Source organism: Fundulus heteroclitus, chromosome 9 (genome assembly GCF_011125445.2).
Source record: "Fundulus heteroclitus isolate FHET01 chromosome 9, MU-UCD_Fhet_4.1, whole genome shotgun sequence".
In the NCBI taxonomy this organism is placed as follows: Eukaryota; Metazoa; Chordata; class Actinopteri; order Cyprinodontiformes; family Fundulidae; genus Fundulus; species Fundulus heteroclitus.
This window is the reverse complement of record NC_046369.1, coordinates 851,315-923,403: the sequence shown is the minus strand read 5'-3', so window position 1 is coordinate 923,403 and position 72,089 is coordinate 851,315. Positions and strand designations below refer to the sequence as shown.

Here is a 72,089-nt window from a genome sequence, read left to right as displayed (position 1 = left end):
GTTATTTTTTTTACAGGTAATGTTGGAGGCTGATCAGAACCTGGTTACATGTATATTATCTGGCTAATGGGGCACGGGAGAAGCAGCCTGTCAGCGACCGTTCCTGCTATCTGAAGACGCTTACTGAACTGCTATGATGCTGCGCATCTGGCATGCCCTGCGGGCGACCGCGCTAGTTCACGTGACAAAGGAAGAGAGATAGGCTGGTCGGGTGTGCGCAAGGAGGTGGCTCATTTCGGGGAATTGTTTCAGTCGTTTTTAAAGCCTCAGGTATTCAAAAGATCATTTCAAAACCGACCTAAGTAAAATCTTAATAATATTAATAATTTAAAAAAAAAAAACGAGGTTCAAAAGGGCATTTTCGTTGATAAAGGGCAAACTTCCTAGTGCTTTAACACCACCTAGTGTCTATGTATGCACGCCCCTGTCCCCCCCGGGAGGAGGCCCAGGACGCCTTGGAGACTCTCTGGCTGGCCTGGGGACGCCTCGGGCTTAGCGGCAAACCAGCGCTGATGTTCCCGGTAAAAACATCCAGTCCTGCAGAAAGAGGCTGGCTGCTGTTTAAAACGCTGAAGGGCTGAAGGAGCGAGAGCGTAGCCTGCGTCATCAGCCCCATACAACCTCCACTGCGCAGGTTTTTTATTTTAAAAAATGTGCGCAGTGGAGGTTGCATGGCGCAGTGGAAAAAAATAAAACACTGCGGTGTTTTATTTTTTTCATAGTAGCAGAAAACAGAAAAATTCTGTTCCTCAAATGAAACGCTGCGTTTTTCAGAGACAATTAGTTCTTGAGGGCTCCATGAAACTCCTTGTACGCATATGGTTAATACAGTTATTACTTATTTGCGCACATTAATCATGTTTCTGATTAAAATGCTGCTGATAAAATGTCATCAGAATGCATGGTGTAACATATGTGTCTTGGGGGCCCCTCCAGTCTCCACTATATTAGATCAGTCATGTGCAGAAAGGAACCAGGAAGACAGCAGCAGAACATGAAAACAAACGGCGGCAAGAGGCGAGACGAGAGAGAAAAGGAGGGCAGAGCAGGACTTGCTGTTTGTCTGAGCCTGAAAAGCCAGAATGACTGTTCAGTCCAGAGCAGTCAGCCTGCCTCGTTAATTGGTCCAACGGGGCTGCAGTTGGGTCCCTGTGTCATCAAGGAGAGGGTGCAGCAACGTGTGGAGCAGCATTCCCCAGGCTGAAGTGAGATGGAAAAGCTGAATGCTGACTCAGCATGGGCTGCTTGTTAGCTGGAATCACTGATATTCACCCAGCAAGACGTGAAGTGAAGGTTTACTCTGATGAGCATCACCAGGATCATCATCAGGAACAGAGAGCAGAAGGAGTTTCACCTGAGCTACAGGTAAATCTAAAAGCTCTGGCTATGATAGAAACCAGTAGGAACCCTCTCTGGGAGCTTCCACATGGATTTTCATCATGATGTGAAAATGAACTGCTCCATCTTTTAGAAATAAACTGGGGCCATAAAGTTTGTTCACTTTAGCTCCATGGTGCTTAGTTCAGTAAAAAAGCAAAGCATTTATTCCTAATGTAGCTAAAAACATTAAAATGTCCTTGAGATCAGCACATTGCTTCTCATTCCAGCAGCAAGTCCAATTCTGCTTGTAGACAGAAAAAATAGTTTCATAAACCAGGAAATTCTACCAGATCTACTGGTGCCAGTAGGACATAGAAGTGATTGTGAAACTCAGCCTCCCTTTTTCCTCTTTTCTGTGCTGATTGTAAACATGCAGCTCTGGGTTGTTTAAAGATGCAGAATTAATAAGAAAGAAATCATTGCAATCAATCCCAAATGTTCCATTAATCAGTTCACAAGTTTTTCTTTCTGAATAATACATGTGAAATATATTTTGTGAGATAAACATGGACACAGTTTTACTCAAAGTGATACATAAACACCATTTTATTTATAAAGTTCTTAAGTGAAGGATGAGAGTCCAGCAAAGCTCCAGGTTGAGGCTCTACGTTTTATTTTAAACCCCACAAGTAAAAGCATTTTCTCCACTGAATATAAAGATGCACTAATGGCTCGCACGCTCAGTGGAGAACAACAGACTGTGTTGTAAAATGATTTATTTTTGGCAGGACAAATGAAATGTTTTTGCTGCAAACCTTAAACATGCAGCAGTTAAAGCACAAGATTCAGTAAATTTAAATATTCCTAGTGGGGATAACAGTAATAGAATAATCTATGTTTAAGTATAGGTATGCAGAAGATAATAGCGCTCATAGATTTTAATAAATGTTTTCATTTATTACTATATACACACACACATTCTGCATCTCAGTTCCTGGCTGAATTAAATTCCCCAGAATGCAACTGGGCTCCATGTGTGTGGTGTTGACGGTTCCTAACAGAAGCAGCTAAAGGAGGCTGTGATGCTGCAGAAACATCAGTGGGCAGCACCATGAGCCGCCAGCTCCACTTGTTCTTCCTTTGCTCTTCACGAAGTTAATGTGACCCACTGGTTCCTCATTGGTGCAGATGACTATCAGCTTCTCTGAGGGCAACATTAACATTATTTGCATAAAATGAAAAACAGCTCACTCTAAAAGGAGTTTAAAATAACATTAAACTAGGGAAGTGAAATCTCACGATCTAAAACTGATTTTGTGCAATCCTATCCTAAATGTTTAAAGGAAGAAAATTAGTTAATCTTTAAAGTAACTCATCACACTGTTCTTGACTTTGTGTTATAATCTGCTGAAGTTTAAGGGAAGCAGCAAATTAAATTATTCCTAAATCTGAACCTTCAGGAGCCGTTTTATCGCAGCACTTCCTAAATCCATGAACCCAGTTCTGTCCTTTCCTGTTTTGAACTAATAAACACTTTGCTGCAGAAAATTTCACTTCATTGTTTGTTTCTGGACAGTCAGAACACAGATGATCATCACAGAAAAACATGCAAAATGTTGATTTAATAGAGTAAAAAATTAAATGTATCCATCTGCAACAGAAGGATAAATAGAACAGATGAAGAACAATTACATTTTCACATAATCTAATTAGATTAGAGAACCTGTGTTCAGACATAAGAAATAAATGTTGCCCTATAACGGCCGTCCTCATTTTCTAACTATACTAATTTATACTGAAGCAAGCAGATTGTTTTCTATTTAAAACTGTTTGCCACAAAACACGCTGAGTCCATCGGTCGTACAGCTGAATCTGGGCCCAAACCGGGTCATTTCCACCACAAATTCAGAGACACATCTAATGATTTTTCACGTCTCGCTTGTCAATCTGCTTATTGTGTTGATACTGAATTAGAATATGTTGATATGTGTAATGTAATGCGTGCATTTCTGAGGAGTTTCTTTGGGAATCTCTCTTCAGGGTCAGAGGTCAGCGTTTTTCCTGCTGTGTCAGCGATCTCCAGTGCAAAGGCTGAAGAGGATCCCCAATCACATGTGATAGGCTGGCTTGGAACAACTGGGCCAGACACTACAGACAGACGCTAGTGTTCAGCTCCGTCCAGGACCCACAGATCAACAACATCCTCACTAAACACTGTGCCAACTACAGAGGACAGGCAGCAGGGACTGTGGAGTGCTGCTGGGAGAGGTTGAAGATGTCCAGAACAAAAAAAAAAAAAAAAAAAAGACTGGTTGGTCACATGATTTTAGCGTCCGACCTAACACCATATCTGGACCTGCAGCCTTGTTGCAGTTGACCTGCCTCCCGCACTGTGATTGGTTCGGTAAGTTTCAGACCGGAGCGTCTGAGCCTGTCCAAGCCGACAAGCTGTGCATTGAATAAAGATGGTGGAAGTCAGGCTGGGGTCTTTCTGTGTGTTTTTGCATGTTCTCCCTGTGCCTATGTGAGCATGTGTGCATGGTTGTTTGCCCTGTGATGGACTGGCGGCCTGTCCGAGGTGTACCCTGCACGGAAAAGCAGGTATAGAGAATATTGTAAGGAGCAACACAATTACCACTTCCAGCAGGGTGTGATGTGTCTGAGGACACAGCCCTGCAGCATTCCTGTGTTGAGGATCAGTGGAGCAGATGCGAGTTTCCCTATCCTCAGCTCCTGGGGCCTGTTGGTGAGGAAGTCACTGGTCCAGCAGCAGAGAGGCACAATGATGGAGGACTTCAGGCAGCAGGGACAGTGGAGAGCTACAGGGAGAGATTACCGCAAAAAATATGCAAATAACGGGCTCCCTCTGCCAGGTGCTGGCTCAGCTGCCTTATGTATTCCAAATGTTTTCATCCGAAAGCTTTATGGATCAGGATGCTCGGTTTCAGTTTTTCATTGATCAAGTGCTTCCTCAGTACAGGGACTCGGTCATGTCCCATACTCTGATTTACATCCCGTCCTACTTTGACTACGTACGGCTTCGAAACCACATGAAGAAAGAGGAGATGAACTTCACCTCCATCTGCGAGTATATACATCATAATAGTCATAGCTGTTTAGATGTGTTGATTATCAGGGAAACATTTCCTTATCTGTTTGTTGGTTAATATGCTGTGATTTGGAGCTGATTGAATAGTTTCATGGTGTAAAGTATGGAAGCCTGTTTGTACCAACAGTGAAAAAGGGATTCAGTAATTCCCAATAAATGTTATAGATGCTGTCTGAAAAAAAAAGTCTGCAAACAGCCATTAGAAGATAAAAGTCCCAGAAGCCACCGTTTCAGGTGCGCCTTTTCTGCCCATCTCACAGGTGACATGTCCCGGACATCTGCTTTATATACAGATGCTTTATATTTATATTTATATATATATATATATATATATATATATATATATATATATATATATATATATATATATATATATATATATATATATATACACACACATATATATACACACATATATATACACACACACACACATATATATATATATATATATATATATATATATATATATATATATATATATATATATATATACCCGCCTCTGAATTATCAAATATATTATTAAGCTAGGTCCGAACAGAGCCCGACTTAATTAACTCAAACAGCCACAATAAAAACACAAACACAAAAGAGTTGCAAATATGAACTGTAATTTAGTAGAAAACTTGTCGACATAAAAGCTAATAACAGATATTGGCATACAAAAAAAATTAAACCAAAAGGCACCTTTAAATCCCCAATGTCTTTGTTCACCCCTAGGGCTTTGTTTCCTTTTATGAGTGATCGGGTCAGTTTAATGGAGTCCACTCCTTAATCCTGTTTCTGAGTTCAAGTTCTACAAGTGTCCATACAGATTACTTGGTACAGTCCTACCACAGCAGATAGTCCATCTGCTCTTTGCATTGGTGTGTGTAGACTCTGGTTCCACAGCTCAATTGGGTTGGCTCGCCATCTAACAGATTCTTCTCCACGGATCTTGACCATACATCAAAAGACCTGACCGATTTGCATACACACTGCAAGAGTGTGATGTCACAGCTCAATCCCAGCGCGGTCAAAAGGCTTCTCCGTTGCCGTTTCAGCACTTGTTTTTTCTAGTCCAAAGTGGCACTGGACTCCTCCTACGTTGCACCACTATAGACAACAGCTGAATGGTTTATTTAACTCCCGTACTTATTACATTTTTTTTTTTTTTCAAAGAACTCTTGTGTGGTGTCTCTGTGCTCGGTTTCAGACGGAAAAGGAAATAGACAAGTAGTGCGCAGACACAGTGGCTGAACGTGACATCTCATTGGCTGCTGCATGTGTACATGAATTCTGCTTGGTTAAGCTGAGTGACGTTGCACGACATTTTCAATCGATTTTCTTAATATAAACATGAAAAACTATTAATGAAACAGAAGATTAGCTACAAAAATAAATAAATGACAATGTGAATAAAATAAAAATAACATTAATAGTTTTTATGTAGAAATCATTTACTGTAAATAAATTAGTTAAACCAGGTTTTTACGCCTGGGTTACAAAACGTTTTCACACAGCAAGAAAACTGCTTGTTGTTGCAACCAAATCCTATGGGGTTCTGTGAGAGTAGGGAGTAGCAAGATGGCGGCCAGTGACTTCAGTTTCTCGGCAAAATCAGCACTCCAGTGTATTATATAGCATCGTTGGGTGAGAGGCGTGCTGACAGAGCGGCCATCATAGGTCAGACCAAGCTGCAGTCAGACAGAATACAGGTCAATTCAGGAACATGTACTTTTTTTCCCCCCAGTGTCCTGTCTAGCAATGTGGCAATAAGAATTGATATCTTAATGCCAAATAGAGCTCGACAGATTTTGCTTTCACAAGTGGAGCTATCAGCTTACGCCATTGTGCTCCGCTTGATTTATGCATGTAAATAGCTTTATTGTGATTCCTGTAGGGAGAATTTCAAATTATATGGACACTACAATGGGAGAGTAAAGGAAGAACAAGAAGAGAAAAAAAGAAAGAGAAGAGGTGAAAGAAAGAAGAGTTAAAAGGAAGAGAATGATAAAACGTCCTCTGTCTGCTCCGTCACCTGGAAAGAGACACAAAAAGAACAGCACAACCAACAGACATAAAGCAACAGATACAATCGTGTAACACCTTGATACCATTGCTAAATCATATGTATTATTATTTAAGCTGACATGTGTAAAGTGAAACCTGAAAAAAGAAAGTGAAAGAACATAAATAAATAAATAAATTACAGGCTTTCTGTATATAAGTGAACACTTAATACCTGGAACCCTGCACCTGTAGGAGTTTGTGAGAGTGCACAAACTATCCAGAAGGAAATAGCTTGATAGTGGTTGTGGAGAACCGAAGACCCGTCTTCCCCGAGCACAGAGGCAGGAGTCAGGGGACCCATAACCCCGGACTCCCAAAGGGGCCCCCAAAGCAGTGCGCCCGAGAGGGGCCTTCACAGGAAATCTGACACCCCCCCCCCCCCCCCGAGGAAAGAGGAGAGACGACCCCGAGGAAATCCCCCAGCCACCGCAATGCCGTCGCCCCCAAGAGCCGTGGGGACGAGCCCGTGGGCTCCGCCAGCAGCCAGCCCCGCTGAAGTGGTCCCGGCCATGGGCCCTGGGGGCCAGAGGCGGAAAATGTACTTTACGTACACTCTGAATCCGGTGAATTCTCACCCGATTTCCAGATAAATCAACTGACTGAAAACGTCACCCCTTTAGGGGCTACATGGGACCAATTGATTGAATTAAATGATTGTCTAACTTAATAAATAATTTAAATTTTGTATTGAAAGTAAGCGAACTTCCAGAGCTACGTCCCAGGAAGCCCGACTTTTACTCCGCTTATGGGTGCGCAAATAAAAGGACAATAGGAACCAGATCCTGGGGAATTACCTTCCATAAGGAAGATTTTATGACAGATAATCCTCATACTTTACAGTTACAGTTTTTCCGGCATAAACACAATATGTGCTAATGGGTAGCAGGGATGGAAGTAGAGAAAAGTACATTAAACACCAAAAACAAACAAAATGGTCCTAAACTACTGGATAGACATTTTGTAATTTATTTGATTCTAAAATGCGTTATTAGTTCTTTTGTTGATTTTTTTCCCCCCAGATCGCGGTTTGTATTATATCATTTTAAAATGCTGTTATGAGCACCTTTGCTCTCACTTGTCTGTATATAGTTTTGCTCCTATGTAGATAAGTGCTGTTGTCTGTAGATTGGTGTCTATGTATATATATTGGAAGAAAGAGAGAGAGATTTATGTGTGTCACTGCATGAAAAGTGTGATTTACATCACTATGCGGCACTGTAGATTGTCGTGGAAGTTCAGGTTAACGGCGGTTCACGGTAATTTGCAGGCAAAACCGAAAACTGCCATGACTTGTCAGAAATTGACGTGGGCCTTGCTTCGCAGTTGTCCCCACATGACCCCCCTCCTCCTAATTCTAGGGGAGGCTTTAACATGTAAATGAAAATGCTGTGAGCTATACAAATGCAAATCGGGGTTGCAGGGGGAGTTTACCCATGTCTCGCATTCAACTCCCCTTCAACTCCTCTTGGACGCGATCTACAACTTTCAGCCAGTCCGCAGACTGACGAGAAGAAACTGCTGATTGCTATCAGTGGACTGTCTCATATGAGTCAGTCGGTATTGAAGCAATGCCAAGAGCGTGGAAATGTTCAGGTCCGAAGTTTTGGTTGGGTCATTCATGATAAAGTAAATGAAATGGGGTTTAATGAACTAAAAATAAGTCCCACAGTACCTTTCCCAGATACTCCACCATGGGTTTTTAGGGAGGTGGCCACTGATTTGGGATTATTAGAAGAAAAACAAAATAATGACATGGACAAATACAGGGTGCAGAGTTATTTAATGGAGAGGTATATCGAGGATTTAGCTATATATACAGATGCATCTAAACTAACTGATGAAAGAATGGGTGTTGCTTATTTCATTCCAAAATTAAACATTAAAGTTGGAAAAAGAATGAGTGATGATTTAGCAGTTTACACAGTGGAATTGATTGCTGTGTGGCTGGCTTTGCTTTGGGTGGAGGTCAATAGGCCAAGGAAGGCAGTAATTGCTTCAGATTCCAGCTCAGCTTTAATCAGTATTAAAACATTTCAGTCAAAATCAAGGCAAGACATTGTGTATGATATACTGCAAGCTGCAAATAATCTAATAAAGTCAGGAATTAATATAACTCTGGTATGGGTACCAGCTCATATAGGAGTAATAGGAAATGAGTTAGCAGATAAAAGTGCTAAGCAAGCAGCTAGACCTTCTAATATAGATGTTGAAGTGAACTACAGCAAAGCAGAAATTAAAAGTATGGTCAAAAACATAGTCAAGGGAAAATCGTACGAAACATTGCCTTCGGCCGTACAGCCGCAATGCTTTTGAATATAAGGGTAAATGGCAAACATTATGGGACGGTGGGCAGACTGGAAGACAGTTCTATAATATTCCGAATAAAGTGGGAAAGAGCAGAAATACAAACATTAGCAAGGAGGAGGAGGATGTATTTTCTAGAATGAGGTATGGACACACACGTCTAAATAAAATTTTGTTAATAATGAAGAAGCATGCTGATGGCAACTGAATTCTGTGGTAGTCCAGAGACTATAGAGCATGTTATTGTACACTGTAATAAATATCAGGAAGAAAGACAAAGACTAGTCTTACGATTACAAGGAGAATAAATGAGGCTAAACTTAGAAGAAATTGTGTTTTGCACTTCGCACAGCCCTGCATGATAGCACGGGTCTTAGCCCATCCATGATGTTGTATGGTCGTGAGCTGGACACGCCTCTCGACCTACTCATTCAACCAAGCGCTGATGGACTGGATGACCCAGGTGTGCAATATCCAGAGACTCTGAGAGCCACCCTCAGGGATGCTCATCACCACGCCAGGGCTGCGCTAGATCTCAGCCACAAAAGACAGAAACACTACTACGACTTGAGATGCCGCCATTCTGCTTTTGGGATTGGTGATCTTGTTTGAGTGAAGTCTCACCCAGATTCTTTGGCTAATTTTACAGCTAAACTGGCACCGCTGTTCAAAGGCCCCTTCCGTGTCAGTCAGAAACTCAGCGATGTGAACTACAGACTGATTGATGTTGAAACTGGAGCCGATGCTGGAGTTTTCCATGTTGTGAACATGCAACCTTTCCATACTTGGGACTCTGCCAGCTGCAAAAAGACTGCCAGTGCAGCTGCACGGGTGGATCACATGGACGATGACCTTGAGGACGGTTCCCCTCAGACTGACGCCATCCTTAACCTCCCTCCAGGTGATGTGCCGAATTATATTCGCCACTCACAGGAGCCTCAAGGGGTCGGTGAGAGCCACGCTGATGAGACTGAGTCTGGCCAAGCTTCAGGATATGATGGACATTACAGTCTGAGAGCCCGACGTCATCCAAGGATCACAACTGGTTGGTTAGATCATAAATGGACAAATATCTACCATACTGACAGGCTTGACAGGATGTAAGGTTATATTTGTTAAGGTTAATGAATGCATATGATTTTCGGTTAGATGTGTTATGTTGGAATTTTTGCTGCAAACCATAAGAAAAGAAATTCTGATACTTTGGGATGATGTTGGTTTTGTTGTCAACCGTAGGTACATAGGAAGAATTTTGTTTGTCCCTTAATTGTTCTTTAGAAGGGTTATGTTCATAAAACAAAGAAGAATTCCACACTGATTTTATGTTTGGTTTTTGGAACCTGAGCTGGCTTTGTGTTATGGTTATCCACAGATATGTATACTGGTGTAATTTTACACCTGCCCCATGTGTAACTGCAGTTTTACGGCTATGTGTTGCTTTGTTAAATTCTGTACTGGTGTCTATAGTCGTGTGCGGCTGAGGACAGCCTTTGTTTACCTGGGGGGCATATGTAACAGTTATTATACTGCTTAGTTCCTCATTATGAATAGGTACCACCAAAGGGGGCGCCTATTCCCTTTTTCTTTGGTTGTAAGAGTGACAGAGGAAGAACTAGTCTTCCCCGTGTACGGAGAGAAGATTATGAGTGACAATAAAGAAGAGGTGTGGAAAACTTTAACAGTGCGTCCTGCTGTTTTGAGTTAGAGTGGCTAACCCCATTACTAACTCCTCCAGCCTCCCACCGCACCGTCACAGGGTACACAATCCCAAGCTTGCGGTAAGAATATGTTCGGTGACTGCTAGCTAAGCTAAAAGTAGCCTAGCCTAAAGCCAAAGCTAAGAGAAGCCTAGTAGCCCTGCAAACGAACAAGCTTTATTAAAGTGTATTTTTTTTTGTTTTCCAGCCGCCTGTAAGACCTATTATGAGACGGTACGCAGGAGCATATACCCAGCCAGAAAACTTATTGCGGGCGAAAGCTGCGAAAAGTTCAGCTCGGAGTCGAGCGAGAATAAAGAGGGTAAGACTTTATTTGGTGACTATTTTTCAGGTGCATTGATAGTGTTGTGTCCATACGCAGTTCATCCCATCGCACAGTACTGATTCATTGTTTTTTTTTTAGAGCTGCTGGAATCGAGACAGAGTGTGCTAGCGGATGATGAGGTGGAAATCTGGAAGTCCACCACCGTAGACCTCATGTCTGACGAAGAAGATGGCGTTGTTGGCGTGGTCTCTGGATGGATCGTACGGCCGCCATCATTTCGTAGGCAGGATCTCTCTGAACTCTGTGTGAAGCTGCAGTCCCAGTTAGGGGCGACGCCGAAGTACAGAGCCACGCACGCGTCTGCACAACGGACCTGCCTCGGAAAGAACGCCGCCAGTTACCTACAACCCCGAGGAGGCAAACGGACAGTTCACGGAGTTGTAGTTTTTGGATACACATGTGTGGGCAGATCGTCGCGTTGTATATAGTTGTGTTTGTTTTAATAAAGCTCTTTCTTTGCATAAACATCTTCCTGGCAAATGTTCATTTCCTTCATTCATTCATGTCCTTGATGGTAGCCTAATAATAGTGTAGTAGCCTACATAGGATAACATGAAAATACAGCATAATATGAATATATATATATATATATATATATATATATATATATATATATATATATATATATATATATATATAATTTATTGGGGATCTGCCAACCAATCAGGAGTGATTTTACTTGTTTGAAAGTAGTGGTTTAATCCAATACTGAGTAAGGATAGTCAAGCCAGGCCTGGCCAGCCGCGCGGGTTCGCTGCATTCATATGCTAATTGGGGCCATTAGTACAGCTGATCGCTCTCCACATACGTCATTGTCCGATTCCGACAATTTGTGGCACTGACAAAGGGCGACAAGCGCGGGTTGCAAATTGTCGTCAACTGACGAATATCAGGGGAGATCTGCGGTCGTTTACGGGGACGAAAATCTCACTTTTCATGCAGTGTGTGTAATTTGTGTGTATATAAGATTAATATGTAACTGCAAAATATGTGTGTGTACATTTTTTATCCAGTTTGACTTCAGTTTAAATAGTTTTGGTTCTGGATAAATATGTGTAATCTGTCTGAAAGGTCACGAGCATTGTGAACATATGATTAAAATGAGATCTGAGCTGCCTCCTATTCATTTTGACAGCAGATGTCTGATCTCTGGCCTGACCCAAGATGGCCGCCCTGTAGGCATGTCGGCCAAGCGGCCAGCAGCGTCCAATGGGGCGTCTACGTATATGATGTCTATAGCCGTGGACGCTGCGGCTCTGTGTGCGCATTCACACGTTTCCTGTGTAAAAATAAAAGTGCAGAATAGGAAGAAGTTGTGATGTGGAAATGTTCCATGTGGTTCAGTTGTTGGTGTTGGTTCAGCTTCTGGTTTGGTGCTGCAGGAGTTTAGCTAGAAAATGAAAAACTGGTCTTCAGTCTGTCCAGTCAGCAGTTTGGAAGTAAAGAAGCTGATTTTATTCCCAGACTGTCAGCGTCGGCTCTTCTTTCATTCTCAGTGTTTTCCAAGTTTGGAAAGATGGAGCAAAAATATCATTTCATCATTGCTTTGAGTTTCTGCTGCTGATTTATTCAACTAAAGAACAAAAACCTGTCATTTAAAAACATGTCAGAAACAAGATGGAAATGTTTTACTGTAAATAGAACTTTTTAATGTCATTGTTGATAGGAAAAGAAACATTTGTTTTATTGAAATATTGAAAATTGATAAGAGGAAAAAATAAATAAATAAAATGAATCAAATACAGAAGAAGAAAATCTGTTTATTGCTCATTAAAGCACATGCAGTAGAACTGCAGCAAATATACAAAAGGAAGATTTAACATTTGAATCTAAAGTGTTTAGAAAAATAGGAGCCGACAGAAACACATAATGTCCAGAGATTGAGAAAAACTGCCCAACATTTCAATGAAATCTGACTCATGAATGAAATTAAAAAACCAAGAGAGAAAGTCAACATGCTGATATTCAGAGTGAAGCTTTGACTGGAAACAGGCAGAAAAACAACATGTGGATCCTGGAATAATCCCAGCTTCCATCTTTAAAGGACTGGAAGAGGAAGAAGTTTCCAAGGAATCATTTAAAAGAGTTTCACAAAGAAACAGATTGAATCCATGAATGTGAAAACCTGTTTCTGAGTGAAAGAGACAGACATGAACAGACTGAACTATCTGTTCAACAGGGAGAGGCTTTCTCTGACAGGAAGAGACTCTTTAGGCTCAATCAGCACAAAAACACTGAGGAACCAGAACCGGACCAGAACAACCCAAAGCCAGGATACAGAGGTTCAGTGAATGTGGTGTTGAAGGTGTGGAGATGGATCAGTAAGTCAGAGGAGACTCTGTAGAAGGACAGAATACCAGCAGGACAGTCCACATACACTGCTACTCTGTTGGAGACAGAGGAGGAGGAGATAGATGTTTGTCTGTTATTGTGACAGACAGAGTAACCATAATCAGAGCATCTCAGACTCCAGGACTGATCATTCCCTCCTAACCAACAGTCTCTACTGTTCCCTCTCCTCCTGATTCTTCTGTAACTCACTGATATGTCAACTACTCCTCTCCACTCGACCTCCCAGTAACAGCGACCAGTCAGACCAGTTCTACACAGCAGCTGAGGAGGATAAAATCTGTCTGGATGATCAGGATATGACTGAAGCTCCTTCACAAATGTCGCCTTCCTGTTGTCTTCAGACAGTTTGAGTTTTCTGCTCACTGTGTTTGTGTCGATTGTGAGTTGACAGGAATCTGATGGAGAGAACAAAGACAATCCAGGTGCAGTTATTGATCATTTATTGACACTTTGATGATGACTCCTGAATGAGTGATGGACAGTTTGAAGATGGTTGAATGTGAGCTGCTTTGTTGTCATGAGTCAAATGAAAAACACACTTACACTTCCTCAGACCTGATTTCAACCATCGGACTCCAGCAGGCTCCAACCTGAAAGGAGGAGAGGGGTCAGACCATCAGTCTCTTTCAGCAGCAGACATGGACATTACATGTCTCTCAGACACACATTGTCCTTCACTGAGAAAGGACCAGTCCAACATTTGGACACGTCCACTTGTTGTAAAAATCCAGAGAAAGAAAGAAGAGCTGAGAGCAGAAAGACACCTGGGCTCTGATGATGATGATGATGATGATGATGATGATGATGATGATGATGATGATGATGATGATAGAAACATTACAACCTGCAGTGGATGTAGTGAGGACAGTTGGTGGCGCTGTAGCACAATTCATTTGTCCAAACACGGGAAAAGCTCCAACAGAGAGGAGAAAGGAAATCCCTCAGTAACAACCTGAAGAAACAGCCTGAAGCCTAAAAGGACATCAGGAAACTAAGTCAACATTTCTGGAAGCTTCAACTGATTTAATAATCAGCATTAAAATACAATCAACCTAAACACTGACACCAACTCTGGATCCCTGTTCCATCCACACTCCCACACACAGATGGAGGAATGAAACACTAAAGAGCCCTGTGGAAATCTGCTGTGGCCACACTGGAAGATCCAGAAATACAAACATTAAAAAGGAGAAGCTGCATCACATTCAACAAAGAGTTCACCAAGAATCAAAGATCTGATCTCTGAGCTCAGACTCACAAACCAGGGAGAGGCTTCCATCATCACAGACCTCTGACAAACACCTCCAACCTTTCAGCTCTTCCTCTACCAATCAGCACCACCAGGTGGCGCTGCTCACATTTACAATGAGACCAAGAAGAAGATGCAGCTTCTTGAATCCAGCAGCTGCAGTAATGGATTGTTAAAGTGTCCAAGGAGCCTCTGGAACAAGGCCCCCAGCAGATAAAACAGTCCAGAGAGTCTTTGTTTGCATCTTTCCTCACAGATTTCCAACCTGCTCTGAGAGTGAAATGAAGTCCCGTTCTACTGATGATGACACAGATCAGGAGCTGCTGGACTTCTACATTTCCAGCATGGAGGACATAGAAGATCTCAGCTCTGATAAGGAGCTCGCCTGCCTTCAAACTGATTCAGGCTCAGAGAAATATTTCCAGATGAAGTCAGACTAAAATGTTGGATTGTCACGCTGCTGTAAGCAGACAGGCCAAGAAGAAAGCTTCAAGTTCTTTTCCTGTTCAGCTCTACGTTCCTTTTAGAGACTTCAGCTCCTCATGAGGAGAACAACTAAAGCCTGGAACAGACTGTCACAGACATCCTGACATCTCCTTCATGAACAAAGGTCTGCAGCATCAAGGATTGGAGTTCCAAGTAGGATCTTCCAGGAACAAACCTTGGGAACCTCTGGAGTAGCACATTTCTATGAGTTTACTGCTTTAATTCTTGGATTCGTTGATAGAAGACATGATGACTAAAATATATGAGAGCTGCAGCTCCATTTTCTATAGATCTGCTAGAACATCAGTTAGAAGTGAGGAATTTTATCATATTAGATCCAATCTGTTCATCTTTAAAAGAAACAACTGAATTATTAAGCTGAACTGGATCTGAAGGTCTGGATGGTAAAAACCTCCTTAGTTTTATGTCTCATTAGTTTTCATAATGAGTTTGAATTGTTGCTGCATGAATAAAATCCATCATGACTTGGATCATGAATGATTGTAAATACGCTCTGGCTTCATATTGAGCAGAGCTCAAGTACCGTACCCCTGCACATCCTGCCGGTTCTAGACTATCAGTTTAAGGAGACAACAGAAGGGACAAGCAGAACACTTCAACTATGGACCAAGATCCAGAAAACGTTGGAACATTAACCTCCATCTCTCCCCTGTCATCTAGTGGATACATGAAGACCTTTGCTCCAAATAACCTGGATATTAGTTTTAAAAATTAGCAGAATATAAACTTCATTACATTCATCAACTATTTGCTGACAGCCAGTTTAAAACATTTAAACCACTTAAAACTGAACATAAACTGCCAACACTGATCATTTTAGATGCTCTCAGCTCAAATCCTCCCTGATGTCACATCAGGAGTAAAATCAGAGCTCCAGCTCCCATTGAGAAGCCCTGATTGATGTCCAGGTAGGAAGAGCAGCAAATAAATATCTTGGATCTTCTACAGTATTTTTGTGTCCATGAAGCAGCAGAACTCTGGAACAATTCAGTAGAGATGGGAGGAAGAACTGGGCCCAGTTTGGTGTGAAGATGACTGGGAGACAATCTGCATTGAAGCTCATCTGACTACAAATTAAGACACATGGAGGGAGTTTAACTGGAGAATAATGATGAGGTTCTTCAGAACTCCAGAGACTACAGCAAAGATGGACCCTAATAACCCACTTTATGCTGAAAAACCTGCAGAACCCACATAGCAGATCACACCCATTTGTTCTGGTCCTGACCCAAGATGGATGACTTCTCGTGCTCGGGATTAGCATTCTGAATGGGTTGAAACTAGGGCTGTCAATCGATTAAAAAAAATAATCTAATTAATTACATACTCTGTAATTAATTAATCTAAATTAATCGCATATAATTTTTGCTGTGAAAGTATTTTAAATATTTAAATTCAAATGATTTAATGAATAATCAGCATTAGATACATTAAAGTTCAAAAACTCTTTTATTCACATTTTATGCTTTCAGACGTTTTAACATGTGTCGTTGTGGCGTATGTGGCACACAGTAACGTAGAGGACACAATGAAAATAAATGAACACTCCCCTCAATATCAACACTTTACAACAGTAAAGTGACATCGTATTGTTAGGAAATGAGACAAGACAGACAACAGTCAATGAAATATTATTCAAATACCTAAAAGATACAGGAACAATGAATAGAACTTAGTTGAAGAATTTTTTTATTATTATTATTATTTGCTGTTTTCCCTCATTGATTAATTTCGTAGTCTTCCAAAATTATAATGATAATGCATTTGGCCACCGGGCCGGACTAAATCGTTTGGCCAGCATTCACAGACTCGCTATCTGGACGGTATCTGGCAATCTGATACCATCAACCATCAACTTACTCTTAAAACGATCTTGTGATACGTTATCTAAAGAACAAAAATACGTTGAGAACTCGTTGCTTGCTCTGTTGGCGTTGCAGGGGGTTGGAAAACATCTGAAGTCTGTTTGTCCTGAAAGCGAGGCGAAGGGAGCAGAAGTCCAGAATATGACCAGGACATGACATCCTGTGTGACCCAAACAGAGGTCAACTGACAAGATAAGGTTGTCTGTTTTTCAACGTTTGTGGAGCTGTTCCCAGAAATAAGACCAATGTCTGCCAAAGGAGGCTGGAAGCACGTGGACGCTGCTGGGTCACGGCGCGGACCAATGGATGCACAGAGAATCTTATTTGTAACACACACCCATCTGTGGGATATAAAATGCATGTACACTATGTTGTAATCAGAAATCTAGCTCACACCTGTTCGTACGTGCTGAGAGGTAAAGCCTGAAATAAAGGGTTCTCTCCAGTTGGCAAGCAGAAGGACCTCGTTTCCCGTGTCATCATTCTTTTATATAGTTTAATAGTTAAAAATCTCCCACAAAATTGGTGACCTCTCGACGTGATTTTTGGAAAAAAGGGAGATCCTCTTCCCCAGACAGCAGGGCCTTCGGTGCAAGCTGGCCACTTTGCGCTGGGACACACAGATACGGAGAAAGACAGGGGGTAAGTGCAAATGTTTTTTTTATACTGCTCTCTTTCTTTCTCTGCTTGATAATGACAAAAATTGCCGTCTGTGAGGTTTGATTTGGGAAGAGTGTGTTTATTGATTGTTTGACAATTGGGAGAGGTCGTCTCTCTGTTTTGCTTTCTGTCATTATTTCCCACGTGAGGAAAGAGTTGTCTTAAACAATACAAGATTTGGAATGGTTTAGAATTCCTACACAATTGACTACAAGAGACAACTTAAAAGAAGTGACTTGTGACTCCCAGCCACTTTAATCGTACGCCTCGTTAGAAAACGCTAGTATGACGACGAATAGAAGATGAATCGGACCATGACGGTTTAAGCTGAAGTTTTCTAATATATATATCTTTTTAGAATAAAAAAATCATTGTAAAAGGTTGATTTCATAAATGTCCGGCTGGTCGGAGTATTAAGAGGTAGAGCCTCTTTGAGTAAGTGAAGCGTGAAGCGCTGACTCCAATGAGATGTGGCCTTAGTGAACTGCAGTTGTTTTGTAAAGCTGAAATCTCTGGTTTAGGCTTTGAGGTGAGAAAAACCTCCCGGTAAATTTTAAATAGTAGGCCTGTTTTGGTGCATGCAGATTTTTGTCGGGCGAGGCCCAGTAGTTGTAAGCGCTTGTAAAAGAGAAATGAGGTTTCTCTTGGATCATCAGTGTGTCTAAAGAGTTAACTGCAGTCTGGGTTGTTTGAGTACTCTGGTTTAGGTAAACGAGGTGAAAGAGCCTATCAAAATTTGAAATAGAAGGCCTGTTCTGGAGCACGTGAAATATAAATGTTTACTTTTACTTTTTTACTTTTTTTTTTTTGCTATGGGTCCAATAAATATGGTTTAAATTATATGTGCGCACAGTAAAATCCAGGAATATTGGGCATCTGGACCATTAACAGAAAATATTAAGTTCCCGGGAGAGTGAGAAATGAGTGAGTGAAAGAGTGTTTGGGATGTGTTGTGTGTCAGATGTCTATGCGTGAGCTTAAATGATTAGAGCTCTGTTGTTTGACTAAAATGCATGTATGAAACTGCTTTGTTTGCTGTTGCTTTGTTTTTATCTCCAAAGTCCTGTCATCAGAATCAAAGGTAAAGTGTGTCTAATTTGAGAAAGCAAAGTGCATGGAAACCTTTATTTTTTTTGGTAAAAAATCTGCTGAACCAAGGTGTGTATACTTATTGAGCTGCTGTGTTGAAAAGATGTGGGTGCAGTTACGTAAACTGGGTTTGAAGGATTACCAATAGTTGTGCAGTGGTTTCGCTGGTGGCAGTGGCGTCTGCCTGTTCCTGACGGTGTGCTATTATTTTAAAAAAGGTGTGTTGTTGGAAAACTTTTCAGCTATTGAATCTGCGAGCTTGTCTGCTGTTGTTTTTTTTTATTTTGTCAGTGCCAGTGAGGAGAAAGTAAGCACACTGGGTTATCGATTGATGGTCAGTGACTCGTGCCAATACAAACAGTCCGCCCCCTCTCCCCCTCCCTCCCTTTGCATCAGCTCTAAGAGAGCAAAGTACAGTCTCATTAGAGCGGAGCGCAGCCCCGCCCGGAGGAAAGCAAACAAATCTCTGAGAGGTAACAGTTTATCAGTTTGCAGGGATTTATTCATTCTGCAAGACAAGTCACCCTGTAGTACATTTTAAAATTTTTGGTTTTCTTAAATTTAAATACAGAGCGAAATGGCAAACATTCCTATTGTTATTCTTGGGTTGAAATACCCCGAATTTGCTTCAAAAATTCCCAAAATCTCTAAAAAATGGCACAAAAGGACTCAGAAATTAACCTCCCCGTGGCCGGAATCAGGTTGCTTTGATGCATCTCTTTGCGAACAAATGGAAGTGAGAATCATGGATTACAAGGCTAATAATAATTCTAAAAAGAGAACAGAAAAACGTGAGCATGAGTTAAAAATTCTAAACCTTTTCAAGGAAGAAGGTCAGGCCTATAGAAGTGCATTAAAACAGAAGCTTATGGAAATGAGACAGCAGTCTGCAAATGGTAAATCAGAATATTCAAAAGCTGCAGGACTTTACCCATCTTTAAGTGGAACAGTTAATATAATGGGAGATTTCCAGTACAAGGACAAGGATAGTCTGATCATAGATGCAGCTGCAGAGGGTGGAAGCCAAAATGATTCTACAGAACATAAAGGGATCATGACAAAGGCCTCACATATTAGTTTTACAAATGCAGGAGGGTCGCCTAACCAAAACGTACCTGCAACACAGCAAAATGATCACGCTTTAGTAAACATATATTCGGCCGTGCATAAATCAGGTTCTCCTGTTGCTTCGGTTGCAATGCATCAGAACACTGCAGGCCCAATGAACTCAGATTCCCCTGTAAATGTGCAGGATCTTGCACCTAATCATTGTAGCACCGCAAAGAAAACATCTGGGGATCAGAGAAGGTCATTGACCCTGAAGCCTATGGGTGGAATTGATTGTTATGCAGACTACGCAATGAAACCAAAGAGTGATTCATTTTGGGTAAACCTAGATCATGAAGGGTTAAGTTTGCAAAGAGAAATTGATCGCACCATAATTGAGGAATTAGAAAAGGAAATTAATGAGGAAGCCATAAGACAAAATATTGTACCAGAAAATGCCAGCAAGCTTTTAGAACAAGAGGCAGTGAAGGGCCCTACAGGAGGAACACACACAGCTACTGGCAGGAGAAGTGATTATGATTTAAGATGGAGACCGGGCATACATGCACCTGACAAATACACAGATAACAAACAGTTACCCATACTTGTAAAAGGGAACATTGCTCAATATGTCCCAAGGGCGTCTCAAGACCTGATCGGCCTGGTTGGCAGATTGCCAGACATAAATGAGGGTGCCAGCAAGTGGATAAAGGTGTTTGAGGAGGAAACTGTTGCAAAAATGCTAGCTCTTGACGATTTAAAAGCTGTTTTTGCACAGTGCCTGGGAACACCTGCTATGGAAAACGTCTTAAAGGAACGTTTTGCGTGGATGCTCCAACAGAGAGCTGATGGAATCGGCTTCAATTTATTTCGCACAGCACTGTGGGAAGCACTGCGAAAAGAATATCCCACTAAGACTGACCCAAAGGCATTAAGAGGAGATCCAATCGATAATGCAGAAAATCCAGCGTCTTATATAGCAAAGCAGCTAAAAAGATGGAAACAGGAAACAGAAGAGGAAGTTGATAAGAGCCCTGTGCTGACAACTCTGTTCCGGAACTCCATCATTGAAACAATGCCTGCTTCTGTGAGAAGCATGTGATACATGCAGTGGAGAAGTACAGAAGAGAAGAAAGTAAGAGTGCAGAACATGATAAAAATGTTCAAAGAAAACTGGCACAAATGCAGCTTGGAGAACTATCAGAAAAAAACAAAGCTAGAACCCAAGCTACAATGATTAAAGTGACTGATAATGTAACCCCACCTCAAGGTTTTTCAGAACTTGTACATGATGTGACAAATCAAACACAAAGGAGTTTTCCGGCTCCTCAACTTACCCAGCCACAACAACCAGTGGTTAATGTTTATCCTCAAGCATTCAATACACAGCCATATGGGCATCGTGGACGACAGCAAAGAGGTCCCGCCTGGACTAACAGAGGCAGGCCTGGCGCACCTGGAATAATGGGCGCATGCTGGGCATGCAATGAACTTGGACATCGTGCCGAGCATTGCCCAAGAGGCAACAACACCTACCGCAGGCAATCACGTGGCCGGTTCCGTCCAGGTCCAACAAGACGCCCTGTAAACCCACCGAATTTTGGTTACTAGGGGGGCCCAGAGAACCTTACAGGGGAGAACCAGTGCCCGATCGTAAGTGACGGTGCTGAAAATGAACCAATGTTAAAAATTCTAATTGAAGAAAAAGAAACACCGATGCTGGTCGATACAGGAGCAGCTTACACTTGTGTAAGTCCAAATTATGCAAAGCACCTCCCCATGTCTAATAAATTTATTTCAACAGTAGGGTTCTCGGGAACAAGACAGTTAATACAAATTACAGCTCCTGTACGACTGGCAAATGATGATGATGAGATAAGAATACCAATTCTTGTCTCTGACCAAACACCAATTAACCTATTGGGAAGAGATGCATTATGCAGGATGAAATTGAAAATCTGGTGTTCTCCTCAGGGTTTGTATGTTGACAAAACAGGTCTGGATCTTCAAATGTACATGCAAACACATGAAGCTAATGTTTATTGGCTAGGAGACATTTCAGGCCCGGTTGAAGATGTAGTCACTAACTGGGGCCGGTACATTAAAGCTCAAATTCCAGAAGCCAGAAAACCTTTTCTAGATTACCACTGTACCATGTTTTATGACATTTCAAAGAGCACAGAGTTTGAAGAAAAATGGGACAGTTCTACAAAAGACAGAACTGTTAATCTTGAAACACAGTGTATTGTTATTGGAAACCAAGGTGCAGCTTTCAATGTGAAGCAAAATGATTTCATTACAGAGTGGTACAATGTTTCAGACTCAGTACCACACATAACATTGTTTGTAAATAAAGGATTTCATGCAAAAGATCTGGGACCAATGATGAAACTTGCAACAGAAGCAACATGGGAAGACACAGATAACCCATTCATTTTTCAATCAAGTGATGGAACAATGATCAAGATCCTATGTGAAACAACAATGACAGCAAAACCACAAGTTGTGACAGTGCCTGTTGATCTAAAAGATCAGTCTGAGGAAAATGGTTCCTCTAAAGATCAACCATTAATGCAGGACATGCTAAAAAATGTCCCTGAGCACTTATGGTCTAAACATGACACAGATGTGGGCTTAGTAAAATCTGCAGAACCAGTCTCAGTTCAAATAAAACCAAATGCACGGTTTCCTTTTTCGCCAGCAATACCCATTAAAACCAGAAGCAGAACAAGGCATTAAGAAAACCATTGACGGATTGATGCAAGCAGGTGTGCTGGTGGAAGTAGAAAGTCAATGTAATACTCCAATTTTTCCAGTTCTGAAAGCAGACAAAAACAAATACCGTCTTGTTCATGACTTAAGAAAAATAAACAAGATAATAGTAGACGCAGAATCGGATGTGCCAAATCCAAATACTCTTTTAAATTCAATACCATCAGAAGCACGTTTTTTCACCGTTATTGATCTCTGTTCAGCGTTTTTCAGCATTCCGCTAGCGGAAGAGTCACAACATTTATTCGCATTTACCTACAGAGGTAAAAAACTCAGTTATACCCGATTGCCTCAAGGGTTTAAACTTAGTCCGCACATATTTAATCAGGTGCTAAAAAATGATTTGGAAGGACTCAATTTAACTGGAACTGTGTTACAGTATGTGGATGATTTGTTAATCTGTGGAAACACACTAAATGACTGTCATCAGGACTCAATCAAAGTTCTACAAAGATTAGCAGAGGGAGGACACAAGGTCTCCAAACAAAAACTACAGTATTGTCAACCACAGGTAGATTACCTAGGAAGACAAATATCACAAGGAACAGTTGGCATTTCGCCTTCTCAGCTGGAAGGTGTCAGCAAAGCTCCAAGTCCAAGAACAGTCGGCGAAATGATGACATTTTTGGGAATGACAGGTTTCAATGCAGACTGGATTGAAAACTATGCGGAAAAATCCGCACCACTTAGAGAGCTAATAAAAGAAACAGGAAACCAGTCATTAAAAGCAGTGTTAAAATGGACAACAGAAGCTAAAATAGCTTTTGAAACACTAAAACAGGAAATGCAAGTGGCACCAACTTCGGCATTGCCAAATTATGACAAACAATTTTACCTGTATGTAGCCAACAGAAAAAAAATGTACGCATCAGCAGTACTAATGCAAGAAACCTGTGTAGGACGACGAAAGCAAGCCATTGCTTATTACAGCACTAAACTAGACAATGTGGCCCAAGGCTGGCCACCCTGTTATCAAGGTCTAGCAGCAGTCTACTACGCTTATGAAAAAGCATCAACCATAACAATGGGTTACCCGGTAAAAATACAGACCCACCACAAAATCACAGAACTGATAAATCAAGGAAAGTTTGTGATGACTCAGGCAAGATGTTTACAGTACATGCCACTTTTAACATATCCAGACGTAACAGTACAAAGGTGTACAACGAACAACCCTGCTGACATGGTACCTCTAGACTGTGAAGGAGAACCACACGAGTGTCTTGCAGAAACAATGAAATTCACAAGACTAAGACCTGATTTAGAGTCAACTCCGATAATGAACGCGGAAGTCACTTATTTTGTTGACGGGTCATGTTTCAGAGATCATCTTGGAAACCACGCAGGTTATGCTGTGGTTAAACAAGTAGGAGACAATTTTGTAACAGTCAAAGCAGAAAAATGTGAGCAACCATGTTCTGCCCAAAAGGCAGAACTAAAAGCACTGACAGAAGCGTGGAAACTAGCAAAAGGAAAAGTAGCAAACATATTCACAGACTCGGCTTATGCCCATGGGGTGTGTTATCTGTTTGCTGCTGTTTGGAAACAAAGAGGTTTCAAACGAGCAGACGGCAGTCCAGTATTACATCAAGAACAGCTAAAAGAGCTGATTGCATCGATGATGCTGCCATCAAGACTGGCAGTGATCAAATGCAACGCCCATCGTAAAGGTAATGATTTAATCATTATGGGGAACAACGCAGCAGATGAGGCAGCAAAACTAGCATCAAAGTGCCAGATGGCTATCTTGGCACCAGTGGTCACCTTGGAACCAATGGTGACACCAGAAGACATCATTTTGATGCAGCAGGAGGCAGGTGCGAGCGAGCACGCTCTCTGGGCGCAGAGAGGTGCGACAATGAGTGAAAGTGGTTTGTGGAGATCACAAAGTGGACATTTAGTTGCACCAGTAGCATTGTTGACAATGTTGGTCTCAGAAGCACATGGTTTGGATCACTGTGGTAAAGGTAAAGTGATGGAGAAGTTGAAAAAGCAAGGTTATTGGTCGCCTTACATGCAAGCAATGGTGGATGAAATCTTGAGTCAATGTGAAATATGTGCAGAAAACAATGTACGAAAAGGCATAAAATCACCGATTGGACACATTCCGGTCCCTGAGGGACCCCTTAAACATCTTGTGATAGATTATGCTGACATGATAAAGCCAGTGCAAGGAAAAAGGTACATGTTGGTGGTGATCGATCGGTTCAGCCAATGGGTTGAAGCAGTCCCATCAAAGTCATTGGGAGCTGAGACAGTGATTAAGTTTCTGACAAGAGAGGTGATTCCGATATTTGGCATCCGATCAGAAATCAGTTCAGATGATGGTTCAGCTTTTATCCAAAAGGTGTTAAAAGGTGTTTTGTCAAAGCTAGGAATTAAACAATGCTTTGGAGCAGTCTATCACCCGCAGAGTCAGGGTATTGTAGAAAGAATCAATGGGACTTTGAAAGCTAAGCTGAATAAAATCTGTGCTTCTACTAACCTAAACTGGGCTGATGCTTTGCCGCTTGCGCTAATGAGCTATCGCATGCAGTTGCACCGCAGCACACATTTAATCCCGCATGAAATGCTAACAGGCAGAACAATGCCAGTGCCTGAATGGAGGCTTCCATTCAAAAGCCCGGCACTTGAACAGCTACAAACAGAGTTGAAAGCATATATGGACCAACTAACTGCTATCCATAGAGCTATCTATCTGCAGGAAAAAGCCAGAAGTTCCTGTCCAGAGTCGGTGGTGAAGAGACCAGTCGAACCAGGAGACCTGGTGTACGTGAAGGTGTTCAGACGTAAATGGAACGGCTCGAGATGGGACGGACTATTGAGGTCAAACGAGCGACCGCAACCGCCGTCCAAGTTCAGGGGAGTGATACGTGGTATCATTTGACTCATTGTACTAAAGTACACGCCAGAGACACTGTGAAGCCAGACAATGGAAATGACTGTGAACAGTTTGCAGCAATGAAACTGGTATTAATGACATTTCACCTGTGGATGTTGGCAGAGGTGGTGAGCCTAACAACAGCGAGGCCGGAGATGAACTCTCACAGCCTACAGACGGCACCACAGCATTAGCCAACGTCAGCTCAACCACGAGTGAAACGAGCAACGTGTAATGAGGGTCGAGACGATCGACAAGCAACCAAGAAATGTGGGACTTCAGTCTATAAAGGGAAATCCACCTTTGCAGAACAAGATAAGTACAACACAACGTTAATGAGTTTGACAAAGTACACACCAGTGTTTTTGCCAGCTGAACTGAAGTTAATGACTCATCTAGGTCTTAAAGAACAGTTAAGAGAAAAAACAAAAAGGTTGCGTAAGAAAAGAGAGACCCATGCTGAATTAAAATGGAAAGCAACGGTAACTGATACAGGATTTCGTACAAAATTAGATACGGAGTTTGAGGTGAACATTTATTACAATGATCAAAAATTGTGTGGAAAAAGTGTCAAAAAGGTATATACAGAATATGGGATAAATCAGTGCTCATTTATTCTGTACATAAAGGATGATGGTTTTGAGGTAGAAATAGAAATAGAATCCCACAGGGATCCCGAGGACAATTACAAATATAACATAACAATGAAGAATCTACAAAACAACAATGCAGTATCAGGAAGTGGTGATTTAGAACGAATAGGAAATAAGGAATTAAATGCTACAGTCCAAATGTTTAATGACCGAATTAGGATACATGTGGAGCCAGACAGTGATAAATATGACTTGGTTGAAAGAAACGTGATTATCTCTAGATTACTGCAAAAAGGTGACAGACGAAGGATGTGTAATTCGAATACTAAGGTAAGTCATCAATTATCAAGTCAAAATCAAGAAAACATTAATTGTAATATGACTGTTTGGAATGCAGATTGTGGATGGATTATAGAAGCAAATGTAATAGCTTTCCGGATTAACAAAACATACGAGTTGAAATTCGAAGACGTCACCTCGAGTGGAAAAGTAGATTCAACTATATTATGGACCATACCACGTAAAGAGACTTTACCAGAAGATGTAAATTGTTTTCCCCCAACAAGTATGGCTACTAGAACTACAGTAGAAGTGAAGAAAATGACTGACCCTAGTGGAAATGTAACTTTACCTACTTCAGTCACTAAATCAGGACTAAATAAGTCGACAACTTTAACGGAAAAGACATTAACGGTCACATCAGCGTCTAAAATTTTAAATAGCACAATACAAATTTCAACAAATAATAGTGATATTACAAAGGTAAATACAAGTAAAATGGAAGTGCAACCTACAGAGGTTGCTAGGGACTTGGACAACGCAAAACCTACCGTGATTCGACCTGAGAACATAATAACTGAACCTCCAACAACTGTTATAACTAAAACAAATCTACAGCCAATAGTTTCAAATACAATTAAAACCACAAAGGAAGTGTTAAATACTATTAAACCCTCACTAATAAGATTAATTACAACGGCACCTCCTCTGGTTGAGGTAACATCAGATCAGGACAACAACCTAATATTAGAATTCACAGAACCAGATCCAAAACAGTATGGATGCTCTGAAAAGGAAGGATGTGAAGATTTCTCCGAAGGGTTGGATAAATTTTATGAAAAACAAAATCCAAAAGTAGCTACACCAAGAGCAATAAATAAATTACAGGATATTAAATGGCATGGAATCAGACCAAGGGGTGATCCTTTATGGCAAAGAGCCATACGTAATACATGGTATAGCTGGTCATGGTATACAGCAAGAGAGTTAACTAAAAATGATTGCTTAATCTGTACTGCTGCTCCGGGAGCAGTTCCGATGGTTATTCCAGAAAAATACACGTCAAAAGAATGTGCAGTTGTACAACGTCAAAAATGTAGGAATGTGAGTTCACTTCAAGAGAAGACGTAGTGTCATTCTTTAAATTATCTATGTGTGGTTTGAGTTGCAGACTCTTATATGGCTCAAGAAATTCTCATCAATACTTAGAAAAATGGAAAAGGTATAAATTAGAATTATTGTGTGCAGAATTTAACATTAGTACTACAGATAATGTTCCACCCACTGATTATGAAATAGATTATGATGCAGACTACGAATGTTTCGTCAGTGGAGGTTTTGAGGACAATGAAGGAATTAATGTAGGAAACACCACTGTAAAATGTAATGTAACCTGGGTATTATCTTGGTTTAAGCATGCAAATGTAACACCAGTGTTTGCTACAAAGCCTGTTTGGTTTGAAAACCCAAATTTTATAGAAGAGGACTGTAAAAATATAACTATGACGATTCCCAAACTTTTCTTTTTAGGAGATCAAACGTATCCAGTGGCAGACAGTTACTGGATGTGTGGTGATGACATGCTGATGAACACCTTACCTCTTAAGTGGGTAGGGCTCTGTGCATTAGTACGAATGAAAGTACCGATAACTTTAGTGTATGAAGGGGTAAAAGAATTAGCTCAGATTGAAACAGGTAAAAATAGGTCTCGTCGGAGTCTAGATGATTACGGACTAAATGAAGGAGTTTATTTAAATCTTATTGGTCAACCAAGAGGAATTCCAGATGAATTTAAAGCACAACATGTTAAAGCAGGTTTTGAGTCTATTTTACCTCAAATTACTATTAATAAAAATGTTGAATGGATAAATTACATTTACTATAATCAGCAAAGGATGATAAATTTCACGGTTGAAGGATTTATGGCACTGGGAGACCAAGTACATGAAACAAGTAGAATGGTAATACAAAACAGACAAGCCTTAGATTGGCCTTTAGCAAGTAAGGGAGGTGTATGTCACATGTTTGGTAATCAATGTTGTACATATATTCCCATGAACACAGCTCCTAAAGGTTCGTTTAGGGCAGTAATGGTTAAACTTATGAAACTTAAAGAAGAAGTAAAAGAGAATGCTGGTAGAAACAACTGGTCATGGAAAAGTCTGGAAGAAATTTTAGGAGAATGGGGTGTTTTAGCTGCTAAAACAGGACTAACTTTGGTAATAACACTGATTGTAATCTTATTGTTTCTGTGTTGTGCCTATTTTGAAAAGGTGGATTGTGGGAACGATGTATAGATGGATGACATCAGGCAGCAGCCATCGAAAAGGCTGACATCCCGGCCGCCTGGACACGTCTATGGACTCACACGTATGCTACAGACTCATTCCAAATGGAAAGGAGTACCCGTGATCGAGACGGACTCTCTTGTTTTGCTACGTGTCCATGGACTCATTCAAACCAAGCACACGGACTGAAGACTGACTAACCCTATTAACCTTGTTTAAGTTACTCAATCTAAGATTTTCACAGAGATTTTTATTTTTTTTTTCTGTGTATACATATTTCCTTAGCTTCTATTTTTATCTTCATATTGCTTAGTAGTTTTAGATAAGCTTCCCTAGCCTGGTAGAGAAGATTTGTTGATTGAAATATAGTGTTAATTCAGATAAACCGTATTATATAGTGTTGTTCTCTGGATGTTCATTTTATTTCTGTTAATAGATTCTTGAACTTGAAGAGAAGTTGTCACTCCTTATTCTATATGTGTGCAGAGTTTGCTGTTAAAAGATCACCAGTGCTCGAATCATCCCTTTTAACTATTGTCCTGATATCGCTTCTAGAGCTGATATTCACCAGACAATACCTAACAGACAGAAAGTTATCTATTAAACATGAAATAACTTTAAACAGTGTATAATTGCAGAACACCCAAACAACCGCTGTAGAACATGCAGAACACACATAGCAGATCACATCCATGTGTTGTGGTGCTTATCCAAGCTGGATGTGTTCTGGAAGGATGGATCTGAGGCTTCAAAGCAGCTTTTAAAGCCAACATATCACCAGAACCCAGTTCTGCATTGTTAGGTCTCACTTCAGATGGGTCAGAGGGACCAACAAAGTTCTACCTCTTCAATCTGCTGCACACTGCAGCCTTGAAATGCAGAAAAACTAATTGGGTGAAGGCAGAACCTCCATCCTACAACTGATGGTGCTGAAAGTTTGGACCTGGTACCAAATGGAGAGAAGAGCCAACTGGACCAGACTTTAAATGAATGTGTTCAATACACCTTGGGAACCTGCAGTAATGTCACTGATGCAATAGAACTAAAGGTAGTAATTAGTAAATGGATCATTGTTTGATGGAGGATCTGAGACTTTGTGACAACACAGCTCTGATCCAAGACTGTTTGATGATCTGGTCGTTATTATTTTTTCTCTTTTTGTGGTTTATAAAATTAAAAACTATAAAATTAATATAACAGGTGAACTTTCACAAATATATTCAGAGTTCCTATTCAGCGCCATTAAAGAACCTCGGCCCTTTAATTTTCCCTGTAAGCTATTCTTAGTGAGGAGAATATTACAGAAAACTGGGTAATGATCTCAGCCTGTCTATCATGGTACAGAGTGAAGCTGTCCTGCACTACACATTTAATTTGAAAGTCAGCTTTATTTTATTCTGCACAGAGCCAAAAAATTTATTTTTAACATCACAGTTCGCCACACATATATCAGCATCAAATTCATATGTGTCTCCATTCTCTAAAAGATCGAGAACATACAGTGAAATTCTGAACTTCTGTACCAACATATAAACAATAAATCAGATCAGTTTCATTATAGATTCTATAGCAAATTTTCTCAAATACAGTCAACCACTCATGTTTAACAAACATTGTCAACTTAATCAAATTACCATTAATCAAATCAACCATTCCCTACTTTAGCTTATTTACTCAGATTGACAAACTCCTCACGATCAGTGCAGGCTCATTGTTCCCCAAGCCCCGCACTCATCCACAGTAGCTAGCATCCCGTGCTAACTATGAGCTAACTGCTTTCGGTACATTATGTTGGCTAAACAACATTCATTTTTCTGTTCTGTCTCTCCTCGAGGTCAGTCGGTTTTTCTTCAGCTCTCCAGAGTTCCTTATTTGCTATTAACTTCCCCTTCTCTCATGCTATTTGCTTTGTTTTGTGTCTTTTGTGCCATTTATTCATAGCAACCGAAAGCGCTAAGGAAATTATTGATCTCGTCAGCTGGTCTCTCAACGCTATTGATCAAATTTTTTTACCTGGAAAGGAAAGGACCGGGGAGCGTGCCTGTCCCGACGGAACTTTTTTTGCGGGATACATTTTGGACCCGTGGGAGAAATTGTCCACAGTGTGCCTCTCAAATCTTTCTGTTGAGGACGTAGATGTCTACTTATTCGGATTTACGACACTTGGATTCCTCTTTTTTGGTCTCGGAGGATATTTAATGTATCAACACCTTCAGAAGCTGCTGGCAGTCAACATGGTCCTGATGAGACTGCCGGCGGCAGTCGACGTGATCACCAGACCTCTCAACTATTATCAAAAGTTAAGAGTGAGATTATGCTAATTTTTTTTTTTTTTTGGGGGGGGGGGCTTGTTTGGGGGCGGGGCTAACTGGACCCTGGAAGAGCCGGTGGAGTCAACTCCATCTCATTTTTATCCCACCAGACAATGAAGTAGACATGTATTACTTTTGTTAAAAAGAGAAAGAGACGTATTAATACTTTATTGTTCAGTTAATGGATTAAAACATAAAAAATACACAATTCTTCAAATAATACTGAATAAAATTAAGTAGTTTTAAGTTATTGACCGAATTATTACACTGTTACACATTCATCTATGGGTTGTTTATCATTGTAAATCTATAACCTGATTGGTGGATCAGGCTGAGTTTCATCAAGCCTTTATGGTCAACATTTTACCCTCAGCAGCAACACTGAAGCACACAGAGGTTCCCGCTGCGTCTTTACGCACGATCCAGCTGCTGATGTCTCCCTCTTTTCAGCTCAATGCACTTCTAGACTGTTACAGTTTATAACATTCTCATCACCTTTCACAGTGACAGGTTTCTCAGTCAGTCGCCGCGCTGATCAGACGAATTTCTATTGCTCTCGTCAGTGCGGCGGTGCGGTGAGCGGATTTTACCCCCGTTGTTGCGCTGCGGGGAAAATGCATAACTAAATACTGTAAAGTGCTTCTATAAAGGGAACAGGGGTACTAACAGATCTGAGATGAAGCCCCTGATGTAGTGATGGGTCCGGCAACACCGATGCGTCGGCGCATGTGTCGGTCTCATAGAGCGAAACCCGTGTCGATGTGTGTATTGCTACGGAAAAGTCACGTGACCGATACAGGAACTGTTTCGGTCACGTGACCAATACAGCACCTGTTTCGAACTGACTGACGCGCCAAACTGTTTCTGTTCCCTCTAAGCTGCACGCGTGTGCATTCGCGCACAGCAGCGCGCACAGCAGAGCTATGCTGCGCAGTAAAGAAAATCCAAGCTGAACTGTAAACAAAATAACGGTTAATAATGGTTAATTTTTAACTATTTTGCAACTCTGGTGTGATGGTGTTGTACCACAGTCTCGCTCTGTGAGCGCCAGGTGCTGATTGGAGCGCACCACTGATGGATGGGTTCTGCAACGCTTTTTTGGTTGGGGGGGTTGCGCTGTGCGTCTTTGTTCTGAGCGTCGTTTCAGAAAAAAACGGCTGATCTACACTGAGTAGAAAGTTGCTACTCTGAGTAGTTTTTCCTCCCTTTGTCATACTCAGCATGTCCGATTTCAGAACAGATGATATCAGTCAGGTAACTAAACACAGCGCCCGATCAACCATTTGTAAAAAAAATAAAAAAGCCAGTCCACAAGCATCCTCCTTCACATTATTTATTGACTGTATCTAAAAAAAATCAAATATATGTTTAATTCAAATGAAAATATAAAATAATACAATGCAACATACAATGATTTAAATTGTATTGTGTATACTTGGTCATCAAATCAGTGTCAGTTAACTCTGTCAACCAGGTTGCCTGTAGTGATTTTTAAGGTCCAGCAGGTGTCAGTATTCAGTGACACAGTATCGGCACAGAGTTGCAATGTGTCCAAACGTTTCATGACGCCTCATCGACCCATCACTACCCTGATGTTACAAGTTCTCTAAAATGACGCTTAAAAGTGCGCACCTGAATTAAAGCGCGAGGCAGCACGCCCACCGAAGCGCCACTGATTTTATGTTGTTAAAAACAAAAGAGCATGAAACACAGCTACTAACTCTCCTATTGACTTTAACTGGCACACGTTGCTACCGATGTGAGGGAATTAAACGTAGTGATTCACGTTTTGAATGGTGAACTGTGATAAAAGCACCTGCTCCGAGGGAAAAGCAGGGGGGGAGCAAGCGCGGAGGCACAGAAATACGGTGCATGTAGTTAAAAAATGCAGAATTAATAAAAACGAAACTTATAAACAGACCAAGTGGCTTTTTAAACTGCATCTGGTTAGCAGAACTGTTTTATGATCCAGCGTGCAGCCATGACTGGTTCTGAATGAACCGGTCATCTGGCAGCAGCTCTCCCCCCGCCCCCTCCCCCTCCTGCATACGCGGTACAGGACCTTACCGGCTCACTTTCACCACTGTTAAGACTAAAATTATTCATAACTCTGATCACTCTTCCTGCTGCTCTGTTAAAAAGAACTGCAGCAGGAATTACTGATGGCCACAAGCTGTTAAAGAAGCCGAAACATCTCAGCAGAAGGCGGAGTTTTGACGTCCGCAGCCCAGACGGGCTTTGTGATTTTTATGCGTGAGAAATGCCATGTTTGCGTGTGAGCGTGTGAAGTTAGTGAAATGCGTGTGTCACACGGTCAATGCGTGAGCGTTGAGAGCACTGGTGATCACTAAGGCGATGAATGAACAAAACGGACGGCTTGGTAAGCTGACCGCGGTTGTGGTACACAGAGGTGATATTGGATAAAACCTGGAAGTGTGAACGTTAACTAGCCCATCGATTGGAATATTGGAATTAGATCCAGGAGACAGCGACAAAAAGACTCTAAAGCTGAAAGAAAAGTTGGTTTCAGCTTGTTCTCATAACAAATTCTGTTTTTCAAATCAGACATTCCACTACCACATTCTCCCTGAGTTGTTATGGCAACATCGCACAAATCCCCTGACCAACCACCCCCCACCTTCCTTGCTGACATCTATGGAGGTTTCTCTGAACTGTTGGCTGCTGGATAAGACCAAGGACAAATGGCCCCTGCAGAGCCCCACGGAAATATAAACTTTCACACAGACACACACTGATGCTCACAAATACAGACAAACTGCACCCGACCAGCACTCAAATGATTACCTTTCTGCATATATTTTGTCTTGTTTTATTTGTGCTTTTTTGTGCTATGAGGGTTTTTTTTGTCTGTTGTTTGACTCTTAATTAGTGAGAGCATAAATAGTCAAACTTCTGCCTTTTTTCTCCATCCTTTTTCCCCCATGTGTTGCAATCTTCCTTCTACAGATAAGGGCAGCGCCTTGTGGACAGAATTTGTCCTTGGCAGCAAGGCCTCAGTGAACCGTCTCCCCCCTGAAATGTTTGGGATGTTTACGTAATGGTGATGGTACTGAAAAAAGCAATTTCCCTCTGGGTTTAATAAAGTATGTCTGATTCTGATTTTAATTCTGATTGAACAATACCTGAAATCAGCTGAGATCATAAACTCACGTCGGATATATTTTACAATCACTACATAGTTCCAGACCTCCGTTCTTACCTGTAAAGAGCCAAACGTTTTATCCTTAACGTCACTAACCAGTTCCGTGTGTTCCAATTCCATGGCACTATTTGGCAGCTCGCTTAACGATTCTTTTATCGATTCCAGGCAGCACGACTTAAGTCACGTTTTTACGCAAGTTACGCACATGGCATTTAGTAAGCAAGTATGACGTGACCAGGCGTACGTCTAGAGAAAAAAAACAAAAAAAATGGCACCCCATCGGGTAAAGCGATCGAAAGTTTGGCTTCATTTTATAGGAGAAGTCCAGTCAACAAGTAAAAACCAGTGGATCATTTGCTATACCTAAAACTAATACAGTCGTGGTGATTTAATGAATTTAGCGTAAATCAATAAGAAAATAAAAGCATAAATTGTTGTCTCGATCACTGTGTATGGGGGCAGCCATTATTACCCAAATATGGGCAATAATGTTAAAGAATAAAGGAACATTGTTCCTTTAAGCCAAGCCAATAACAACTCTAACGACTCCTCGTTACAGAGGAGTGGACCAGTTTCGGTCCATTCTGCTGGCTTAATGGCTTTAACGACCGCCCATTACTAAGGGGTGGACCTGTTTCGATTGAATTTGCATGTTATCTAAGCCATTAAAGGCCTTTGTTTGGTAATGGTATAAAGCTTGTTACTCATCATTACTCCAGACTTTTTGAATTGAGAAAGCTTCCGGGAGAGGAAGCGAAACGTCTTCAACTACGGAAAACAAGTCCAGTTGCTTTGTTTTTTACTTTTTTTTGGAATGACCATGACCTGGATGACCAGCATGGGCAATAATGGTTGCCCTACATCACATCCTGTGACGTAATGTCGCGGTAAGGCACTGCCCTCTACAACAACAGTTATTGCAGATTTCCAGAGGGCTTCACCATTGAAATTTGCAAGAGCTATTGTTGAAACAACAATGTCCACGTGCATGGCAGTTGGATGTTCTAATAAATCGGGTAAAAGTGGAAAAAACGTTTGTTTTTTCACCTTTCCACTTCATGATCCACCACAGGTTCTTTTGTTGGATTACCAACTTGCCATCATGCTTCTGGCCAGAGAGAAAACACGTCGTCTGTAGCCAACATTTCGAAGAAGAATGTCTTCAAGATGACATGAAAGCGAGACTTTTCAGTAGGTTTTTGTATTTTATAATGTAGAATTTGCCGGGACATTTGTTTACCTGACCAGAGGGGCAGAGTGATATGACATACTTCGATAGAATGCTCACTGTTGTGAAGCCCACTTATTTTATGCAACTTTGGTCTTCTTTTTTCTAAAGTCGCTTGTAAATTTCATGAGTTCTGTGGTTGCAGTTTTTTTGGCTTGTTTCTGAAAGTGAAGTCGCTTGTTTGGGCTCTAAACTAAGTGACGCTGAAATATCCCTCCGCCTAATAACGCACTGCAGCTCATCCTGACATGAGCCGAGTAAACTCAGAAAGAGCCGCTCTGCCCGTATTTTCTGCAGTTTACGGTGCAATAACTGATGATAACTGCTGAAAGTAGATTAGACGGCGCAGATCACCATTTTGAGCAGAGATTGGTTCTAAAGATGAGTTTTATACTCATAACATTGCAGAACCCAAACTATAAACCATATTTTACTGTTTATTTGTTGTCTTTTTATGTCTCTAAAATGTAATATTAGTATTACTTTAAATTTAAATGCTTAATACCATGTCTCTCTTTGTTTAAGAGGTTAAAAAAATGTCCCCAAATTGGAACCGATAAGAGAATTGATAAGGAATCGAATTGTTTCACAGAATAGATAAGGGAATCCGAATTGTGAAAATCTTATCAATTTCCAACCCTAATCGTCAGTTCACCACACACATATATCAGCTTCACATTTATAAGTGTCCTCATTCTCTGAATGACCGAGAACACACAGAATAGCAAACACGCCCTCTGCTGGTTGGAGTTAGCCGGTGCATACAACTCAATAACAAATTTTCAAATAACAAAACAATCTTTGCTTATTAGAAAACACAATTTCAACACACTCTGAACATAAACTATATTAAATGTAAATTATGTTAAACATGTACCTAATCATGGTGTAGGTATTTCAACCCACTGGTGGCTCGGTATGCCACACCTGCAGACGTGAAATAAATTTCACAACCAGCTGAAATATTCCTGGACACTAGTGTTAACTCAAGGGCTGATCCATTTCCTGGATGAACATCTGTTCTGATTCATCTTCCGTTATTCAGCAGAATCAATTACCCTCTAAATGTTCTTTTACAATATCTCCATTTCCATCTGTTCTGTTTTCTCCCATAATAATTCATATGTATTAAAGTCAGCACAAATTACTGATTATCTACACTTAAACTCCATTACTTGGTTCAGATGTTACGTTTCACAGAGATTATAACAGTTAACTATGTTATTTTAACTTTTATTGTTCTCTCTGTTACTACATATTCCAGATCAGTTCCTCTACTCATTTCTCTGTATGTTAGATGATCTTTTCTAAATGTTGGACATCCTCCTCCTGTATCTTCTCTCCTGTCACTGAAACATTTCCACTTAAACAGAAAATTAGTTGTACAGTTTTATTTTATCTTTTACACATTTTAACCAACTGTGCTTTTTAGAACATGTTTTCATCTCTCATCACAACAACCTCCTGCAATCTTGGAGGAAAAGTCTCCATTACTTTTCTCTATAATCACACATGAACTCAGAGCTGCTGGTTTCAGCACCGTACCTGGATTATCTAGTCTAAAGTCAAAGGGAAAGAAGGAAACCAAATCTCAGAAAGCCCAGATTTGGCTAAAAAATGTGATAAAATAAAAGTGAATAAAGTTATAGCCAAAGTTATTCTTAACTCTGACAGATCTAGAAGTAGGAAGGAAAGGAGGTAGGTAGCTTTTAAAATATAACGATGTATAAGGAGATAAAAATCTTTTTAATTTTCATTTTACTAGAATGGTATATTGAAATTGTTTGTAGATGTTTTAATAACCTATGTTAAAAGTTTTACTGATTTTAAAAGGACTGGAACCCATTTAATTAGTGCTCAGCAGCTTTTTGCATCTTTTTGATGTTATTCTGACATTTGGGTCAATGACAAATAAGCCTTCAAAAAGTATATATTTTTAAAAATCTGTAAAAATGGACAGAATACATTTATTTGAAGTTGGAAGAGTGTGTTTAAACAAGTCTTAATGGTTGCACAACATTTACAAGGTTTAAATAGAGTTTTAGACTGTATTTGCAATTTCACCAGCCAAAAAATGTCAGGTGGTACAACCGAACGTTTCTTGAAAAAAAACTCACTTCCTTTTTTTTTTCCTAAGTAAATATTTTAGTAAGTATACCTGGAAGTGTCTACAGTGCACAACACATTATTATTTTGTAGTTGAGCTGAGTATTAAAAGTAACTTTTGGATTCTTTATTGTAGGGGGCAGGTATTTTGGGTTTCCAACATCAAACTTTAGATTTAAAATGTGAATAAATACTCTATAAATTTTAAAAGTATATTGTTGCATAGAATGATTATTTACATCACAATTTCCAAACATTTGTTCACTTCAATCTCCCATTTCTTGGTTTAAATTAGTATTTTACCTGGTTGCACCACCTGACGATGCTGTTGCGCCATCTGACAAGATTCATAATAACAACACATATGTTGAATAATTTCATTTTTATTTCACAGAATAAAACAATCTCAGGTGTCTAGGGTGTTCCAAAGAGTAGGGGCAATTGCACAGAAAGCCCTGTCACCAAAGGTTTTGAGTCTGGTGCGGGGAATGGAGAGTAAGTCCTTGCTGGTGGAGCGCAGGGACCATGACTGGGTGAACGGGTGGAGGAGGTCAGTGATGTACTTGGGTGCCAGTGAGTGAAGTGATTTGTAAGTGAGGAGGAGGATTTTGTAGCTGATGCATTGTTTGATTGGCAGCCAGTGGAGTTTCTTGAGGATGGGGTGATGTGCTGCCAGGGCTTGGTGTGGGTTAACACCCTGGCAGCTGAGTTCTGGACATACTACAATCTGTCTAGGGCTTTGTTGGGTAACCCAGACAGGACACCATTGCAGTAGTCCAGACGGGAGGTGACGAATGCATGAATGAGAGTTTCGGTGACTGAGTCGGTAAGTGGCGGCTGGAGTCTTAAAATGTTACGGAGGTGAAAGAAGGCAGATTTGGTGATGCTCTGGATGTGGAAACTGAATGAGAGTGTGGAGTCCAAAATGACGCCCAGGTTCCGCACTTTGGGCGATGGAGAGGTGGGACAGCCGTCAATGACCAGGGTGAGGTCTCCAACCTTCCTGAGCAGTGGTGCTGGGGCCACCACCATGATCTCTGTCTTGGTGTTGAGTTTCAGAAGGTTGTTGGTCATCCAGGTTTTGATATCATGCAGACAGTTGTTGAGTTGTATTTGTGGAAGTTGTGAGGAGGGCTTGGTGCTGACATACAGTTGGGTGTCGTCTGCATAACAGTGGAAACTGAGTCCATGGTTGCGGATAATCTGACCGAGGGGGGGCAAGTAAATAGTAAAGAGGAGGGGACCAAGGACAGATCCCTGAGGAACGCCATGGTTAACTGTTGCAGTAGATGAGTAGGAGCCTTGCAGAGTGATGTATTGTTTACGGTTGGAGAGGTAAGACTGAAACCAAGAGAGAGTAGTGTCGGTAAGGCCGATGAGGTCAGGGAGACGGGAGAGGAGGATGGAGTGGGAAATGGTGTCGAAGGCAGCAGAGAGGTCGAGGAGCATGAGGATGGAAACAAGGCAGTTGTCTGCAGCAATCAGGAGGTCGTTTGTTATTTTGATGAAGGCTGTTTCGGTGCTGTGATGGGGTCTAAATCCCGATTGAAAAGGTTCAAAGAGCTCATGGTGGGACATGTGATGTTGTAGCTGGGCAGTCACTGCTCTTTCCAAGATCTTGCTCAGGAATGGAAGGTTAGAGATCAGACGGTAGTTGTTGGGGTCATCTGGGTCCAGGCCTGGCTTTTTGAGTGTTGGAGTCACGGCCGCCAACTTAAAGCTGGAGGGTACCACACCAGAGCCAAGTGAGGCGTTGATGATGTCAGCCACCGGGGGGCAGATGGTGGGGAGACAGGCCTTCACAAGGGTTGTGGGTAGTGGATCCAGGCTGCAGGATGAGGTCCCGGCTTTGGTCAAGAGGGCGAGGGCTTGATCAGCATCCAACAGGGAGAAGGTAGAGAGCCGGCACTGTGGTGGGCAGGCAGAAGGATAGTACATGTCCTGCCGAGGTAGTGTGGCCAGAGGGGAGGGTGTAGATGCCTGGAGCTGCTAGTGGATGGTGGCCACTTTCTGGTGGAAAAAGTCCAGGAACCTGGAGTAGAGATCAGCGGCATCAGAGGGTTGCGGAGAGTCGGGAGGGTCAAGAAGGCGGTTAATGGTGGAGAAAAGCCTTTTCGGATGCATTTGTTGGCTTTTTATAATATAAAAATATAAATATATTTAATGTATATAGTTACTATAAATGTATATTTAATTAATATTTTTAAAAGATTTAATAGTATATATCAGGTTAACATGTTTATTTAATCAAGAAAGGACATTTCTTCTGGTTGTGCAACCTGACTTTCTGGTTGCGCTGCCTGACATTTGCTACTAATTCCCAATTATTCAGGCATCTACTTGGACACCTATATAACCTTTTGACTTTGCTAGCTAGTTCATTCATTCATTTTTACAAAACAATAAAGAGTTTTACATTAAAATAACTTTTTCACAGCTTTACATTGGTTGTACCACCTGACATGTGAAACTGTACAAGTCTAACTATGAAGAAAAAACAGCTATTTTTATCAATATTTGAGAGAGAGATTTACAAACCTTTCAATCATCAGTAAAGGTCACTTGGGGTCCTTTTGATGATGCAATATCCTGTTAACTCATCTCTCTCTACAATTCAAAATAAAAGTTGTATGAATACGGTTGCGCCGCCCTGACATTTCAGATATGCACATTTCCGGACAAAGTTCCTTTCAATATTCCAAACAATTTAAGAACAATGTAACTATTAAATTTTGATTATTTGAAAGGTTTTCAATATAAAATTATACCACCATATTAATATTATATTAATTGGTATTTAAAATTACATATATATATTTACATAGTGTTAACTTGCTCGGACGGTTGCGCCACCTGACATTTTGAGAGTTTGAGATGGCAAAACATAAAATATGTATCATTTTTATGACAAACTGGAAATATGCTCAAATAAAACAAGTTTTATAGAATAAAATGATTATTATAAATCATTAAAAAATATTTTAAACCAAAGTAGTGCACTCGGACACGAAAATCTGCACGTCACGTCATTGACCCATTTGTCTTTGGAGCTCAGAGTCCTGCAGGCTGAAAGTCCTCTTAACATCACCATCATTTTCACCGTCTGTTCTAACATCAGGTTTCTTAGTTCATTTTTACACTGCCAGAATCTGGATCCTCTACTTCTGTACTGTTACAAGCTAGTTTAATGTAGATTTCTTTAAACATGAGTAAAATGGTGCTGTCACTTTAAGAAACACTGAAGCCCAGTAACAGGAAGTTGTCACACAGGATGTAGGGCAAGGTAATTGGGAAGTAAATGTTTGTAGGCCCAATTTAAGCCTGTTTGCCATGTGTGGTAGAGATTAAGATTTGTATCTAAGTTTAGCCAGCAGCATCTGCAACTTCCTATGCCTTTGGGTAGCATCGAAAGTATGTATGGTTTACTTTGTGAAAGTATATTTATTCCTGATGCATTAATACTGTTTATGTGTATTTTGTGGCAGATTTGTATGTTGAACCATGTAGTTAAATGAGTGAATGGAGAAATACTTGATTCATTAGATGTGTACATGATAATGGGACTTTGAGTGGTGTTTGTGTTGGAACAGGGTGATCTGTTCTACTTAGTTTATTGCTTTAAAATATTAAAAGGGCAGCCATATATCTGATTGCATTTTGTATGTTACAGTTTCACCTTCTTGCAACATTAATAAACCTGTGGATAAAAAGTCATCAATCTTCAGAGTCTTGATGTTCAAGAGGCGTTTAACTGACTGTCAAACCATATAGATGATCCGTATGATGAGGACAGCACAACTTCACTTGTAATGATGATTTCTAAAATGAATGTCCAGCTCACTATGGTGGTGATCGCAGGGTGGGCTCTGGATAAATGTCTGTGCTTCTACAAAAAATAATAAATGAATAAAAATACAAATTATGATTTGATGTAATCACAACCTGTCGTATTAGTAGAATACACAAATCATTACAGCCACATGCTGTCTAGTAAACCTAACAGGCCTATATTTGGAGCCCCAACTAGATCTGGGAACAAATGAAAACTGTTTTAATATCTTCCAGTCTTATGCTTCAATCACTGATAATGTGGATATCAAGTAAACAAGGCAACTACACATGATCAGAATCATCAACTCAAGGGAAAAGGTAGGCTTAGTTGGCCATATCTGCTGTCAGCTAAAATGAGCTGACAGGAAAGATCCAGATAATCCAATAAATCTACTTAACAAATTATTCTGAGTGGACAATAAACAAAACTCTGCAGTCTTAAGGACACTCACTGTCAAGAAATACAACATAGACTGCTTTGAAAACTCATCTTGTAAAGATCTTCACTGCTTCCAGAAACACCATTTTATATCTCCTCTAACATGACCCAAAACTGCGCCACAGTTCTGCCTTCAGAACATCACTTGTCTATGGCACCTATTTTAATTTACATATCCTTAAGATTAAGATTAATGATCTTTGTATTTTTAAGTCTTTCTGCTCCAATCTTGCACAAAGACAGCCCTCAGCTTTCCACTATTTCTGGGGAAACAGACCATCATGCTGAGCCTGTCAGGATTTGTATCATCACCTTGAATCTTCCCACTTTGGGACACTGCATTAAACTATTCCTGATGAGATGTTAGCCTTATTTAAAGACACTATACAATAATGGTGTCAATAAAATTGAGGAGGCTTTGATTTATTATCCATGGTCATAAATCAGTCTGATCAAACTATATCATAAAGTACCTCTAAACCTTTAATCTTCCATACCTGATAGCTTCCAGTCTCCAGCGTGGATCCTTCTGTCCAGCCGACAGCAGCTTCACTCCTGAGTCTCCTGGATGATTGTAGCTCAGGTCCAACTCTTTCAGATGGGAGGGGTTGGAGCTCAGAGCAGAGGCCAGAGAAGCACAGCCATCCTCTGAGACCAGACAGCCTGACAAGCTAAACACACAATTCAACACATGATGTTGAGATGAGAAAGTAATGCTCAAGAAACTGCTGCTCAGCTGGTTTGAATGAATATAAAATATAAATCAAACCATATTTTGTTCTGTAGGTAACAAAATGTAACATCTGACATATTTAAACAGATGAATCCTGACTAGAGCTCCATTGGGAAGGAAATTCTGCAAACTGACACAAACTCTGCAGAAGGTTCTAGCTTTAAGCAAACTTAAAACTGGACCTAAAATACAAAAGATAAACTGGTGGTCCCAGTAGAACCTCTGTTCTGCTGTTTAGAACACTTTAATCTCATTGATGGTGTAACGTTCTGTTGTGATTCAGGTTTTTTCACTTTAGCCAACTTTTCTGTCTTAGGATTTATTTCTGTTTCTTATTTTGTATTGGATTTATGCTTAGCCTGTTTTAGTTATCTGGTCTTTGTTATTAGTTTTTATTTCAGCTCGTGTCTGTTTATTCTTTGTCTTGTTTTCTACCTTAGGGTTATTGTCTATTAGTCTGTATGCTCTTTTTTTAATCACCTCCACCTGTTTTGGTTAATTAGTCCCGCCCTGATCTCCTGTTCCGTTCGCCTATTTAAGACCGCCTTTGTTTTCTGTTTGTTGCCAGGACATCTCGCATTGCCACTTCTCACTCAAGCGTCTGTTACTCTGTCTAGTTACCCGTTTGTTGCCTGTCCTGACCCGATTCTGTTTTTGAGTCTGCTTCAACCTTTATGTTTCTACCTGGATGTCTGCTCTGAACCATTGTGATTTGTTTTTGCCTGGATTGCCCCTCATCTCCTTTAATAAATCCTTTAGCATCAGCTCCGTGTCTGGCTCACATTGGACTCAACCTAAGCAATCATAACAGATGGAGTCAAGAATTGAAGCTGAGATGAAGAATAAAGTAGTGGTTTGGATCAGTGGCATTTGCAGCGTAGGCTGAGCAAATATTTCACACTTGCAGAATCAGCAGAATGCCTTTGAGACATCTCCCATCTGAGGTCAGATCCAGTCTTTCAGTGCTCTTTCTTACACTGTTGCTCTGGCCTGCATGTGTTTGGAGTGTGCTGATTCAACACTGCTTCCTAAGAAATTGGTTAAAAGCAGATAACAAATTACCCCTCTGTGGGACTATTAAGGGGAAAATATGTATAATTTAACACCTAAAAACTTAAAGTAACTGAAGTTACTTTCATGAATAGTAAAAATTAAAATGTGCTGTCTTTCCACAGAGAGAAGGAGCTGTGTCTGCAGGCAGTGAACATTTTGTTTCATACTTTGTTTTGACTGTAGGTATAATTAGGGCTAAAAATCTCTTATATTTTTAATATTATACCGTTAAAGTGTGGGGATGTTGAAAAGTTGTACTTGTGAAAAACCATTGTCACATAATCTATTTAATTTTTTTCAATTTTCTGGATAATCTTCAGATCAAGGACATTAATGCATTAAAAAAGAAAAAAATGAAAGTAAAACTTTTTACCCATTCTGTAGGGATAGGGGAGGAAGGGGTGTTCATTCATCAAAGGTGGTGCAAAATAAAACATTTGAGAACCACTGCCATATTGTGAGTCTGGGCCTGTATTGTATCAATTGGGAGTAAAGGTAAGACAATAAAAGTTGACAAATCTATAACTGAACTAACATTTTCCATCATGTTTTAGCACAGGGGTGGGCAATTAATTTCTTTAGGGGGCCACATGACAAATCTGAAATGTGCTGGAGGGCCGCACCACTAAAACGAATAATTTTATAATGCTCATTCTGCCTTTTTATGATTCTTTTGGTAATAAGAAATTTTACATATTCTGTAAATATGTATATAATGTATATATAAGTATATAAAAGTGATAGTGTAAAACAAACGCAATCATACTATAAGATTTTGTAATGAATTATGAGGAGATGAACCCGGTATTCAGCCAGACACTAAAATAATGCTTGATGGGATTTATTAAAGGAGATGATGGGTCAGGAAGGCAGACAAAAAACAATCCAAAAAGGTGTACAGACCAAACATCTGGGAGACAACAAAAACTGGGACAGATTCAAAAAACAGAAGAACTGGTCAGGCAATACATACAAATGCTGAAGGGCTCTTACCAATGAAACGTGTGTGAGAAGTTCCAGCAACAAACAGAAAACTGAGGAGGGTTTAAATAGACAGATGGACAGGTGAAACTAAGTGACTTCTGATTAACTAGGAACAGGTGAGAGTGATCAAGGAAGGGGAAGTGACAGAGAGGCTGATGGGACAGAAACTAAGATGACCAACTACAGAGCAAAAATAGCCATAAAGAGAAAACCAGATAACTAAAACAGTGAAGGCTAAACATGAATCCAATACAATACTAGAAACAGAAATAAACCCTAAGGCAGGAAAGTTAACTTAACCAAAACAACAACAACAACAACAACATCATGAACCAGAACAGAACATTACAGATTTTGTTTTTTTTAATCTCTTCACAAATGAAAATTTGATTATTTTATAACGTGAACTTCTCCACCATGAACAATAAAGTCTTATTGTAAACATGAACAGCTTATCAACATTAGCACAAAATTATTGGAATTCAGTTAAGTTTTCAATGTGAAAAGTCCAATCTCTCCTGTGCTTCAACAAGTGCATTGAAGTCTGGTTCAATGTCTGATGCAGCTATGCGCAGGACAGCTGCAAGGTGGTCATCTGTAATGGAAGACCTGTATCTGGATTTGTTGAACTTCATCAGCGAAAATGTTTGCTCACACACATATGTAGATCCAAAAAGTACAAGGATCTTTTGAGCATGTCTCCTCAGGTGTGGAAAGTTCTCCTCTTTTAGTGAAGAGTAAAACTGAAGCAGTGAGACTGACTTAAAGTGCTCTGCCAAAAGTGTGTCAGCCTGCAGATCAATAAGTTCCATCTGAACATCACTACATGCATCTTCAACACTACAAGTGAAGGGCGAAGAAACCATGTTCATCTCACTCTCAACTATTTTGAAGTCTTGGAATCTCCTTGAAAACTCATTGTGCAGTGCATCTAACATGGATGAGTACCTCAGGAGCTGATCTGCTGATGGTGTAGCTTGCTTTAGTGTTGGCATGTGAGTGAGAATATTATCCCTCAGCTGGCTTGAAAGAAGCTGCAACTTCCTACTGAAAGCCTTGACTGCACTGTACATTTGAAATACAAAAAGTCCCTTGCTTTGCAGTTTCACATTTAGTTCATTCATTTGAGCAGTCACATCTACAGTAAAAGAAAGATCTGCCAACCAGTCGGCCTCTGAAAGCTGGGGGATGTCCTTTCCCTTCCTCTCACAGAACTCCTTAATCTCGCTTCTCAGGTCCCAGAAGCTTCTCAGCACTTTTCCCAAGCTGAGCCACCTCACAGCTGTATGGTAGCTAATGTCACGGTGCTCAGTCTCACATTCTTCTAAAAGTGAAAGAAATTGTCTATGATTAAGAGCTCTTGCTCTTATGAAGTTTACAGTTTTTGTTACAACTTCCACTACGTGATTCACATTCAACACGGATTTGCATAACACTTCCTGGTGTATTATACAATGCAAAAAAGTTAACTTTTGTTCAGGGTTAATTTCTCCCACTTTATCTTGTATTCTCTTCAATAGACCAATGTTTTTTCCTGTCAGATTTGGGCAGCCGTCTGTTGTCACTCCCACCAGTTTGTCCCATTGCAGTCCCAAATTTTCCAGACATGCATTTACCTCCGTAAAGAGATCACCCCCTGTTGTTGTCCCTTTCATTGATCGCATGCCCGCCAGCTCCTCTGTCACTGCGAAGCCTGCGTTGATCCCGCGGACGAAGATGAGCAGCTGGGCGGTGTCCCGTACATCACTGCTCTCATCCAGAGCCAGGGAGAAGAAGTCAACGCCCTTTGCCATCTCCTTTAGTTGTTCCTCCAGGTTTTTTGCGATGTCCTCAACTCTTCGCGTCACAGTGCGGCGCGATAGTGGAACGCTCTCAAAAGCGCCCGTTTTGTCCGGGCAAATGATCGCGGATGAGTCCAGTAAACATTCTTTAATGAACTCCCCATCAGAAAAGGGTTTACTCTTTCTTGCTATCTTGTGAGAGATAACAAAACTTGTCTTGACCGCAGCAGCTCTAGATGGCAAGCGTTTTCTCAAAAGTGTTTGTTGAGATTGCAGCTTGGCTAGCAAAACTGACGACTCAGTGGCGCGCTCTTTATCAGAAAAGTTTTTGTATTTCTCCTCATGCTTGGTCGCGTAGTGACGATTCAGATTGTAATCCTTTAACACAGCAACTTGTGCGCCACAAACCAAACATAGGGCTTTACCTTTGACTTCTGTGAACAAATATTTCTCTGTCCAAGCCTTGTTGAATACGCGACCCTCAGAATCAACTTTCCTTTTTTTATGTGCTGACATTTTGGGCGGAAAATATGCTCGCTGCGTGACCTGACCTGTCACTGGGCAGACTGGGGGAGACAGATAGCAGCGTGCACGTGCGTGCACGTACGTGCTGCGCGCGCTTGTAAAAAACGCGTCAAGCCCTTTCAACATAAAAGACCGTTGCGTCGCATCCACACTAAAGTACTTGTTTTTTGGACTGATGGTCCGCGGGCCGGACAGGGACGCCTCGCGGGCCGGATGTGGCCCGCGGGCCATAAAACGCCCAGGTCTGTTTTAGCAGGTAATGGACAGAAATCTGGTCTCAACAAGGTTTGGAGAACTTTGTACCTGAGAGTTTCCAGTGTGCAGTTTGGACTCTCCAGTCCAACAGAGAGAAGCTTCACTCCTGAATCCTGCAGGTTGTTGTTACTCAGGTCCAGTTCTCTGAGACTGGAGGACTGGGAGCTGAGAACTGAGGACAGAGCTTCACAGCTTCTCTCTGAGAGGTTACAGCCACTCAGTCTGAGGAGACATGGAGAAAAATCTGCTATTAAACAACTCATCAGAAATAATGATTTCTTTGCAGTCACCTGTTCTCCTTAGAAAGGTAAATGGATCTGTCTGATTTTACATGTCTTTATGTTTCCCTTTATTGTGAACTGGTTCATTATAAATAAACTGAAGCAACATGAATCAATATTTACCTCATTAGCAGATTTCTCACTATCAGAAATAAAAGCAGCAACATTCTGTGTCCTTACAGAGCTTTGTTGGAGGCTTTAACCACTGGCAGCAGCCTCAGAAGAACCTCCTCTGAAGCAGAGTATTTCTTCAGGTCAAACACATCCAGATCTTCTGCTGATGACACTAAGATGAAGATCAGAGCTGACCACTGAGCAGGAGACAGTTCATCTGTGGAGAGACTTCCTGAACTCAGAGACTGTTGAATCTCCTCCACTAGAGAACGATCCTTCAGTTCATTCAGACAGTGGAACAGATTGATGCTTTTCTCTGCAGACACATTCTCACTGATCTTCTTCTTGATGTACTGAACTGTTTCCTGGTTGGTCTGTGAGATACTTCCTGTCTGTGTCAGCAGACCTTGTAGGAGTCTCTGATTGGTCTGCAGTGAAAGTCCCAGGAGGAACCGGAGGAACAAGTCCAGGTGTCCATTTGGACTCTGCAAGGCCTGATCAACAGCTGTCTGGTGAAGAGACGTTAGTTTAGATTTCTTAGAAAATGAAGACCTCTTAAATGTTTGTTTTTTTATCATATTGACACCAGAGGTGTTGAAGGTCTGATGAACATGAAAAGCAGCCAGAAACTCCTGAACACTCAGATGGATGAAGCAGAACACCTTGTCCTGGTAAAGCCCTCTCTCTTCTTTAAAGATCTGTGTGAACACTCCTGAGTACACTGAGGCTGCTCTGATATCGATGCCACACTCTGTCAGGTCTGATTCATAGAAGATCAGGTTTCCTTTCTGCAGTTGAACAAAAGCCAGTTTTCCCAGAGACTTAATCGTCATCCTGCTCTTTGGATTCCAGTGTGAATCTGTTTCAGCTCCTCCATCATACTTGACCTTCTTCACTTTGGTCTGAACCACCAGGAAGTGGATGTACATCTCAGTCAGGGTGCTGGGCAGCTCTCCTCCCTCTCTGGTCTTCAACACGTCCTCCAGAACCGTAGCAGTGATCCAGCAGAAGACTGGGATGTGGCACATGATGTGGAGGCTTCTTGATGTCTTAATGTGGGAGATGATCCTCCTGGACTGCTGCTCATCTCTGAACCTCTTCCTGAAGTACTCCTCCTTCTGTGGGTCAGTGAACCCTCTGACCTCTGTCACCATGCCAACACACTCAGGAGGGATCTGATTGGCTGCTGCAGGTCGTGTGGTTATCCAGAGGCGAGCAGAGGGAAGCAGTTTCCCCCTGATGAGGTTTGTCAGCAGATCATCCACTGAGGTGGACTCTGTAGCATCAGTCAGGATCTCCTGGTTCTGGAAGTCCAGAGGAAGTCGACTCTCATCCAGACCATCAAAGATGAACAGAACCTGGAAGTGTTCAAAGCTGAAGATTTCTTTGGTTTCAGTAAAGAAGTGATGAACAAGGTCCACCAAGCTGAACTTTTCCTCTTTCAGCACATTCAGCTCTCTGAAGGTGAATGGAAATATGAAGTGGATGTTCTGGTGGGCTTTGTCTTCAGCCCAGTCCAGAGTGAATTTCTGGGTTAAGACTGTTTTCCCAATGCCAGCCACTCCCTTTGTCATCACTGTTCTGATTGGTTGATCTCTTCCAGGTGGGACTTTAAAGATGTCTTCTTGTCTGATGGTTGTTTCTGGTCTGTGTGGTTTCCTGGATGCTGTTTCAATCTGTCTGACCTCATGTTCATCATTGACCTCTCCAGTCCCTCCCTCTGTGATGTAAAGCTCTGTGTAGATCTGGTTCAGAAGGGTTGGACTTCCTGCTTTAGCGATCCCCTCAAACACACACTGGAACTTCTCCTTCAGACCAGATTTAAGTTTATGTTGACAAACTGCAGCAGAATGTTCTAAATTAACACAAAAAAAGTGAAATCAGGAAGGAAACAACATGATCTTCTGAGGATGATGTGAATAAATGTGATTCCATCTCTTCAGACATCAGTAAATGTGTGATTTATCCATCAGGTTAAATCTTTGTAGAAATCCTCTTACTGCTCTGCAGACGGTCAGCCAGCTCCTCCTGCTTCATCCTCCTCAGGAAGTTCAGAGTGATCTTCATCAGTGCCTCACTGCTGCTCCTCCTCTGCTCTTCATCCTCACCTTCCAACACCTTCTCCTCATCTCTCTGACTCTCTGAGCATTCTGGGTCATCTGGACTCAGAACCTTCTGGATCTTCTTCAGCTCATTCTTCACAAAAGTGACAATGTTGTCCTCCAGCAGCTGGAACAGAATAATACATGAAGGACACATCAGACTGAAATCATGAAGCTGTCAAGGTCAGGAGAGGTCAAGGCCAGGATGCATGCTGGAAAACAAATTAAATATTGAAAACCCCAAAACTCTCAGGCCTAAAATTAGAAACCTGAGTCAGCAGTTACTGGAAAAAGTCTATCTCACCAGCTGAAGGCTTTAGAAAAATCTGTATTAGGTTAATGATTGTATTTTCTTCCTATGCAGAATTAATAATCAATACATTTTATTGTCTTTTTTTTCACGTGCAAGTGTGTGTACTACGTCCCTTTTTTGTGTGTGTTATGAGCGGGGAACTAGGGTGGGAAGGTGTAAATGAGTTTGTGTTTGTGACAAACCTGTCATTTATTTTGACAGGTTTGGGTCGGGTCGGCTCAAAGTTGGAGATAGGCACCAGCACCCCCCGCGACCCCATAAGGGATAAAGCGGTTTAGAAAATGGATGGATGGATGGGTCGGGTCGGCTCCCCCTCCCAAGAACATCTCAAGTCTCCCCTGTCCTGGCCCCCTCTGCTGGCTGGGGTTTGGGCTCGCTGGTGCATTGGTGGCCCTTGGGGTCGGGGCGGATCTCCGGGAGGGCGTCGGTTCGTTCCTGGTGGCTGCTTCTCGGGGCCTGGCCCTCCGGGGCTCCGTCGGGGCTCCCGGCGGGGTGCCCTTGGGGGCTCTGGGGCCCATGGCCTGTCTCGCTCCAGTGGGGCTGGCTGCCGGCGGGGCCCACGTGCTCGCCTCTGCGACTCCTGGGGGCTTCGGCACTGTGGGTTTTCCTCGGGGCCGTCTCTCCTCAGCCTCGGATGGGTGGGGGGGAGTGCCTCGGGGCTGGACCCTCCTGGTCGCTCTGCTCTGGGGGCCCCTCTGGGGTCCGGGGTTATGGGTCCCCCGGGGCCGTCCTCTGTGCTCGAGGAAGGCAGTTTGGTTCTTCACATCCACTTTTGAGCACCTTTCCCTTGTATAAATTTTACATACACAAACGCACTCTCAAACACCTACGGGGGCTAGGCTCCAGCTACTTGGTGTTCACTTCTATACAGAATGCCCGCCATCCTTTTTAATAATTAGTTTAAATAATACATGTAACACAGCGGCAACATCATGGTGTTACTTCACTGTTTCTGTTGTACTAAATCTGTTTGCTGTTCCTTTTACATATCTCTTTGCAGGTTACAAAGCAGACTGAAGCCGTATTGTCAATCTCTCCCTTTTTAAACCCTTTCCTTTACCTCTTTTTTTTCTTTTCTTGTTCTTCCTTTACTATTTCACTTTCCCATTGTCCACAAAAGTTGATTACATATTACATAAATTACAATAAAGCTAATTGCAAGCATGAATCAAGCGGAGCACTAGGTCAATAGCCGACTGATCCACTTGTGAAAGCACAAGCTGTCAAGCTTCATTTGGCAATAAGACATCAATTCTTATAGCCACATTGCTAGACAGGACACGGGGGAGAAAAAAAAACAATTTTTTGTCAACTACAATTTGCATTGCAGTCAAAAATTCAGTTCCAGTACAACCGTCCATCACATACACTTAACAAACATTTTTGGGGAACGATTGACTGAGGCTTTGCATTGTCAAGGAACGCAGCCAGTCGGCCGCTGCTGTTTGAGCGCAGCCATTAGGTGCGTTCCTCCAAACTGGCCCGGACTTTTTGCCCACATGGCGCTGTCCTTGAAATCTGTTAAAGGAACATTAAAAAACGTGGAGGGAGAAAAAAAGAGAAGAATTTATTATACCCTAACGACTCACGATACAGTATGAGAAATCCTACACAAAAAAACTCATTTGCACAAAGAGCACAAATATAACGAGACACATAATAGCAGAAGGAAAACATTTGAGATTTGTCGTGTGTAAGTCCATGAGATAAATGTAAGTCAGTAGTGTGTGCATGTTGTGTGGAATTCTGTATGTCCATGAACACCGTCACCCCGGCAGGCAAGTGTTCTTGATGGAAAGTCTTTTATCACTTCGCAGCCCAGCTTGACGACTCCGACGATGTCTTGCAGGGGGGATGAGGAAGCAGGGAGGAGTAGATCTGTGCGATTTCACCATAACAATGCGGGGAAGAATTTAGATAGTGGAAAGTCTGATTTAAATACACAATTTGTTTTGAGAACAAGCTGAAAACACTTTTTCCTTCAGCTTTAAAGTCTTTTCATCACTGGCTCCAGGGTCCAATTTTTCCAAATTAGAGGGCTTCTTTTCACGTCTTCACATCCAGATGTTATCCCATCTCGCCCCTTCCAACCACTGCAGTCAGCTTGTCCAGCTTAATGTTCTGTTCATTCACTGCCTTAGTCGTCGTATGCTGCTGGCAGCCTCATCAGGGCCGAATTTTCCACCAGCAGTCGCTGCAGTTGCTGATACATCAGAAATCCCCCAAATCCAATGAGGAGGAATCCAACAATCATAAATCCAAATATATACACGTCTTTGGTGTCAAGTTGTCAGCTTAGTTGTGCAGATTTCCCAACTTGAAAGGGATTTTGACCCGTCTACATGGAGAATAAAACTGGAATCCACTCAGTTTGTTTTCTTTTCCACTTTCTTTTTCTTTTATTTTCTTTAGCAGTGTTCAAACAGGTAAAAAACCTTTAAACAACAAAAAAATACACACATAAGTAATCGCATAAACACATAAATGTCCATAAATATTTACAAATTTTATATGTAAATGTCAGTCTTAAATATTCCATTCAATACAAAATGCTACTTGATAAATAACACCAAACACTGAAACACATACAAGCTTACGTAGCACAAACCACATATTGCCACTTTAATTGCACAAACCCCATTTAACCTATTTATCCTTTTAAATCTATTAACCCAATTAAAAAGCAGACTCTCTTATTACACCAATCGAACAAACACTTTCTAATAATATTTAAGAAACACGCAGCCTATGGTCATACTAACACACATTTCATCAAGACAATCAAAGTGTGGCAAACAACCCGTATTAAACAGAGCTACACATCCATTTTGCTGCACACTATCAAGTAACACCATTTCTAAACGGCTCAGCAGCAGCAACTCCGTAGCACAGATTTTAAGTTAAGCTTCTTACCGGCTGCCTCTCCAATCTGTGTAGACGTTCAAACCAACGTGCTACGTTAGTATTAATTTTAACAGGATCCTCGTCCGTGTCTCAACAACTTCTGCCCTTACTTGGGTCTGATATCACACCTGCGCTTCAGGGATGCGTCGGGTGCGTGACGTCATGAGCTCTTGAGCGCACCAGGCAGCAATTAAGCAGGTTGTCTCCGTTTTGGTGCTTGACGCTACTGTTGTCAGTGAATTGTACACACCTGTATTGAATCTCTTTAGTGCAAGTTCTATCTTTATTTATTTATTTAAAATGCACTCATCTCAACTGTAACTTGACTTGACACCTTCTACTCGAGCTTTCCTATGAACACACTGGGAAGGTCGCCACTCCAAAGTCAAACCCCATGGCCCCCTTGCTCCTTGGCAGCCAACAGGACGACAACCCGCCGGACATCCCTGCAAAGGACTGTTGCTCTAGTCTCCTCTCTTTGCCCATCAGCCTTTGACTTTCTTGCTCCCACAGCTCTCACCACTGGGACACAGTAGCTTGGGACAACCCTCACGTTAACGTCCCGCACAACTCCCTTACTGTCTGGATTGGTGCTGACAACTCTGCCGAGCTTGAACTGGCCCCGCATCGCATTTTGGTCGCACAGCCAGACAATGTCCCCAACAGCCACATTCCTCTCACTGGTGTACCACTTACTCCTTACAAAGAGGTTGGGACCGGCCAGCTGGCTCCAGCTCTTCCAGAACTTGGTGACTTCTGACTGCATTTCTTGAAGTCTCCTATAAGGATAACTGGTAAAATCAAAAACCTTGACATCGCCACATTGGGAGGCTCTTCCTAGCAGCAGAGAATTAGATGAAACATACTGGATACAGTCCTCCTGGCTCTGCATACTGGCATCAATCGGCCGTTCATTTGCCAGGTTGGCTGCCAAATACAAAGCTGTATGAAACTCACTGTACCTTAGTGTGGACCCCTTCCCCAGACTCTATAGACGACAAGTCTGTCGGTCGTCGTGCTGGGGAATTTGGCGCCCTCCTGTGCCGCAAGAAAAAGGTCACTCAGTGCGTCCTTCCTCTCTCTGACCGTGATTATGCCACTCGAAAGGACCGCCTCCCACTTTGGTCTGCTAAGGGTTCGGCTTGGTCCAAGAAACTTTCTTGCTGCTCTCCAGACCCAGGCAATGACCTTCACAAGTTTGGATAAGTCGCCGAATCGTGTTACGTTGACAAGACTCTGAACTGCAGGCCTACGTCCAGCTAGAGTCTGGCCCTGATCTTGAGGTGCTGCTTGCTTTACAGTCTGGGACCTCGTCAACACAGCTACAAAAGCTTTCTTCTGCAGCTTATTGATGCTCTCCCTTGCAGCAGCAGCAATTTCCTTTGCAGATTTGATAGGCCATTTACTCACAGGTAAGTGTAAGAACTTAGGACCATTCTGCCACTCAGAGCCCTCATCTAAGTCTTCGGGCCCTCCGCCTCTCGTGATCCGGTCTGCAATGTTCTGTGGCCCAGGAATCCACCACCAGTCCTGGACTTGTGAGTTGCTCTGGATCTCCCCAATCCGATTTGCAAAGAAGGTTTGATACCCATAACTCTCCCTCTGGATTGCACCAAGGACAGTCTGGCTATCAACAAAGTGGAACTATCTTTCAACTTTAATTCTGCTGTGCGCTTCAAAGTACCTTTTCAGACGGGAGACAAACACGGCTCCACAGACTTCTGACTTTAGGGCATCACCCTTCTGATCCAAGGGTGTCAACTTAGCTTTAGACCCCACCAATCGAACAACAGGCTTTTGGTCAATGCTCCACCTCAGGTACATCACTGCCCCGTAGGCGTGCTCGCTCCCATCTGAAAACATGACTGCATATGGCTCACCTGCGTGACATGTTGGGGTTAGAGCCCTGGAGAACTTGACACTGCAGAGCTGAACATATTGTTCGAATAACTCAATTGCATCCTCCCTTAGCCCCTCTGAAAGTGCTGTGTCCCATGTATCTTTAGTAGGGCAACTTTTGCTTTTGGCTTCCTGGAATGCTCTGTGTACCAGAATAGCTCCTTTCTGTTTTGCAGGAGTGACGAGGCCACCAGGATCATAAAGTCCAGCCACTTGACTGAGCAGCTCCCTTCTTGTCAGGGGATTTGGTGTTTGAAGCCTTACTTCCTCTTGACAAAGGTTGTGACCAAGCCGCATCTTCTTTTTCCTTTTTGAAAAGTTGATTGCAGTCATGACATGAAGCTTGTCTTCTCAACAATGTAGCCCAAACCGAGCGCTTTGTTGTCATCATCACCCATCTGATTGGGAAGGACCATCATTCCAGTTTTGGCTCTCGCTTGGTCATCTGGCTCTCCCTGAGGCTCCTGCCTCCCACTTTGCCCCTAGAACACCCACGGCTTGGGCTGAAATCCCCCGGCCTTAAGAATTTGCTCTATGTTGGTAGCCACGGCTCTCAGGTGACTGAAATCATTATCTGACGTAAGGAGGTCATCGACATAGCTATCTTATTCAAGTATACGTCGCTCCTCCTCCAGATGCATAAACTGAGGCAGATTTAAGGTCTCCCGCATAGCAAGCTGTGCAATGCATCCTGCTGGCTTGTCTCCAATATTAACCCTTGTAATGGCATACTCTCCTAGCTCCTCATCTTCAGAGTCTCGCCACAGGAACCTGTGTAAATGCACTTCACGGTCCTCAAGCCAGACTGAATTGTGCGTCTTTTTTATGTCACCGAGGGCAGCGAAAACTCCACTTCGGAACCTCAGGAGGACAGCCCGAATAGAGTTGAGGACATCCGGGCCCTTCATCAGCATATCGTTCAGGCTCACACCTCTGAACTTCTGGCTGCTATTCCAGACAAGCCTCACTGGGGTTGTAATGGAGTGAGGATTTAGCGCTATGAGATGGCTAACATACCACACTGGTCCGGTCCAACTAGAAATTGTGTTCTTAGACAGCTTGATTGCGGCTCCTCTAGAGACCATGTAGTGCACCTGGGCAGCATAGGCAGTTTTCCATTTAGGCTCCTTAGCGAGGTGCCTTTCTGTTCTAAGGAAGGTGGCCTCAACAGCTCCCCTACTGTTTGGGAGTGAAACAGGATCTTTGAGCCAAGGATATCTGGCGTGCCAGTGAGGGTCTTTGCTGTGGCAGTCACTTGTGACGTATGTGAGCCCCCCTTTCACTACTTCCAGTTCCCGCTCCTCAGCAAGGGTCATGTCTTTTCCTCCTGGTTGACAATTTCCGCACCGGCAGCCTCCACACCTGGGTTCGCAAGCAGCGCCGATACTGTCCCACCTCCACCATTCCAGGAAGTCTTGGCAGGTGGTCAAAGTCGTGGACTCCTGGATGCCATGGCGGAGCTAACTGATTGGTGGTTGTTGCCTGGGGGGCCTGGCCAGGAACTCCTCATACTTTGTGGCAGCTGTCCTCATTGACCTAGTGAAATGAGTGCTTGATGTATGGGCTGATATGATGACATCTTCAGATAGGTCCGGATTGGGTGCCCCCAATGGTCTTCCCCAACGGCCCGTCCCAGAGCACAAGGTCTCCAACGACTCTGATTTGCTGTGGCGCCAGCTTGCCCTCTCTATGGCTTATTAGAAGATCGATTTCTTTGGGTCTTGTAAGCTCCTCAATGGGCATGTCGGGAAAGAGCCTATGCAGTTGTTGTGCTGTTACACCCCTGTGGACATCGGCTATATTGTTGAGCCCGTAGCAGACTAATTGATGGGACTGCAGGATTCCTTTTGAGGTCTTCACTCTGATCTTTAACAAGTACCTTCTTGTCTCCACATGGGTCTTCATGCCCCCAACACCGTGGATGACGAGAGTGATTGCCTCACTCCTGAGGTTCAGTCTCCCTGCTGCTTTGTGGGTGATATAGTTTGTATCTGATGCTAGGTCAATCAGAGTGCCAATATTTTGCCCGGCATTGGCCGTCACTTCGAGTAGGTAGCATCATTATGACTGGAAACTCTTGCAGACCATGCTGCCCAAGCAGGCTGGATGGCATGATCTCAGTGCTGAGTGTCTTTGAGACGGCATTGGAGAAAGCTTGTCGACACTGTTCTGCCAGTTCTGGGGGGAGCTTTCGGATAAAGTCCTCCTGATTAGCCGTATATCCATTCCTGCCTGACTTTTGGTACTCACTCTTCTTCGGCATGGCTCCGCCTCTTGGAGCAGCATTTGAACACAGATAATAATGGTGTTCAGGAAGGCGCTGGTCCTTACAGTCTGGATGCTTGCAGAGGTAAGTTGATTTGCAGAATGCTCGGCCATCATGAAGTACAAGACATCTCTTACATGCCCCTAGCTTCTTGACCACTGTGTTCTTATCTGCTGGCTTCAGGGCCCGGAACTGCTTACAGAAGTACAGCTTCTTCCAATGTTTTCCATCACCACAGACAACACATCCTGCTGGCGCATCATTTGACTTTGTGGCCCTTGTTCTTACGTGCCTTGGATCAGACCTCGCTTCTCTCTTTGGTTCCTCTTCCTTCAAGCGCTCGAGCTGCTCATAAATGGCCTCTTGCTCCTTGAGAAAAGCCAGCAGGCCGTCAAATCTGTTGCCTGGGACTATAGCATTTCGACCATCAGCCGCATATACAAGCCACTTTTTTTTCAGGGTTTCGGGGAGCTTACTTTCAACAGACTTGGTGACTAATGGATTTTTGATTGCCCCTGTACCTCCAAGGTCGCTCAGGTCCTGCAGTGCCTTCTCAACTGTTTGGATCAACTCCACTATCTTCCTTGGTTGGTGGTTCCTAACAGCTGGCATTCGCTGCACCTCTTCCACAATCTCAATGGCAATGGCAGTTTGGTTCCCAAAGCGATTTTCAAGAACGCGAAAGATGTCATCTACTTCCTGGTAACGGGAGAGCCTCAGTTCCTGAGTGACCTTCTCTTCCAGACTGTCCAGCAACTGGAACTTCTATACTTCCTTTGAGCCTGAGGGCTCACCTTGTTTTTGCAGAACCTCCCAGTCCTTCCTCCATCTTTGGAAGTCACCCTTGTTGCCAGAAAATTTGGGAAGAGAAGTTGGCTTCAGTCTAATGGCAGGCGCTGAAAGATTTTGGAAGACGGGGGTTACTTGTCGTTGATCCTCTTTCATCTTCTCACAAATGAAGTCCGCTTTCCTGGACACGAGCAAAGGAATTTTCTGGTCGAGATCCTTCAACCGTCCCTGGATGTCTTGCTTCTGTTTGGCTGGTGTCCATCGCTTCCATCGCTCAAAGGACACTTTTGCTGCTTTTGCAAGATCTTGAAGGTGACCCAGCATGAATTCATAGGCTTCGAGCCTGCTGTTGAGGTCCACTGCACCTGTGCGCCTGCTTTCAACTTCTGCCACTTGGAGCGCAGTGAGCACATCTTGTTCTCCATTTTGGACCCACAGCACGTTCTGGAGAAGACGTTTGACTTCCTTCAATGTTTCTTCGCACTCACCAGCCGTCTTTACTAGGTCTGCCTTTTGCTGATCAGACAACTCTGCTTCTTCAGCACCCTACCTCAGTCTCTTTATCCTCGAGAAGTTTAGTTTCTAAATCATCATTGGCTTCCCGGACTCTTTCTGCTGCCGAATCCATCTTTTAGTTCTAATACTGATTTGTTATCATAGGTCTTCAGCAGGACATTAGCCATGCGGGAAAATGCTCTGTTTGCCACAGTCTGGTCCGTTTTCAGCTCGTCAGCGGTCTTTGACATCTCTGCAGGTCGTTCGTGGATGACAAGGTAAGTACACTTTCTTTGCTTTAAGTTTTTCTTGTACTTCTTTCTACGCGCCAGCAATCAGGCTCCTGACTTCTCCCCAGGTCCAAGCTTGGTGCGTTTCCACACTTCTTAATTGCCTGGTCTTCGGTTGTCAATCAGAGCTGTGTTCTCTGGCTATCCGGGTTCCAATTCCTGGAAGCGTTTTTTTACTGTAAAGTTGTCAGCTTAGTTGTGCAGATTCCCCAACTTGAAAGGGATTTTGACCCATCTACATGGAGAATAAAACTGAAATCCACTGTTTTCTTTTCCACTTTCTTTTTCTTTTATTTTCTTTAGCAGTGGTCAAACAGGTAAAAAACCTTTAAACAACCAAAAAAAATACACACATAAGTAATCGCATAAACACATAAATATCCATAAATATTTACAAATTTTATATGTAAATGTCAGTCTCAAATATTCCATTCAATACAAAATGCTACTTGATAAATAACACCAAACACTGAAACACATACAAGCTTACGTAGCACAAACCACATATTGCCACTTTAATTGCACAAACCCCATTTAACCTATTTATCCTTTAAATCTATTAACCCAATTAAAAAGCAGACTCTCTTATTACACCAGTCGAACAAACACTTTCTAATAATATTTAAGAAACACGCAGCCTATGGTCATACTAACACACATTTCATCAAGACAATCAAAGCGTGGCAAACAACCCGTATTAAACAGAGCTACGCATCCATTTTGCTGCACACTATCAAGTAAACAAACACCATTTCTAAACGGCTCAGCAGCAGCAACTCCGTAGCACAGATTTTAAGTTTAGCTTCTTACCGGCTGCCTCTCCAATCTGTGTAGACGTTCAAACCAACGTGCTACGTTAGTATTAATTTTAACAGGATCCTCGTCCGTGTCTCAACAACTTCTGCTCTTACTTGGGTCTGATATCACACCTGCGCTTCAGGGATACGTCGGGTGCGTGACATCATGAGCTCTTGAGCACACCAGGCAGCAATTAAGCAGGTTGTCTCCGTTTTGGTGCTTGACGCTACTGTCGTCAGTGAATTTTACACACCTGTATTGAATCTCTTTATTGCAAGTTCTATCAATATTTATTTAAAATGTACTTATCTCAACTGTAATTTGACTTGACATTTGGCATCCTCCTTGGAAATAATTGAGAGGTACACCGTGGACCAACTATTCCACCGATCCAAGGTGTATCCCGCAAAAAAAGTTGCATCGGGACAGGAATGCTCCCCGTTCCTTTGCTTTCCAGTTGAAAAAATTTTATCAATGGCATTTAGAGACCAGCTGACGAGATCCATAATTTCCTTAGCTTCTGTTTCCGAGCTTTCGGTTGCTATGAAGAAAATGCACAAAGACTCAGATGAGAACAAAGCAAATAGCAGGAGAGACGGAGGGGGGGTGGGGGGGGGGGGGGGGGGCAGGGCAAAGCAGATAAGGAGCTCTGGAGAGAGAACTGAAAAACACGACCGACCTCGAATAGAGTTGGAACAGAAAGATATCAATCAATCAGAATTGTGGGTATTAATGAATCATATTTTTAAGAATGTGGTGGTTGTCATGTTTCTGAATAATAATGCATAATGGTTGTAATGGTTCTGATCCGATCATGAATCATTTACAGTCTCTCAGATGCTAAGGTACTCTTTCACATGCCTTAGCTGCTCTGAGATGCTGCTGTACTGTCATGCTTATTGCATTTTTCCCACATCGTTCTGTAAATAAACTGGTGTGTTTTTCCACTATTTAACTTGAATATTTTATCATTTTTACCTGAATGTGTTCAATAATTGTGCACCATGGTATTTATTTTTCCTTTTATTTTTGGTCTTTCTGATAAAGTTCACTTTCTGTTGCTTTGGCACTAACTCTAGATTAGATTACATTTATTTATTTAAAAGGGGACAGTGAAATTTAATAAAACATGACAATTCATGAGTAAAAAACAGAATCTATCAAAGTCTATTTTTCATCTGCAGTCCCCTGGCGATTATGTTAAAAAAGCAATAAAATACAGGAATATAAGTACAACACCAACACACAGTAAAGAGGTGACATTGAACTTGACAGATCTTGACACAAAGATAAAAGAGGGCAAATCATTAATATAAAGACTAAAATGGGTCTAACATTTATCCCTGAGGAACTCCTGATGCCAGTGTGAGTGCCTCAGATTTCTTGTTATTAACTGAAACACACTGAGAACAATTGTTAAAATAGAATTCAATACATCTTGTTTGGTTCTTCGAAACTCATCCGGGACTTGCTGTCATAGCAACATGTGCGCAAACTTAAACCTGCTCGCGAGCAGGCTTATTTCATGTAAACAGGATTTGATCGCGGCTGTATAAACGGAGGAGATAGGGAAGTCTGTGCAGCCAGTGTATTTGGACCACCTTGTGGCAGAGGACGGGACAGAATTGTGGAACGCAATTTTTTAATGTTTAATAGAAGACAAAAGAAATAATGCTTAGTTTATGTCGTTTTATTTTAAAAATATATTTATAAAGAAAAGCCAGCAAGTCATCTTTTGCCTGCAATAAGAGATAGTTATGTAAAGTCAGTAATACTACTGTCAAATGGTGTATTAGAACTTACTCTGAAGGTCCTTTTGAAGCAACTCGATCTCTAGTGCAATTTTTCTCTTTTTCAAGTTGTGGAGTTCAATTTCTCCTCTTAATTTGTGTTTTTTTTTTCAGGTCAAAATACAAAATTTTTTTGTTGAAGAAGCCGTTTATATAGGGTACAGATGGCACCCTGTGTCATTTTGTGAAAGAAAAAGAAAGGGTGAAACATGCCTCATGCAACAAGAGTAAAAATAATTTTTACACTTGTTGCAAAGTTTTTTTTTCCAGCCTTCTTATTGGTGGCTGTTAAAAACAGACAAACACATCATTTAACAGTGGCTTTTAAAAAAGAGGAAGAAGTTGCTTTTTAAAATACAGTATAATAACTAAATGCTACCATTTTGTAGAATATTCTTGTACTTTACTTTTTTCCCCATGTTCTAGTGGGTCCCGTGAAGGCTCTGACATAAAAGAACAAAGTAAATATGAAATTATTAAAATGCAAAAATCATACTGTAGAAAGTGATAGAAACATCTAACATGGACAGTATTTACGCATTAATTTGTCTGCTACTTATTGCCAGCCCTCTCTCCTGGCTTTAGCAGACTTTAAAGTGTTTCCTGTTGTTTTAATTAATGACTCAAATTCGGCATGACCTTCCATTAAAGCTCGTGTTCTGCTTGGGAGAAAAACTTTGGGCGTTCTTTGGCCATGCTGAACAGCCAATAGCAGCGCTGCTGATCAATGTTTCTACTATCGACACATTTACCCCTTTAAACAAACGCATGAACGCGCAGTTATCTCAGATAACTCAATCCAGCCATACTAATTGTAAACAACAGGTGTGATGAAGAACCCAATTAGCCGGATCATGATTAGCCGGATGAAATCATCTTGGATGTGTCATTTGATCTCGGATGTTTTAAGCAACGTACGAAGAACGGACCCCTGGACAGCAGAAAAAGCCTGGCTGCTCCACTAATATCTGTTCCACAAGTTTTCAACTGCCTAGTTGAGCTGTTTGCCAGTTTATCAATTTCCTCAACACCAGAGACCCAGCAGATTCCTAATCATCTACACAGAGGACATCAGGACATGGATCGACTAAAGAATTCATCACCAGGCTGTCAACAAAACCCTGCATCAGGACCAGAATCAACTCATCTCACTGTGCAGTAAGGTCAGTGAGGAAGTGGGCAGAGGAACAACAGATGCTCTGAAGTCTGATCTCAGCTTCAGCAGAGAACAACCTTCAGCTGGGAGACAGCAGGAGAAGACAGGACTGAGGGGCCTGTGGGCCATAAGAAGCTTTGTGTTCTGCCCAAAGTTATTCAGCCTCTGTAATAAAACGCTGCAGGTTATATGCAACAGTGATTAACGTTCTGCTCTGGTCCTGCTAATCAGACTAGTTTCAGTCAGATTGTCAGTTTTAGGGACAAACGGTGGAGAAAGATCTGCTGCTCATCAAAGTTAGATTTAGAGTTCATTAGTATCAGCAAACTAAGGAGAGTTAGCTTAGTTAAATAAATTCTGTTGTTGTTGTTTGATTATTATTTTGCTTCTGCTGTTATTTTACCCTGATAAGCATTGCTAATTATAGAAAAAATATTAAATTCTAAAGAATTTGTTGACATTCAGTCATTAGAGTCATTTTCATCATTGAGTTCTTTGATGGTGGTAAAATAGTTCTGGTCTTGGTTCTGGAAGTATTAGGAGGTTTTTAAAGGTTGCCTTGGCCCAGTTTAAACATCATCCTGGTGACTTTTTCTTTCCTCGTCACTAAAATCTTTCTAGCTCAGATACAGATTGTAAAACAGAGGAACAGCAGCTGTTAACGGTTGTGGGTTGAAAACCTGATCCCAGCAAGGCTAATTAGGGGCTAAATGGCAACAGGAAGAAGGGTGGGACGCTCTGAAGGATGTAGCTGTTAGCAGCTAGATGAATCTTCTTCAGCACCAGCTTGAATAGATTACCTCAGAACTCTGGACCGGATAAAACCCGACAGACTGAGGAACCTCAGACCCGTTAGATGGAGAGCTGGATAGAGTTAACCTCTTATAGTTAGGGACTTAGAGGGGAGGGGCTTAACTCTGTGACAACAGAACCAAACATCAGAACCATGTTGGACAGACTGACGGTCCACTGGTACACAAAGTCCAACATGGAGACGGCTGAACAGAACCGATGGAAAAGTAGTTGTTGTACATGTACAGACCATAAATATGGAGTCCAGCTGGGTTTGATGCTGCCGGGCAGACGGACCTCTGGGAGCCTCTGAGTTCTGCTGGTCCACTCTGTGGAGGAACCAGAACAATCATGAAGGAAGGAAATGTTCATCCCTTCAGCACATGTTGGAATAAAACATTTCAGACTGACTCAGTTTCCACAGTTCCAGCAGTTAGATACAGCTCACCTCTCTGAGGACGGAGGTCCAGAAGATTTGAAGTCAAGAGGAGAACCCTTTGACCAGTCGCTTTTAAAGGACACACAGCTGGGTTCTGGTTTCTCTTGATGTGTTCGTGTGAGTTTCTCAGGAATCCTGTCAGAAGAAGAAAACTTATTATAACCCATTTTGAGACTTAACTAGTTGATTGACCCAGGTCCAAAAAGTTACAGAACCGCTCCATGTGGGCCACCATCTGCAGCGAGGTCAGGTTCTATAGGAGTTGGGTAACAAGTGAGGACGGGGAGGTGTGTGTTATAATTCCTGGGATCACAATCTGGATCTAGGGACGAGGAGGTTCATCTCACTGCTGGGTCAGGAACCAGAGCTGGTGAATGAGGTTAACTGGTACCAGTGAGAAGTGTTTGGACTCAGCTCCATGGACAGCTTGGGTTCTGGAAACAAACTCCTGCAGAGGGGCTGGACTTTCTCCTGCTCTAGGGTTACCCAGAGAGGATTCTGGTGGCTGTGGGGAAACTCTTCAGTTTGCCTTCAAGAAGTTCTGTCAACCTGATGGGTCCCAAAGGGACAGAACGGTCCATCCCTGGCTGTGTCTGGTTCAGGGACTGCAGACCTGGACTTAGGATTTTATCAGGTGGTGGGAGGAGCGCTCCAAGGATCTCCTCACTCTGGTCACCATGTCTTCCATGGAGGAAGCAGAGTCTGAGTTCTTGGAGGAAGGTGAGTCCATCACTTTCTCTGAGGTTGGTGAAGGAGATCAAAAGTGCCGTGTTGTCATGGCAACAGGAGTGAAGGAAATTTATCCTGAGATGCTGAAGGCTCTGGACCCTGTGGGGCTGTCCTGGTCGGCACGCCTCCTTTCTTTATGTCCAGTTTAGATATTTTTATACAAAATGTTAAATAAGATTTAATTCATTATTATGTTTTTAAGACTATAAGTGACGCTTTTTTTATAGTTTGGCCGATCCTGCGACTTATATTCAGGTGTGACTTATATATCAAATTTAAATGGTAATTCATATTGACCAAAAAGAACCAAAGACTAAACATTACCGTCTATAGCTGCTAGAGGGTGCTCTAGGCTTGTGAAAACTATTCTGCTTCTGTACCACTTAAAAATAAGTGCAACATTAACCCATAGATAACAAAGACTGAACAAATGTTTGTATGTTGTTTTGCTGTTTCAGTATTTATTCACACAGCAGAGTGTTGCGTGGTGCAGCTCGACGGACCCAGACTATGACAGAACCTGGTATTGCGCTGTCTCTGAAGCTAATAACAGTTAGCGCTAGCTCACAGGTCTGCTGTCCGAACATTTTACAACTTCGCTTTACTCTGAAACTCTGAAACATCTGAGCACGTAGCAACGTTATGCTCACAGTCTAATTTAGGCTTAATTAAGACTACTTTCAGCTTTCAGCATTACAGTCTGTTACTCTGAAATGCGCTGGATAAAACCTTCAGGTTGGAGCTGCTAATTCATCCTCCCAGGTATGTTCCATGTTATTCAGACAGTTGTGGATGCAGCTGTGTAATTTAAAAAATTGCCTTACCAGATTAAATGTCAATTTTACGGAAGCGTATTGCTGCCACTGGACAAAATATTTTTTTTGTTGCTTATCTTGTATAAACATGATAATTATCTTGTATAAACGTGATCTTATCTTGTATAAACATGATAATTATCTTGTATAAACGTGATAATTATCTTGTAAAAACGTGATAATTATCTTGTAAAAGCGTGATAATTATCTTGTATAAACGTGATGATTATCTTGTATAAACGTGATAAATATCTTGTATAAACGTGAAAATTATCTTGTAAAAACGTGATAACTTATCCAGATGGTGGCGCTAGTATGCTTTTAGTCTGACTCATTTAAGACGAAGAAGAAGCATGTGCGTCATCTACTCGAGAACTAAAATGGCAAATTTATGGAAATGGATCAAGTTTTACTTTATGCTCGCTGGTATCACCTTATTTTCAACGGAAATACGGAGACAGTGAGTGGCGGATTTCCGTGCGAGACGTCCGATACGTCACTTCCTGTTACTGGCGAGTCAGCTGGACAGCGACTCGCGCAGTTAATTCGTACCAAATTACTCGTCTTTATGATTTCATGGAAGGCCGGGATCGTTTGTCCGGTTAGAGGCTGTCATGATAACGGGTGTAAACGAAAGGTTTATGTGGAGCAGGAGTGTTTTAATCATCGACCGCGTTCAAGAGCTGTAGATACCAGGCGCCCTACTTTCTTCACCCCCAGCCGAAGAATGAGATATCCCTCCGCCTGTGGCTAAAAGTTGTAAATTTGAAGAAACCACCGAAACAATGGTATGTTTGTTCTTTTAATTTTGTGGACAAAAGACCGATAGGAGACCACACGATGCCAGAAAAGTGGCCGGGCTACGAAGTTCCATTAAAATCTCTGTGGAGACGTCAAGAGGGCAGCAAACAGGTAAGCTTGGGAAGTGTACAGTGTTTACGTTTGTGTCACTCTTGATAAAACATATGCTTTCACATTAAGACAGCCGTGTTTTAGCTTTGTTCTGTCTGTCAATTATTATCTGAATATTTTTCATCTCTGCTCGAGGTTTTTGGGGTTCCGTTTGTAAAGTTATACAATGAGAGATTTACAGTAAAATATTTAGTCATATGTCATATGACATAAAAGGCAGGGTTCATTATTCATATTTCTGTTATTCATAAATCTATAAATAAGTCACAGTTCCCAGTTTAATATTTAAATAACAAGCTTAATATTTAGCTCCAAAATAAACGTCTAGTTTGTAAGCTATACATTTAATTTGGAGTTCAATATTTCATTTGAAAACTAAATGCTTGGTTTGCATCTTAATATATAGTTTACAATTTAAACATTTAGCTGTGTAATTAAATATTTAGTTTGAAACGGTGACATTTATAAAATGTATAAAACCCATTTTTTCCTCTTATAGAACCCAAACTATTGCTGTTATATCTTGACTGTGTAACCTTACCAATGGTATCCCAGCATAGACTGTTTGTAAAAACTAGAAGGAATGTGTGATATGAATATTTGAATGAGTATGAGTTATGATGCAGGTGGTGCTCTATTAGCTTGGTGTTAACATAGTTTTAAGTAGTCTTGATATGTTTTATGCTGTTTGCTAAACTGATTGTGGTCTTGTGCGGTCTTGTTTTTGACAGATGACTGCTGCTGTGATGCAGAGGCTGACTGGACCGCTCCATAATCAGAGTCACCTATGCAGAAAGATGCTGATACTACAGGCACCGAAGGATCACACCTAGGAGAAGAGAAGAACAGTGCATGTGTACTCCTCTGGCATACCAGAGGAGTGTCTCTGACACATGGAAGAACACATAATGTATTTGCCGGCCACTCATATTTCAGATATATTACCTGTCCAGGTGTACCCTGCCTCTCGCCATTGACTGCTGGAGATAGGCACCAGCACCCCTCGACATCCAAACAAGGATAAGGGTGTAGGAAAATGGATGGTAATAAATTAGTACAAAAAGTATGAATGATGTTTTTATTTTTCTAATCAACAGATTGTGCAGCTTTTTAAGATAAAAGTCTGATCTTTTGTTCATTGATGCTGTTTAAGGTCATTCAAGTTTGGGTAATGTTCTGTCAAAACACCACCTCTTCCTGTCTGTGGATGTGAGCACACCATTCTATAACAGTCTAATCTTGAATGGCAAGTTGTATAAGTACATCAGGAAGATAAGTAGAAAAATATGGACGGTTTATAGTTGTCACTACAAACTATCCATATTTTATATAAATATGATGACACCAAGTACTGTAATATAACTAAAAAAATAACTGTTCCTTTAACTTTGTTAAAAGGTGCAGTTTGCCGTGGCCAAAGGTCTGACTGGATTGTCCTGAACAGATGAGCTGTGCCGTCCCCAAAAGGCTGAATGATGGATGTTTCCTGCACCACAAGAATTAAACGGCCTACAAATATGCCATAAGTGAAATGTACTACATTTAATGTAAACAAATTGCATTAATTAAATAAATGAAATACTCTTATCTTTTTGTCAGTTTATGTACATAAGATACACTTTAGTTCTTTACATATGCTTAGGACAACATCCACTTGATCTAAATATGAATGAATGCAAATTACATTAGCAAGTGAAATAGATTGGAAACTTTAATAATACACATTTAGTTGGACACAATTTATGTATATGTAAACATTTAAATGGTCTAAAACTAAGGATATACAATACTTGAAAAGTTTTGAAAAATTAAAAGTAATTCCAAAATGTAAAACCTCAAGGTGCTACACAAAGAAATATTTAAAAGCAGAAATCCAAAACACATTCTAGTGTATTATAATTGCACTGATTTACAGTAGAATATAACTAATCAGGATCTTTTTGACATGTAAACTTCTCCGCTCAATCAGCATCCTCGTGGATGATCTCCTGCATGTTCTAAGGGGCTGCACGGACGAAAGATTTTGTCCATTTTATTTACCAAGTTGAGAGTTACAGTCTGGGAGATTATTGTCAAAACTCTGAGCCTCCTGATAACTCTTTCCACATGTATGTGGACATTTGCAATCCTTGTGGCAGTTACATCCTCATTAGACATCTTCCCTCCTTTTATGAGTGGATGCTGGTAGAACAAGGTTAAATCTCCTCTCAAACAGCAGATCTCAGATGGTAAAGCCTCTGTCTGCCGTCACTTCATCACCAGGACAAAGGCACTCGAGAAGTCAGTGTTTTCCCTGCCATATACACTGTTCTTCTCTTCTCCTAGGTGTGATCCTTCGGTGCCTGTAGTATCAGCATCTTTCTGCAAAGGTGACTCTGATTATGAGCGGTCCAGTCAGCCTCTGCATCACAGCAGCAGTCATCTTTTAAAAACAAGACCACAATCAGTTTAGCAAACAGCATAAAACATATCAAGACTACTTAAAACTATGTTAACACCAAGCTAATAGAGCACCACCTGCATCATAACTCATACTCATTCAAATATTCATATCACACATTCCTTCTAGTTTTTACAAACAGTCTATGCTGGGATACCATTGGTAAGGTTACACAGTCAAGATATAACAGCAATAGTTTGGGTTCTATAAGAGGAAAAAATGGGTTTTATACATTTTATAAATGTCACCGTTTCAAACTAAATATTTAATTACACAGCTAAATGTTTAAATTGTAAACTATATATTAAGATGCAAACCAAGCATTTAGTTTTCAAATGAAACATTGAACTCCAAATTAAATGTATAGCTTACAAACTAGACGTTTATTTTGGAGCTAAATATTAAGCTTGTTATTTAAATATTAAACTGGGAACTGTGACTTATTTATAGATTTATGAATAACAGAAATATGAATAATGAACCCTGCCTTTTATGTCATATGACAGGCTAAATATTTTACTGTAAATCTCTCATTGTATAACTTTACAAACGGAACCCCAAAAACCTCGAGCAGAGATGAAAAATATTCAGATAATAATTGACAGACAGAACAAAGCTAAAACACGGCTGTCTTAATGTGAAAGCATATGTTTTATCAAGAGTGACACAAACGTAAACACTGTACACTTCCCAAGCTTACCTGTTTGCTGCCCTCTTGACGTCTCCACAGAGATTTTAATGGAACTTCGTAGCCCGGCCACTTTTCTGGCATCGTGTGGTCTCCTATCGGTCTTTTGTCCACAAAATTAAAAGAACAAACATACCATTGTTTCGGTGGTTTCTTCAAATTTACAACTTTTAGCCACAGGCGGAGGGATATCTCATTCTTCGGCTGGGGGTGAAGAAAGTAGGGCGCCTGGTATCTACAGCTCTTGAACGCGGTCGATGATTAAAACACTCCTGCTCCACATAAACCTTTCGTTTACACCCGTTATCATGACAGCCTCTAACCGGACAAACGATCCCGGCCTTCCATGAAATCATAAAGACGAGTAATTTGATACGAATTAATTGCGCGAGTCGCTGTCCAGCTGACTCGCCAGTAACAGGAAGTGACGTATCGGACGTCTCGCACGGAAATCCGCCACTCACTGTCTCCGTATTTCCGTTGAAAATAAGGTGATACCAGCGAGCATAAAGTAAAACTTGATCCATTTCCATAAATTTGCCATTTTAGTTCTCGAGTAGATGACGCACATGCTTCTTCTTCGTCTTAAATGAGTCAGACTAAAAGCATACTAGCGCCACCATCTGGATAAGTTATCACGTTTTTACAAGATAATTTTCACGTTTATACAAGATAATTATCACGTTTATACAAGATATTTATCACGTTTATACAAGATAATTATCACGTTTTTACAAGATAATTATCACGTTTATACAAGATAATTATCATGTTTATACAAGATAAGATCACGTTTATACAAGATAATTATCATGTTTATACAAGATAAGCAACAAAAAAAAAATTTTGTCCAGTGGCAGCAATACGCTTCCGTACAATTTTTAGTCTTGGATTGTGTGAAAAAAATGTCTAAATAAATGCTTATAGTCCGGTGCGACTATTTATAATGTTTTTTTCCTCTTTATGATGCATTTTTGAATGATGCGACTTATATTCCGGAGGAATTTATAGTCATATCTATGTTGTCATATTTGATTTATGTTGTTTATGTTTGAATAAATCCTTCATTAGTTTTTAACGTAAGGTTTTATGGTTGTAACAATACTAAAAGGTCAAACTCAATATTGGTACCCAGGAAAATATTTGATACTCAACACTCATCCATCCATTTTCTAACCTGCTTGATTGTGTCGCAGGTGCCTATCTTCAGCGTTCACTGGGCGAGAGGCGGGGTACACCCTGGACAGGTCGCCAGTCTGTCGCAGGGCAACACAGAGAGACAAACAGGACAAACAACCATTCACGCACACACTCACACCTAAGGACAATTTAGAGAAGCCAATTAACCTAATAGTCATGTTTTTGGACTGTGGAAGCTAGAGTACCCAGCGAGAACCCTTGCATGCACAGGGAGAACATGCAGACTCCATGCAGAAAGACCCAGGGTTGGATTTGAACCCAGAACCTTCTTGCTGTGCTACCCACTGCGCCACTGTGCAACCCATTTTCAATACCACAGGGATAAAAAAATGACCAATAATTAAAAGCATATCAAATGTTTTACATGAAAAACTATCTATATTAAATCTCGACATGGAACACAGATGCTAGTTAAATAAGTGTGCAAATAAATGCTAAATAAATAACCCAAGTATGATGCCTAGTAGCATGCCTAGTAACATGCTAACCACACAACCTTAATTCAGACCACCGGTCATACTAGCATCACTAATACGCATAATGTATTAAATTAATTATGAACGGGAACTTTCATTTATTAACCTGTCAGAATTCATCATGGAGGCCAAGGTGTCGTTCCTTGAGATGTTTGGCCAAGATTGTTGTGCTGCTTGACTTTTTTGAACCGATCTTTGGGTTTCCTTCTTCGTTTGCCTCATATGCTAAAATATTTTGTATCAATACCATGACAAGTTAATACTGTATTCGCATACAGCGTTTGAGTATCAATATTTTTTTACAACTTTAGGAGGTTCAACAATAAAGGTATCAGGGAAAGGTTTGTCTTTAATTGGAATAAATTGTTTAGTTTTCCAAAATCAATAAACAATAATTTAAATGCTAGTTACTTCAATATGGAGAAAAAATATTCCTGATTATATTTGTGTCATAATGAAGCAGCTTTGGTTTCAGGGACTTTTACTGGTGAACAGGATTAGGACCAGATTCTACAGAACCACAGAGAACCAGTCAGAGTGAGCTTGAGTCAAAACTAAATCTTTGACTTTAATCAGAGGAAAGTGTTTAATGATGGCGACTAATCAATGAGGCCCAAAAGCAAACCGATCAGAGCTGTTAAACATGATGTAGCAGCATCCAGGACGCCTCCAACAACATCCATTCTTTCCACTTTCACTGCTGTGGTTCTGGAGAACATCCAACACACACCGCTTCACATATGAACATAGAAATGTGGGAAAAAGAGCTGAGCTCACGTTAAACACATGTTAGAATAAAAACATTTCAGACTGACTCAGTTTCCACAGTTACAGCAGTTAGATACAGCTCACCTCTCTGAGGATGAAGGTCCAGAAGATTTGAAGTCATTGAAGGCACCCTTTGACCAGTCGCTCTTAAAGGACACACAGCTGGGTTCTGGTTCTGGTCTGAGACTCTGATGGATCCTGACAGAAACATTATGATCAAAACACATCCTGTGAGGTTCTGTTAACATACCAGCCCACATTTACTTCATGGACCCATATGGGCAGAAACTGGACTAAAACATGGGACCCAGATGTAATTGTCTATAAGTTAAATAACGGCTCTGTGTTAATTGTCTATTTAGGTTTGATGCAGAACAACTCTGAGTAAAAACTGGGACCCATATGGGTTCTAGAGGTTCTGCTACATTTGATCTGATTAACCTGAGACCCAGTCAGTACCTCCATAGAGGGAGCAGCTGGTTCTGTTGATCTGGGTCGTATTTAGACAGAAAATAAATGTAAAGATTCTTCCATAAATGTCTGATCAGCCGTCCTTCTTTCTAGGATGAATAATGTTGAACACATGTTGGTCATCAAGATCCAGGAAATGTTCTGGAAGTTGGTTCTTCCAACTTCCAGAACATTTCACATCTGGAAGAACACTTCCAATGTTCTTCCAGATGTGTCGTGCTGGAACCCAGAGCTCTAAGCAACAGGCTGGTGTCACTCAGCTGGTTCTGCAACACTGACTTGCTGTTTGTCAGAACCCACTGGTACCATGCTGAGCTGCTCTGTTCAGTCTGGATGAAGCAG

General features: G+C 41.5%; 1 protein-coding gene and 2 long non-coding RNA genes across 3 annotated transcripts; 1 reads left to right on the top strand and 2 right to left on the bottom strand.

The window, feature by feature from the left end:
- Positions 1-12,953: 12,953 nt before the first annotated feature.
- Positions 12,954-48,963, bottom strand: LOC118564091 (NACHT, LRR and PYD domains-containing protein 3-like; the record flags this gene model as incomplete). Its single annotated transcript, XM_036140762.1, has 5 exons — positions 12,954-13,575; positions 13,724-13,770; positions 41,987-42,160; positions 46,869-47,042; positions 47,282-48,963. Coding segments are annotated over 5 exons (2,604 nt in total), but the record flags the coding sequence as incomplete, so codon positions are not given.
- Positions 48,964-65,052: 16,089 nt separating this feature from the next.
- Positions 65,053-66,950, top strand: LOC118564098. Its single transcript, XR_004931625.1, has 3 exons — positions 65,053-65,704; positions 66,436-66,767; positions 66,858-66,950. It is a non-coding gene; the product is annotated as an uncharacterized LOC118564098 (long non-coding RNA).
- A 447-nt stretch (positions 66,951-67,397) lies between these two features.
- Positions 67,398-69,523, bottom strand: LOC118564108. Its single transcript, XR_004931636.1, has 2 exons — positions 68,845-69,523; positions 67,398-68,126 (listed from the first exon to the last, which is right to left on the bottom strand). It is a non-coding gene; the product is annotated as an uncharacterized LOC118564108 (long non-coding RNA).
- Positions 69,524-72,089: the final 2,566 nt, after the last annotated feature.